Source organism: Thunnus albacares, chromosome 2 (genome assembly GCF_914725855.1).
Source record: "Thunnus albacares chromosome 2, fThuAlb1.1, whole genome shotgun sequence".
In the NCBI taxonomy this organism is placed as follows: Eukaryota; Metazoa; Chordata; class Actinopteri; order Scombriformes; family Scombridae; genus Thunnus; species Thunnus albacares.
Genome location: NC_058107.1, coordinates 36,159,147 through 36,210,912, shown reverse-complemented (window position 1 = coordinate 36,210,912; position 51,766 = coordinate 36,159,147). Strand labels below are relative to the sequence as shown.

General features: G+C 37.5%; 4 protein-coding genes and 1 long non-coding RNA gene across 6 annotated transcripts; 4 read left to right on the top strand and 1 right to left on the bottom strand.

Annotated features, from left to right (window-relative positions):
• Positions 1-5,186: 5,186 nt before the first annotated feature.
• LOC122968105 (natterin-3-like) lies at positions 5,187-27,523 on the bottom strand. 2 transcript variants are annotated; one of them, XM_044333057.1, is made up of 4 exons: positions 27,344-27,523; positions 26,972-27,062; positions 23,649-24,468; positions 5,187-5,478 (listed from the first exon to the last, which is right to left on the bottom strand). In XM_044333057.1, the coding sequence occupies exons 1-4, from the start codon at positions 27,356-27,358 to the stop codon at positions 5,202-5,204; spliced, it is 1,203 nt and encodes a 400-aa protein (XP_044188992.1). In that variant the 5' UTR covers positions 27,359-27,523; the 3' UTR covers positions 5,187-5,201. The 2 variants fall into 2 exon arrangements, with proteins under 2 accessions (XP_044188992.1, XP_044189003.1); XM_044333068.1 differs by lacking the exon at positions 5,187-5,478 and having other exon boundaries at positions 22,745-24,468; positions 27,344-27,522.
• LOC122968110 (natterin-3-like) lies at positions 13,933-19,000 on the top strand. Its single transcript, XM_044333083.1, has 3 exons — positions 13,933-14,042; positions 15,213-15,297; positions 16,817-19,000. Exons 1-3 carry the CDS (start codon positions 14,040-14,042, stop codon positions 17,917-17,919), a joined length of 1,191 nt encoding a protein of 396 aa, XP_044189018.1. The 5' UTR covers positions 13,933-14,039; the 3' UTR covers positions 17,920-19,000.
• A 4,573-nt stretch (positions 27,524-32,096) lies between the features above and the next one.
• Positions 32,097-32,641, top strand: LOC122968100. Its single transcript, XR_006398757.1, has 3 exons — positions 32,097-32,168; positions 32,302-32,456; positions 32,554-32,641. It is a non-coding gene; the product is annotated as an uncharacterized LOC122968100 (long non-coding RNA).
• Positions 32,642-37,687: 5,046 nt separating this feature from the next.
• LOC122971239 (natterin-3-like) lies at positions 37,688-42,192 on the top strand. Its single transcript, XM_044337814.1, has 3 exons — positions 37,688-39,045; positions 40,564-40,657; positions 40,953-42,192. The coding sequence occupies exons 1-3, from the start codon at positions 39,016-39,018 to the stop codon at positions 42,038-42,040; spliced, it is 1,212 nt and encodes a 403-aa protein (XP_044193749.1). The 5' UTR covers positions 37,688-39,015; the 3' UTR covers positions 42,041-42,192.
• Positions 42,193-47,733: 5,541 nt separating this feature from the next.
• LOC122971231 (natterin-3-like) lies at positions 47,734-49,748 on the top strand. The gene is made up of 2 exons (XM_044337801.1): positions 47,734-48,054; positions 48,581-49,748. The coding sequence occupies exons 1-2, from the start codon at positions 47,940-47,942 to the stop codon at positions 49,669-49,671; spliced, it is 1,206 nt and encodes a 401-aa protein (XP_044193736.1). The 5' UTR covers positions 47,734-47,939; the 3' UTR covers positions 49,672-49,748.
• The last annotated feature ends 2,018 nt before the right edge of the window (positions 49,749-51,766 follow it).

Here is a 51,766-nt window from a genome sequence, read left to right as displayed (position 1 = left end):
TGATACTCAACAACTGACTGAACCAACTGTGTGTGGTGTGAGAGAAAATCACAATGTCAGTCAGCATGCACAAACACACACACACGCAATTCAGCCACCACAGTGCCTGAGGCTGTTTGTTTAAATGTTAAATTAGCATGTACGTGTTAGAGAAGATACGAGCTCTGCATTACTAACATCTCAACGATCAACAATCCATGCAGAGAGGCCGCAAATCATCACAAGTAGTCCTGGAAACGCTCTCGGAGAAGATTGTGTTTTACTGACAGTAGAGTCACTGATCACGGTCATTTGCAGCCCTGAGTTTAGTCTGTCAGGCTGTTTGACCGCTCCCCAACAACCTCCACCAATCATGCATCACTGGACGGACCGAGTTACACGTAAGGTTATATAATAATGATGTAAATAAAATGCTGCTATTCAAAGACGACCATAACATTAGATAATAACATTAGATGATAGTAATTGAAAAATACCAAATATTACTCCTAGTATTGCAAGTTTGTTAATATAATGATTATTATTAATAGAATATTGGAATTGTTTATAGTTTTATAAACGATATAGAGAATATTTTAAAATATTTTTGAAGGTATTTGAGCTCGTATGCATGTATGCAGACTCTATGTGGTTTTGTTCCCCACATGATTTATGTCTTTATATATGTGTGACAGATAATAACTCACCTCAGAGTGGCTTTAGGCACAAAGCTACTCGTCACTGTCAGTATCTCATTAAAACAGGCACGGCATGGTAGTTCAGCTGCCTTTAATGAGCTGTTTGGCCGATCGCTGTCACCCTGAGAGCAGGCAGCCATCTATCCGACCGCCCCAAAACGTGAACTGCTCACTCAGCCGAAATGAAGCCTGACAGGAACTTCAAGGGCGCGCAGCAAAGTGCAGTCTCGCCAAAAACACACGCCAGCCACTTTCTCTGACCTTGTACCAGACACTCTGCTGACCCACTCGGCAAAATGCGATGTCGCCTCGCTCTGCAGACATTTTGACCTTTTACAGAACGTTTGAAACAGCAGATCTAGCTTCTTATTTATCAAGCCGGGTGATGAGATTTACAGTGGTCTTTTCTGCTGTTAGAGGACCATATATTGGTAGGTTTTTTCCCTCTTCTTAACAAGTTTCAACTGACTCTTCAGATGAAAGTTTTTGACATTTTGTTGTTTAAAATGCTGCTGTGACTGCACCTCTACTGTCCAAAAGATTTCATACACCATAAAAATCAATTTATGGTATTTGAAGCTTGCTTGAAATACATAAACCATACAGAAAGTAGTTGTACAATAATGCATACTCTTTTTTAAAACTTTTTCTATGTCATTACTGTTTTAGATGTTATATATTTTTCAGTCAACAAATTGCATGTAAAGACCAAACCTCTGTGTAGCTCTGTTGTTGTCCAAAAACTATTAAAAACACGCCAGTGAGCCACACCGCCGCGCTGGATGACATGTTCCTTTATTACTATGAACACACACACTGTAGTTTATTTTGACTCAACACCACACACACCGTCCTGCTGCCAGAAACACTCAAAATGTGGATTCATTTGCCATTAAAATAGTCCCAACAAATGCCTTATTTCCTATTGCTTGATGTTGTTTAATGTTTTCTAAAAACTACAGTGACCAGCTGTTTCAGGAAGTTTCTTTGCCTTTTAATAAAATTTAAAATTGTATATTCTATATATATATATTTTAAAGATTTATGTCTTCAGTAGGAACCAATGGGCTTGGAACTGAGAACCAGAGGCAGAATAAGGAAGTCAGAAACTATTGAGAGACAATAAGACAATAAGAACAATTGAGATGATACATCTAATAGCAAAAAGAGGATGACATAGACGGAGAGAGACTGTGTGTAGAAACATCAGAGCTGCGTGTGTGTGTGTGTATATATGTGAGACAAAGAAACATATACACATGTTATATAGATAGATATAGAGAGATGGAGTCTATGTTTTATTTATCTGTGGTTAAGTGCCTGTGAGAGCTGCAGAAAAGACTATTTCACTGGAACATCCAGAGCAGCCTGTAACCTGCAACATGGCAGACCTGTGTAGTTGTGCAGCTGCTGCTACTGATTTTTTTGTTGTTGTTGTTGGAAACTTTAATTATAGGAATAATAAAATAATATTTTATTTTTTTGATTTTCCGTCAAGACTGGCCAAGAAATCTTTTGGTTCAAATAAACCTGCTACAGGCTTTTTAAACAATGTTTTACATCCTTGATTCATTAATACTTTCTGTGTTCTTTAAGTAATTATTAAAATAGGAAGATATTAATATACACGCATCCTTTATGCAGACCTATATATGTCTTTTATGTCAACTTTTTGTTGTCATGTTGAAGAAAACAAAAACTTTTATGAAAACATAAATATTAAGATGATAAAGAAGAAACTGGACAATATAACTAAAAAAAAAAACACACCAACAAACACAAAAAACCAAAAATAGGCAAAAACAAGAACATACAACATCATTTGTTGACATGAAAACATACACATCCTCTTTACATGAATGAAATAAATACTTTTACTCATCATTGCAGAGACTGAATTTATAATTCATCATCGTTCCTCCTTTGCTAATCTGTTGCTGCCCCCTGCTGCCTCTCGGTTGTAAGTGTTAATTTGCTGACTTGTGTCTTGACTTTATCTGGTAGAAAATAAAGTGCATTTCACCACTGAAGTTCACATGACGTGTTCTATAGATTTAACCCACTTTTACATCCTCTAGAGTTCAAACTCTGAGTTAAACAGTGGTACATGTTGCTATAAACTGCCATCGTTAAAGACCAGACAGTGAGTAATGAAAACTGGGTTTTTATTTTCTCAAAAAATGCAAAAACATTATAAACCAAGACTTTAATAACTAAGCCTATAAAAGAGGTCAATAAAAATACTGAATGCAATATAACAACTAAACACTGCAGCTGATCGGACTGATCAGATGTGCGTTCAGCCCCGACAATATAATATAAAACCCAAGTTTTATATTATATTTGTTTTCTGATTCACCATCTAGTTAAACATCTGTGTTAACTGTCGGCCTGAACAACAAAAGAACCATAAACAACTTTCTTCATTTATGAGAGAGATTTTTTTATGAATAAAATTAACATCAGGGAGAGTCTGTCTGTCAGCAAGAAACACTTTTTAAACATGTTTATGTTCCTGAGCATCGGGTTTGATATGAGTTACATAATTTCCATTTTAGCCTAATAAATAATTTCCAGTGTTCAAAAGAAACCCTGATCATATTCTGGATTATTAAATAATTAATTCACAATCAGAATATCAATAAATACAGACACAAATAATGAATAAATAATATAAATGGATTCTGCCAGTAGAAATGGTTCCTCTGCCTCTGAGCAGGACACAGAATGCAGGTTTTTATTCATTTGCAGGTGTTTGTTATACAGGTAACAGAGGAAACAGCTGCTCTGGCAGTGATAACTGTGTGCTTTTATTAGTATTATCACAGTGCACATGTGTGCAGATACAAACTCCATCAAAAGTTACTCCAGCTGTTAAAGCCGACTGACAGCTGATCCAGCTGTGATCAGCTGCTGCCGTCATCAGAAACGGACGTTGTTTCACATGATGCTACAGAGGAAAAGACGTCTCATTTCTCTAACATTTCTTTGTTTTCTCTCTCATCGCATGGTTGCCTTGCGTCTGTCTGTGCATCCTCAGTGGGAGGGACTGCGACTCAAGTGAGGGAATCATGGATGCACCTAATGACACATGAGGGAACATATAGGTGTAGTGGCTTGTATAAACCAAATAATATACAAGGGGGAAGACAAGATTGTATACCAACTACAACTAAATACAAAGCAAAACGAACTAAACCCGAATCCCCCCATGATATGGCAGCACATGGTGAGTTGGCTCCGGCATTGAAGACTCCTTCAAACACACCTTTTGCACCTTTTGCTCCACCAGTAAAGGATAAAAAATGTCCACCAACAACCACAGTAACTCAAGACAAAGAGACAACTGATTAATATTTCATAAAATTGCCAGTCTAACCCTACAGTGTTTTGAGTGAATTAGGTGAACATCACCATGTGTGGCTGTGGCCATCACAGCCATTAATTGCCTTTTTCTCCTGTTCGGCAAAACATAAATATCAACTTTAAACCAAGAAAAAAGACAAAAAAAACCCTAATTTTGCCACTCATATGATGTTTCTTAATTGGCAGTTTGATTGATGGTTGAAATGCACATTTTTTGTATAATAACTGCAAAGCAATTTATCACAAAGATTATACTGTATACAATTAGTATGTAGTATTGAATTGAGACACAATTTATGCAAATATTTTTCAATTCAAAAGTTTTCCTGCTGGACACCAGATGTCTCCTCCTTCACTGTAAAGTTCATTCTCAGTGTTTGTGCACTGGAGGCTTCAAGTTTCCACATCACACGTGTGTAAGTTGGATAACGATTTTCTTTGTGATGTCACATAATCATGTTCAGACATGTAGTGCACATATTAAACTTATATAAAGTGAGCACAGAGAAACTTCAGCAGATGAATGTGAAAACAAACTGCTCATACATTCATTCTGCACAGAGATGAGAACAACATCCAAGTGGAGTAACAATAAGCAAAACACCTTTTTAGAAGGGGACTTTAAAATGTCATGTGATTTTATTATGTACAAAACAATTTATTACTAAATTTATTACTGGAGTCCAAAGTGGCTCACAATAAGTGTATTCAAACTCAGTAAAAACAAGATCTAGATGTGAAAAACTCAATGTGCAACTCTCCCAAATTAGCTGCTAAAAACACTGCAAGTGGATAGAATCTAACAAGCATTATACAGTCCCTCCAGGAAACTGCAATTCTGCAATCGCAATAATTAACACAATTTCAAGAAAAATCCACAATATTTGCAAGAGCTTGCAATTTTGGAAACTTATAAGCATGCTTTTTATCAAAGGAAGTGATTACATATGACTCTTTGTTGATAGTATTTAAAAAAATTGCATTGTTTTCCTTTGCTTGCAATTTTTCCCCAATTCCCACAATTTTTATGCAGTAAAAGCACATAAAACATTGCACATTCTATCAAATTTTTTGAGAAGAGCTGCTGCAAAATTTTTGGCTGCAATAATCACAGAAAAACTCTGTGAAGTCCTGGATGGATTTCGCAATTCTTGACTTTTATGGACAAGGCTGGGTATTCTCTAGAGGTTCACATCGGTCCACCACAGCCTGGACTTCTCTAATCTGAACGCTGTTGTACGTCCCTATGATGGACATCGTGTGGATCTCTCCATTACTATATGTGCGTCTGAGGCGTGCTGTGAACGGGATGTCAGCTTTGTACTTATACTGCACCATATTAACCATGCAGGCGTGGTTTGGTGGAGCAGTGAGTTCCACAGTGACAGAATCAGTGATGGCCTCCGTCACTGTCTTTTCCCGGGAGAACTGGAATGTCATTGCAGCACTGTACTCAATATCTATAGAGAATAATAAGGGAATACCGGCCGTGATGCTAGTTTCAACACCAAATGTGAAGGAAGAGGTGATGTCCCAGCTGTGCGCCACCTGATATGTCTTTGAGAGGGTATCTGTTTTCACCACTGGGCGGCACTCATAGTTGCTGATGGATGTTTCTTGAATGATCTCTGGAGGATACTTTAAGATATTTGACTCATCAGTGTTGTACCTGACATCATAGATATGCTGGCTGATTACATTCTGATCGAAGGTCAGGACCTGATAGTGGCTGTATGAATACTCTTTTTCCTTCCAAGGCAGGTAGAAAGCTTCATCCTGAGTAACCACCTTCCCAAGTCCATATTTGTTCTTCCCTACATATGTGTCCTCCCCGGGACAGGTTCTGACTGAATTCTGGGGCACTGATCCGTATGAATCATCCTTCCACTCCAGGATCTCAAAGTTGTCTTTGTTCACCAGGATCTCAAAGGGGGAACCGAAATATGCTTTTTTTGCACTGGGATAGTGGCAATAAGGGCCCATGCTGGGGTTATAAAAGCCAGCGTTACACATGTATTTGCAGACATAGTCAATGCGATCAACATATCCATTGTAGATTGAGATGGAATTGTTGGGGAGAGAGTTGTTCCATGTCACCCATTCCAGGATGGTGCCGACGTCAGCAGTGATGGAGGACGACTGAACCCGCCTCTTCTGCCTTAACTTAGCAACACTAAGCAGCGGCAGATCTCTTGGCATCGATCCATTAGTGGTGATATCAGGCCCACCATCTAGATGTGGATTCATTAAGGAGACTGGATAAAAGGAAGGGAAAAGAAACAAGAACAATGTTTGCTTTAATACAAGGATCAGGACGTTTACCTTTAAAATGAGGATTCTTCATGCACATTCCAGGATGAGAGCACTTTAAAACACATCAATTCATTTGAATCAGAAGTAAAATATTCTCCTAGTTAGTACTTAATGTCTCCATTCATCTGGAAAAGCTTATGTTTCCAGGTCAATACTTTTTAACAAAACTGTAAAGTAAATTCAATAAAATTTGGTGGGAAGCTAGGACATTAGCCAAGGTTTAAATGTTTAGCTCTTGGTATGGTTACAGTTCCAGCATTTTGTAAAGAATTTCTTAACATGGTAAGATAATTTTATAGAATATTTTAAACATATATAAACATATTTTGTATCTTATTCCTCAGTGCTGTAGACCTCCGTTGTTAAAAACATGTCAGTGTGCCATACTGCTGCAATGAGTGCATTATGAAGAGTTTGGTCACATTAGTTTGTTTAGAAACGGCTCCAAAGACTAATAACAGTGATCACGTTTTCAGTGTCCAGAGAGTAGTTCTGTGTAAAGCAGCTTGTTGTGCTACATATCCATTGTAGATTGAGACTGCATTGTTGGGGACTTCATACTGTTCTTTGAGAAATTTACAGTGTAGTGAAGCTATAAACAGAACCACGTTCCCGCACATGCTTTATGATAAACATGTCTGCTTGAGTCTTTTTGCCCATTCTCTAAAATTATCTGTTTGTGTTTACCATTTCTGTGCTCTGTGTTGTTCTTGATGTCCAGAGGATTGGCTGAGGACGGAGTCTGCAGAGCCAGCAGGAACAACACTGACAGCTTCATCTGGAGATTAAACACAGAAGGTTATAATACAGTGTTCAAACAATCTTTAAATACAAGTTTGGTGAAGAATTCAGAATCTCAAATGTTAAGTCATCAACAGATTAAACCTGGACTCTCTGAACATGGTAAATTTATTTTTGGAGGAGAAAGAAGAACTAAAATAATGATTAAAATTTAGGAAAATTATAAGTTGATATCAGAAAGAAAACTCCAGGTAGCATTAATAATTCTCAGTGATAGAGATTCACAATTTGACTAATTACAACACAAAAAACAATAAAAAGTACCCACCATTATAGTGTCCATCACCTGATACACCTGATACACCTCCAGTCACCTCCAGGTTTATATACTGTAGCTGCTTCATTGTTGAGTCATTGAACAAACAGTTTTACTTTGTCTTGGCTTAAATTAACCAGTAAACATTAACTGGTCCACTGGTGTGACAGCAGATATCATAAGATGGATGGGTTTATTTGTGTCCAGATAAGATTTAGCTCTCTTTTTTATCAGGTAAAAGGAAATTTCATAGTTCGGCCTGGTAAGTAAAGGGTACATTATTATTTATAACATATAATTATTCTCAGCTTTTGATAGTAGACTGGTTTCTGAAAGCATGTAAATAAGAAATATGGTTTAATTTATTAAGTTAAAGAAATTTAGATTTATATGGACAGATGTCTGCAGGAAAACCAAATGTTCTGGAGTTTTGGAGACTTGCAGGTCATTATTTTACATTTATTTATTTTTATTTTACCTTTATTTTACCAGACAAGACATTAACAACAGTTTCTTATTTACAATGACGGCCTGACAGGTGTCAGAAGACACTTGAAAGGGGAAAGAGGGTAGGGGACAAAAAAACAACAACAAAAAAACAAAAAACAAAGAATGACTAATTATTCAAACAGTAGAAAAACATTTACAAGTATCTTTAGAAATATCCATAAGAAGGCCCATAAAAGCAGTGATTGAAATAAACTTATCCAGTTAAATGTTTTTTGTAACAAATTCCAATCATTAGCAGCAGCAGACTGCAATGACAGCAGGCCAAAGGATGTGTTGGATTTAGGGACATTTACTCTGATGTAAGAGGAAAACTGCCTATTGTACTTGGCCACAAATATTGGCTGCAATAACTGACTTAGATTGAGGGGAGAGTATCCAAGATGCATTACATGCATTTCACAAACCAGATTACTGATGAATACAATTAAGTCAAGAAATCAGATTTCTTATAACAAGGAAGCCACCCTTGGCAAACTTCCTGTTCACCTTTAGCTGTTAGACACCTCCTGTGTCTCACAGCTATCAGACCAGATCATATAAATGGGTAACCTTCAGTCTGCTCTGAACTTGGTTTCTATGAAGCCTGGACTTGGGAGAATATTCAGGATAAATCTCATCTCAAAACATTGCCCTCATATGAAGTGTTCAAGCACATTAAAAAATGTTTCACAAGGAATGTAAATAGTCAAATTTGTTTTTTTTTCATGTCTCTCTGGTTCTGTTTTCTTGTGTTAGATGTGATTGTTGGAATTAAGATCAAAAATGTGTGTTCTTATTGTTGGGTCCCACCAGCTGAACACGTTTCAAGACTCTAAGAAACAAAGAGTCCTTGGTTGCTTGCACCCAAGTGTGAACCCAGGTTAACAAAACTAGAGATACTCCTCTTCTCACTCTCTTTCCCCTCACAGCTGCTGCAGGAGCAACTCTCTGCTAAAATAACTAAGTTATCTAGTGCCAGCAGCTACCACACAAGTCTGCTGGCTGATTTAACAAGCACAGGAGCCACAAAGTAGAGTTAGCTTGCCGCTAACTCTGTAAGGACTGCACAAAGGAGTGACCTGGGCCCTCTGACCTGCATGACTGGAGCACCAACTACCCAGCAAAGCCTGCATCTTTCAGCCTTGGAGCCAAACTCTTCTCAGTCTGACTCATCCATAGAAGCATAAGAGGCAGCACGCCACAAAGCATCTCTTTCTCCAGAGACTTGGTAACAACCGTGCATAGCCTAGTAAAATATAGCATAGCATAGTATGGCTAAGTATAGACTGTTAACTTTGTAGATGTACATGTACTGTTTTGATTTAACGTTGTTCACTGAGTTTTATTGTTGTGATACATTTCCATTGTTAAGCTGTTGAATAGCCATACACGTTACATCCAGTAACTAGGCCTTGCATGCAACTAACCTCTTCCTAACCTGGCACCTTTAGCCTACATGAATTGGAACAGAGAACCAAACAGTTAAGAGTTTCAAAACCTAACTTTGCACAATTTGCTTCTGGCAACACATGTGCTTTTAAGACACCACATGGTCTGGCCTTTTGTCTCTGTGGTTCTCTTTGTCAGCCATATTGTCTGCATGCCATGTGCTCAGTGTGATAGCCAAACCTGTAGCCAAGGCCCAACATTCTGTAACTGTGTGACAGGTCTCCCTTGAGAAAGAGACTATACATCTAAAGAGACTTCCTGGTTAAATAACAGATAAATAAAAACCGAGATGAAGATAATCTGTCGGTGCTGAGCTCTTTGTGTTTAATCTCTTGAACATGAGGCAGAGAATGGTTGAACGTCATCAAAGATTAAATCCATTTGTAAATAGTTCTGTATGTTCCAGATACATTACTTTTAAATGGTAATGAATGAAAATATTCCCCCTTTTCTTTTGATAATCAAGCCAGGTAGGTAAAATAAACATCAGGGATTGTTAACTTATCAAGGAAGTCAGAGGTTATAACAGAAATAAATACACCGCTGAGGGAAACGCCTTTTGTTGAGCAGATCATTCAATTTTGAAGCCACTTCTCTTTATCAACAGGTGTGTCTAATCTTTGAGCTTTTGTTTGTATCTTAAAAGACATTAAACTGTTTTGGTTTCAGTTTGTCAATCTAAATTGTAGAAACAGAAAACCTGCATCAGTTTTACTCCAAACCAAAGTATAGATTATGTTCAGGGGATTAACAAAGTTATTACAGTTTGTCCTCTGGGGAACATGCATGTCTGCACCAAATCTGACGGCAATCCAACCAATAGTTTCTGAGCCATTTCAGTCTAGACCAGAAATGTCAATCTGCTGGTTGTGTTAGACTATAAGTTAAAGAAACATCAAAGTCATGAGGATAAATTGTCAGCGAATCATGAATGAATGTACAAAATTTTATACCAATCCACCTTTACACACAATTTTTTGCACACATGGACATAAAAATGAACAATTATAAAAACTAAATACTGTGAATAAGCCACTATAAGGCCCTTTAGACAGTTAAAGTTTCTATTATTATTTTATGTTTTTGCTGAGGCATTGCACAGTGGCGATGTGAGGCTTCAGTGACATAGTGACCCAATAAAATTAATTCCCAAGTGGCTCATATGAGGCTATGTGGCAGGCACAAATTGCAGTGCTAAAAACAGAGGACCAGTATAACAATATGATAGGATTTTTTTTCAGACAGGCAGGAGGACTAGATTAAACTGACTGCTGTTATACACAGAAACATCTTGGCAACATATTATTTCTCTCAATGTTTGGTAGATACAGAACCATCAAAAATAGTTCAAACACTTTGAAAAATACATACTATGCTGGCAGCGGCCAGTCACATAACATATATTTTAACAGGCTCACACCCTCACAACTTACAGCCTACTCACTCAGTGTTGTACTTGATAGACTGGGTGTGAGCACCTTTTGTTGCAGCTGGATATCCATCCACAGTGAGTGTCTGATTAAGGAGCTGACACGGAAGCAAATAATAGTTTTGATAAAGTGCTTAGATAACAGCAGTTGGTAATAGTGTCTTTATCTAGGCACTTAGAGTGAGGTACAAATTATATCTGGGTGTGGTATCTGAAAATATAAACACAAATAAATAACCATGTATAGTTTGACAAAGATATATCATTCATAACTAAATAATTCCTAAATAATGTGCACCATTAGCACATTAATAGATCTGACAACATCACACATTATATAGATGACCACAAATTTCTTTCTTTTAAACACAGCACTGCCAATATACATGAAATACATTAACCAACAAAGTCAGCTGCAGGACAGGAGTGTTCACCAGTGGGAATTTAAAAAAAAAAGCTTTCAATTTTTGTTAGCTTAGCTATTTCATCCTCCAGTTCTCTCCTTTCTCCTCTGAAATCCGCTTTTGTGTCGAAAAAGCATTTATGGCTCGGTGCTGCCTGAAAAAACCCACTTAAGTAATAGTACATAAGTATTATGAGCTTGATGTAGTTAAAATATTGCAGTAAAAGTACATAAGTATTATGAGCTTGATGTAGTTAAAGTATTGCAGTAAAAGTACATAAGTATTATGAGCTTGATGTAGTTAAAGTATTGCAGTAAAAGTACATAAGTATTATGAGCTTGATGTAGTTAAAGTATTGCAGTAAAAGTAGTGGTTTGGTCCCTCTGACTGATATATTATTATATATGACATCATTAGATTATTAATAGTGAAGCATCAGTGTTAGAGCAGCATGTTACTGTTGTAGCTGCTGGAGGTGGAGCTAGTTTACACTACTTTATATACAGTTAGCTAGTTTAGTCCAGTGGTTCCCAACCTAAGGGTCGGGCCTCTCCGAAGGCTCAGCAGATGAATCTGAGGGGTCGTGAGATGATTAATGGGAGAGGAAAGAAGAAAGTTTTCAGTTTTTGGACTTTTTCTCTAATCTTTGATTTTTGCTGAAATATTGGATCACTTGAACATTTATTGAAATGAAAGCATGTGAGAAGTTTAGAGGGAAAAATCACTATTTGGTGGAGCTGTTAACAACTCATAGACATGTGAAATGTGACCCCGACTACACACTGCTTTTTGTAAGACGTCAAAAGACAAAAAGGTTGGAAACCACTGGTTTCATCTTTAACAATGTGTTGTATTTTAAAAGCTTGTTATATTATCCATTGTGTCAAATCTTCATCTGAAAAGTAACTAAAGCTGTCAAATAAATGTAGTGGAGTAGAAAGTACAATATTTCCCTCTGAAATGTAGAAAGTAGCATCACATGGAAATACTCAAGTAAAGTACAAGTACCTCAAAATTGTACTTAAGTATTTTTACTTAAGTAACTTTTTTAATGCAAGACTTTTACTTAGTTGGATCTGAATACTTCCTCCACTGCACATAAAGTTATTACACTAAAATTGATGCAGTGTAATATAACAGCTCTGCAAAAACATTTCACAAAGTAGAAGTGGTGACAGTTTAGGTTTTAGGTTTTTGATTTAAACTCTTTTAGAGAGGTGTTGATTCAACTTAACTGTCATTTTAGAGGCTGTAGTTTATGGTGCTGTTGAGTTGTACTGCATTAGACTGAGAGGTGTTTCTCATATTTTCGTCTTTTCCATTTATATTAATGAAGTTAAACTAAATATTAAAAACACCAACTAGCCTTTATTGAAGAATTTATATTAAGCATAGATGTTACTGTCCCAACAGTGTTTGTGTCAACATTTGGCAATGATCCTTTTACAATAATTTTGTTTGTTTAAATGGGCAGATTGCCACTGAGGAAGTACAAAGACTTCAATCTGTATTTGTTTTATAGTAATAAGGAAAAATATGTCTTTTATTGCCACTGCTGCCTTACCAGCTTTATTCTTTTATATAGTTAATGTCTGATCTTTATTGTGTCCTCCTGGTCAAGTGTGGAGGTTGTAAGTAACTTCACTTCTTTCTAACTCCACATCCCCTCATTTTTTTTTTTTTTCACTTTCAGATTTCTTCGTAGTCTTCAGCGCCATCCAATGCGGACTCATGTGACATCACTTGATAACGATTAAATCTCATTAACCTGAATCTATCATCTCTTTGTGTTCTTTATCAGTGTCCAATCTTTATGACCTGATCATAAGTTATACAGGATTTTCTGTGAAGGAAGTACAGAGGCTTGTTTACATTTTATTACAGTTGTATAGTGATGGTCATAAGTTACTCTCCAATTACAAGCCCCAAGCTTGCAACACTTAAAGGAAAAATCCAACATTTACATTTGGTAAATCCTCTTGTTCTTTGTTTTCCCCAGAGTCAGATGAGAAGGTGGATGACAGTTTCATCACTTTGCATCCATTAAAGAGGTCCGGGAAATGTTTAGCCTAGCTTAAGGGGAAACTGGTAGCCTAACTTCATCAAAAATGTCACAATGTCCTGAAAAAAATCTGATTACTCTAAAACCACTTAACGTGAAGGTGCTCAGAAAAGAGATTTCCCCTCTTCTCTCAGACAGCTGATAGCTTCTTCCTCTTTTTACTTATAGGTGTTTAGGGGACATTGTTTATGATAATGATCAAATCTCATAAACCTGGATCTACTCATTAAGTTAGAGCAAATTGAAACAAGCAATTTATTATAAGTCTGAGTCACAAGGGTTTAGCTTAGCACAAAGACTAGAAGTGAAAAAGTACACCTTCCAAAAAACTCCAAAATTGTCTGATTTACATGTTATTTCAAATGTGTTGGAATACAAAATGAGCACGTGTGTAAAAAGTTAACAAGGGTTTGTCAAGTGACGTCATTTTATTTAAAAGAGACAAACACTGACTGCTGAGTAATAAAAACAAAACTGATTACTGGTTAAAAGTTAAAAGGACAGCATTACGTCTAGTGTCTCATACAGTCTTATCTCTTTGTGTTCTTTATCAGTGTCCAATGACCTTTTCTGTAAAGGAAAATCCCCCCCCCCTCACACACACACCTTCTCTCGCACACACACTCACACACAAACACTCCTTCTGATTCTCACTCTCTCATCTCATTAGTCCAGTTTGTGTTTAAAGTTGGTGGTCAAAGTGGGAGATCAGACAAAGTAAAACTGCAGTTTGCTGTGTGTAGCCATATAAACCTGGAGCCAACAGGAGGTGGACAGTGTTAAGGTGGATGTGATGGTGAGTACTTGTTTGTTTTATTTTTTACCTCAGTGTATTTTATTGAGAAGGTATTCAATTTGGTGTGAAAATTAGTTTAAACCCACATTTTATGATTTTATTCTCTGACAGTAGATATAGTAATTATCTAAAAGTGATGACAGAAAGCTTATCAGAGGCAATTTGGTCAGTGTCATGAAACCAAATTTGATTTTGAGCTTAATAGTCATTTTATGAAAGAAAAAAAACAAAAGTTAATTAAGCTTTAGGATCTGTTAACTGCCACTCATCAAATTAAAAGGCCACAGTTAGCAGTACATTTCTCAGATTAACATAGATTTATCTGTAGATACTTCTCAACCCCTAACTAATTGATAAAAATAAGTCCAGAAGGGGAGCATGCTATGGAAAGTATGCTGATCAGCAAAATACCTACAGTATTTTTGCAGTCAAGTCTTTCTTTTCATAAACATTGTTTTGGGGATTTCCCTGAAAATCACAAGACTGAAATATTGGGAGTGATCCTTCTGGATCATTAAAATTCATTGAATATGCTTTTGGTTATGGCAATCAAATGTTTTACTGTTAACTTCATAATGCAATTTTAATCCATCCCCTTTTCATTTTTTTGACATCAGTTTCGTCAATTTGTCTTTTTTTGTTCCAGTTCTGCAACTATAATCCACCTTTCCTTACTGTTTTCATAAATTTAGATGACAAAGTAACATGCACACTGACTCCACCTGATACCACATATGGCCTGTCAGTGTACATGTGTATATGCTGTATGTGTGGGGTAACCATTGTTAAACCATTGTAATGGCATAATTTTATTTATCTAATATTGTTTAATGGCCTTGCACCTAAAATTTATACTGCTTGCATAATTACAATTACTCCTTTCTAATTTTTCCTGAAACTAAAATTACGTTGCAGCTTTTTCCTCGATTCTTCCTGAAAATGTATTCTCCCATGCACATTGAGACCAAAATTGAAGCAGAGGAACATTATATAGTCTTTCTAATTACAGTAAAAGTCTTTATTCAATTAAATTCAAGACAACTTTATTTATCCCTGTTAAGTCAGTTGTATGCAGTATCTCATTAGCTTGACACATGAGCTGCTAAATTCTTCACCGATGTTAATTTAATGATTTACTGACAATAATTGTGTTCTGTGTTTGATCTCCAGATGAAGCTGTTTTTGCTGTTGGTCCTACCAGCTCTGTCCTCAGCCAGTTTTCTTGACATTGTCAATGGCACAGAGCAAAGAAATGGTAATTATTGATTATTCATTTCTCTTGTTGCTATGTTAATTATTTGTTTATTATATCAGTTTATTTGTCAGCGGCAATGCAATTCATCAACAGAAAAAAGGCTGATTGAATTTTGAAGGCAAATTTTCATCTGTGTTTCTGGCAAAATGTTTAAAGGGCATCTTAAAAAATAAAATGAAACAACATATCTTATGAAGTTAACTAATACAAACAAACATAATAACAAATATCATGCACAAGACTCTACAGTACAGGACATGTGGACCAATAAAAAATACCACACATTGTGTAAAACACATGGCAGTTTTTCAGAATCCAAATTGAGGAAGGACAAATGAAGAAGAAAACATAAAAAAAACATAAAAAATAAAATCAGACAAGGAAAGAAATAGCAGAGGACTGATCAAGACAATAAACAAGACAAGGTGACAAGAAATGTTTACATTTCACATATTCATTAATTATTATAACTATTATTATTATCTCTCCATATAGCCTCTGGCTACTGCAAAAAATACTTCCTGGGTCACAGTACAAGTGCCAGTGGTTGGGAATCACTATCCTAACTGATACTTCATTTTGGTTAAGTTGGGACAAGAAAACAAGAGTCTACAGCAATTCTAGCAGCTCTATGAGGCTGTATTGTAATTTTTTTTTTTTACCATATTAACCATTAGTTTGGCATGTTAGCATGGTAACACTTGCTAATTAGCATAAACACAAAATACATGGGAATGTCATTCGTTTTGCAGGCATTTGAGTAAAATGTCTATTTGATGGATGGACATGAAATTTGGTGCACACATTCATGTCCCCTTCAGGATGAAATGTAATAACTTTGGTGATCCTCTGACTTTTCATCTAGTGACATCATCAGGTTAAACTTTCAGTTTGTCCAATCAGCATGTTAGCATACTCAGTCTTGTTTAGAGAGAATGGCCTCAAAATGTTCTGCTTGCTTTGGATTGTCAGAATTGTGCTTGATTTTGAAGTGATTACATCAAATAATAAAAAAACATAGAACAGAATAGAATAGAATCAAATAGAACAGAACTTTAATGTCCCACTATGTTTTCCTTTGTCTTACCATTAAAAACAACAACAATAAACAATGATGACAATAAAAACAAAGACACATAGAAGGTCAAACATCAGCAGTACAGCAATATACTGTATGTGCAACAGTTATCCAGTTGTTTAATGAGATGCCCTTACCTGGGCATATTCTAGTGCTGTTTGTTCATTATATTCACTGCATTTGGTACAAAGGACACTTATATATCTTTATGTTAACCAGAGGTGACCTATAATGTCGTCCAGAAGGTATTAACTCAAATTAAGAATAGAGGGAATGTTCAGTGTTATTAATATTAGAAAGAGCTTGACCGTACATAACAGTATTATACAGAGCATCTAATGATCTGAATGAATGCTGGCAAACTACAAATTTCCCAGCTGGTTTTACAACCCTGAACATTTTCAGACTTGTAGTAACATGGTACAAATTTCTTTTATACAGTGTCAATACTGGACCCTGATCTAGGGGAAAGGGTTCCTGAAATCAACGCTAACGATTCGATTACAGCTGATGAAGCCCTTCTTCTTCCTCCTGTGGAGCTGAGGAACAGGCAACGTTTGCGTACGTCCTTCAAGTTTGAAAGCCCCAGCCTGGAGTGGCAGACCTGGCGTGGCTCTCTACCCAACGGATCCGTTTCAATTTACAATCATTACACATATCGCTATGATTACGTCTGCAAATACAGGTGTGAAGCTGGCTTCTACAACCCCCAAATGGGTCCTTACTGCCGCTTCCCCTTTGCAACACGAGTGTACCGTTGTGCTACGTTTGAGGTCCTGGTGAACAGGGATAACTTTGAGTTTCTAGAGTGGATGTCGGGTTCCTATGGTTCAGTGCCCCAGAATTCAATAGGGACCTGCTCCGGAGGCGACAAATACGTCGGCATGAACAAGTATGGGCTCGGAAAGGTGGATACTACGCACGGGGCATTCTACCTTCCCTGGAAAGGTAAAGAGTATTGGTACAGAAGTTGGTACCAGGTCCTGACCATCAATAAGGGTGTGATGAGTGAGGTCATTTCTGATGTCAAGTATAAAACTGATAAAATGAAAATCTTCCATTATCCTCCAGAGACCATGCGCATCTCGACCATCACCAACCATGCATGCAGTTCAGTAGTGAAAACAGTTATGCTCTCAAAGACAGATATGGTGGAGCATCGGTGGGACACAGGTTTTGCCCACACATTGGGCGTCACAAGCTCCTTCACCACTGAAATACCCATTATTGGTTTTGAAACGTCAATTTCATTTAGTGTTGAGACAACATTGGATTTCTCACAAGGAACATCCATAACAGAGGAAAACTCCCACTCTGTTTCTGTGCAGTTCAATGTTCCATCTAACCATGTCTGCAGAGCCCGTATGGTGGGATATAAGAACAAGGCAGACATCCCCTTTACAGCTCGACTTACACGCACCAACCACAATGGGAAGACCCACTCGACAACCATTAATGGGACGTACTATGGTGTCCAGATTGGAGAAGTCCATGCCATGGTGGATCGCTGTAGACCTGTACCAGATGCCAGCCCTTGCCGCTGAAAGACTAACCATGGGCATCCTGGTAGCCAAGTGCAGTGGATCCCCATGTAGGTGTTACATCTCAAGAAAATCAGAGCTGAATATCAAGAGGAACTAGAAAAAAAACCCATTTCCCCAGCAAAATTTCTTCTAATTTTTGACATTTCTCTAGGGAATTGTTGGATAATTTTACCTCATGAGGTTTAACTGATCACAACCAGGGGCCTTTGTTTTAAAGTTCAACTGAAATTAAACTGCCTTTTTATTTGTCTACTGCACAGTCCCTCCAGGTAATTGCAATTTTGCGACTGCAATAATTAACACAAATTCAAGAAATCTCTGCAATATTTGCGAGAGCTTGCAATGTTGATAAATTACCGCAACTTTTCTGCATGAAATGGCCAAATCAACAGACCACTTGTGATTTGGATTAATTATGTCATTTGGAGTCGTGGTAACTTGCGTCATCACGGCACGCTTTCAGCAAGGATTCAGGTGACAGATGGACAAATCTCATATGCCAACTAAAATTATGCCATAAATCAAGCAAAACAAGTCCCAAATGTTCCCAAATGAGGTTTGCATTCAGTTTGTCAGAAGACACCAAAGATGGACATAATTTACCTCAAACATGAAAATGGGAAAATTGGAGATAAAACATATTTTTATGTTAATGGGTTTATTTTAATGGAATTACTGACTGATTTTATGCACAATAAAAAAACTCATTAGAGATGCTGTCAATAAATACACTGTATATGATCAAGTTCTTTTCAATTTCTGTTTTTACAAGTGAATATTTACCTGTGTTAATTGGGTTTTTGACTGTTATTACATGATTATGTAAAGCAGCTTCACAGTTGACATGACATTTCAGAAATTCTGGGTTTAAACAAATACACCAACTCAATTTTTAATTCTGTTATCTTACATGGTGTAACTTGAACTGTTCATACTGTAGGGTTTTTTTTTGTTTGTTTGTCTGTTTGTTTAATTTTTGATTGTCTGTTGACAGAATTATTGAAAATAAAGATTAACAGTGAAAATAGTATTCATGATGGAGAATGATGTTTGAAATTAAGAGGGATTAATCAAATTTAATAAAGACATTGATACAAATAAAAAAAAGTCTTACATCCTGTCTTCTTTCACCCAATTTGACCTAATGGTTTCAGTCGGTCAAGGTCAGCACCAAGTGGAAGTGAAAGTACATCATTTCAATGTCAATCATTATACCAGAGCACAAATTATACTACGTTTAATAAACTGTAAACAATGTAGATGCTAGTCAAGGAGTGATGAAAGGTTCACTGAGCTGAAATATTCAATAATTCCAGTTGATGGCACTGAAAGATCACTAATTGCTCACCACACATTCTAGCAAAATGAGATGGCTTTATGAATAATCCCCAGCTCATTATGCACTATTGCAGATTCTTTTATTCAATATAAATATATAAATACTATCAGTTAAAGTATTAACATAAACTTAATATGTATGCTTATAAATAAACATTTGTGTTTTTTAGCTGATTATAATAAAATGGATGCTTGTTTCACTGTGTATACAAACATTACTGATATAAACAAACCTTGCCCCAGCATCAGAAAACAATGATAGCTTTATTTTTATTGTCTTTATTTTTACTCTACAGAAAGTACTGTCAGTTTTAAAATTTATAGCAGGTTTCTATCTTCCCTGGATCATGGATTGTTATTTAGTTAGAAACTTTACTGTCCACACTGTAAAAAAAAAAAGTTATTTCACAGAAATGTACTGTATTATTTTATAGTTTTTTGTTTTTTCTACATTAAGTGTAAATGCCATAAAAACACAGTAAAAATATTCACCATAAAATAAAGGCTGTAATCTGTAAATTAAAATGGAATATTATAGTTTTTTAAACAGGATTTTTCAATTACTTAATGGTCTTGAATGTTACGTTACATTGAATTCTATGTAAAAAATACAAATAATACACATCCTATTACTGAATGTAAAATTAAGGCAACTTTCTGTTTTTTTACTTTAAATTTAATGTAAAAAAAAGTTTTAAAAAAGTTTAAATCCAATTTATCCTTAAGACTGCCCCATCAAAGCACAAATTTCTGGATGTAAAACACAAAAAAATTATGTAAAGTTATATTCAAATTATCCTCCTTTAACACCCATTAATGGTATCTTGAGAGTTTTAGGCTTTAATTGTATGTGATTATCTCATCTATTTACAGTAAATTCCTGGTAAAAATATTGGTTTGATACTGTACAAAAAATAGGATCATGTGAAAATGGCATACAAAAACATAATTTCAATAATCATTACTTCATATAAACATTATTTGAAAGTAATTACATGCAACTGTCTACAGACTTTTCCAATTAATGTATGAGATTTACTGTATATAAATAGTATTTGACAGTAATTACAAGCAACTATCCAACATATCTGTCTGACACTCTTCTTCAGAGGGATATTTCTTATATATTGTGTGAACACTGCCATCATTCTTCAGAACCTGCCACTTATAGGGTGCTTGAGGCTACAAAGAGCTATAGTATTTAGGTCTTGATGCACAACATATTGGTGTTGGGGCTACATATCAAATCAAATGGTGATAAAAATGTATGTTTGTTGTATCCTAGGTTCCATCCTAATGCTGAGGAAAGCCTAGGGCTGAAACCCTTTTTTGCTTCTGTGCATCATTAGAAAAGTGACATACACTTATTTGTGAGGGCTGACAACTTCATTTGTTTTTTGTTTTTTTTGTGAGATGCTGCCATGACAGTGTTTTTTGTTATCATACATATTGACATGTGCGACACATGCTTATTTTAAAAAAGATAAGTAAATCCATAATAAGTAAGCTGTAAATCCACCTTAAAAATATTGGAAGCTGTCTCCCAATACATTATGTTAGACCACAACTTGAAATTGCATATGTAGCATCCATGCGTTTTTTTCTTGTGAAGGTGTCATTTGTAGATTTAGTTTTTCTTCTCTAAACATTAAGACCCAAAGTGAGTCACAGTCAGTCTATGTTCAACAAAATTCAAGGCCCTCATTGCAGTCCTGCTGCTCCCTCTAATCATTAGGTCACTCCAACATTTCCACAGGTGATAGGGCCCAAAAAGCAAAAAGCAGAGATAATATGAGGTGAATAAAGAGGGATCTCAATATGAGTAAAGCTCAATAAATTCAATAAAGTTCAATAAATATTTGTCAGAGGTTGGGGACTCAAGTTGCATGAGTCGCGACTTGGTTGACTAACACTTATAAGACTCGACTTGACTTTGACTTGAGGCAGATGATTCGAAAAGACTTGACAGTTTTTATTTAGCTGAATCGGTGTCTTCTAGTGAAGTGTGTGCAACCCAGGCTTTGAAGACAGTGTCTAGCAAGACCTAGAAAACAATGTAAGACAGTATTGAGCTCAAAGCTTGTTGAAAGCATTTTCCCATACCTGTGCTGATTTTCTAATTTTGTAGCTTTAGGATTTTCTAATTTTGTAGCTTTATTCTATGGTAAACTTTCATATCTGAAACATAAAATGTACCTGTATACTAGGCTTGGGCAATGTCTACAGAATTAATTTGTAAAGCAAGCAGTAAAAGGTAATTTTATGATATATTCTCGTTATTAAACATCTTGAAATCTCATACATCTCAAATGGGGATCTGTATTAAATAGATTGCACAATATTGTAAAATTTCAGTAGAAAAATGTATATATTTATTCAGTGTCAAAGTTGATATAAAGGTATTTTTACATAGACCTTCTGGTTTTTGTACATTCAGAACTCCATATATTAATGTGAAATGTCTGTAGATATACTGGGGAGTTGCTTGCAATTACTGTCACATAATGTTTATATAAAGTAAACCCTATACATTTATGGGAAAAGCTTGTAAATATATTGGAGAGTTGATTTTAATTACTGTCAAAAATGTTTATATAATGTATACTCTATACATTTATGGGAAAAGCCTGTAAATATATTGGAGAGCTGCTTGTAATTACTGTTAAATAATTATATAAAGTTAACCTCATACATTAATGGGGAAATGTATGTAGATATATTTGATAGTTGCTTTTAAATACTATCAAATAATGTTTATATAAAGTAATGATTATTAAAATTATGTTTCTGTAAACTATTATCACATGATCTTATTTTTTGTACAGTATAAAACCAGACATTTACCAGGGATCTACTGTAAATAGATTGGATAATCACATAAAATAAAAGCTTAAAGCTCTCAAGATACCGTTAATGGGTGTTAAAGGAGGGTAATTTGAATGTAATTTTACATAATCTTTCTGTGTTTTATATCCAGAAATCTGTACTTTGATGGGGAGTTCTTGTGGATGGATTGGATAATCCTATGAATTTACCAAAGATTACTGTTTGATTGCAGTTTGATTGATGGTTGAAATCATTGAAGTATGCAGTTTTTTTTGTATAATAACAACAAAGCAATTTATAAAGAAGATTATACTGTACACAATTAGCATGTAGTATTGAATTGAAACACAACTTATTTAAAAATTTCTCAATTCAAAAGTTTAACTGCTGGACACAAGATATTTCCTCCATCACTGTAAAGTCCATTGTCAGTGTTTGTGCACTGTAGGCTGCAAGTTTCCACATCACACTTGTGTAAGTTGCATACTGGACCACGATTTTCTTTGTGATGTCACATAATCATGTTCAGACATACAGTGCATGTGTTAAACTTATATAAGATTTAAGGTGAGCACAGAGAAACTTTCCTCCTTCAGCAGATGAATGTGAAAACAAACTGCTCATGCATTCATTCTGCACAGAAAAGAGAACAACATCCAAGTGGAGTAACAATAAGCAAAACACCTTTTTAATGGAGGGGGACTTTAAAATGCCATGTGATTTTATTATGTACAAATCCATTTATCATTAAGGCATGAAATAAAAAGGCATATATTTATATTCATATTATATTCATTCATTTTACTTGAGTCCAAAGTGGTTTACAATAAGTGTATACAAACTCAACAAGGAACGAGATCTAGATGTGAAAAATTGTCGCATTTCATGTCGTGGTAATTTATGGCATTACAGTACATTCAGCAAGGATCAGCAGCATGCATTCTGGTGGAAGTTGAACAATTGTCACCTGCCAACAAGAATGATGCCAAAGACCATGTAAAACAATTCCCAAATGTTCCCAAATGAGGTTTGCATTAAGAAAAATACAAGTTCTCAGACAGCAGAGATGGACATAATCTACCTCTTTGGAAATTAAACTGTATTTTTATGTTAATGAGCTCATTTTAATGGCATTGTTGACTGAGTTTATTTGGTGCTAATGTTGAGGTGAAAGTTTATTTAATAAAGGCTTATAAATGGAACTCAAATACAGTATTTTCTTTTTTATATAACTTTGAGCCCATGGTTCTCATATTCAGAAAGTAATTTAAAAATAGCACTGAATTGACTTTCATGGACAAGGTGTGGAGTTTAGAGGTTCACATCGGTCCACCACGGCGTGGACTTCTCCAATCTGAACGCTGTTGTACGTCCCTGAGATGGACATCGTGTGGATCTCTCCATTACTGTAAATGCGTCTGAGGCGTGCTGTGAATGGGATGTCAGCTTTGTACTTATACTGCACCATAGTAACCATACAGGCGTGGTTTGGTGGAGCAGTGAGCTCCACAGAGACAGAATCAGTGATGGCCTCCATCACCGTTTTTTCCCGGGAAAACATGAATGTCTCCTCGGTGCTGAACTCAATGCCTACAGAGAATAATGAGGGAATCCTGGCCTTGATGCTAGTTTTAACACCAAATGTGATGGAAGAGGTGATGTCCCACCTGTACTCCACCTGATATGTCTTTGAGAGGGTATCCGTTTTCACCACTGGGTGGCACTCATAGTTGCTAATGGTTGTTTTGCGCATGATCTCTGGGGGATACTTTAAGATCTTAGACTCATCAGTGTTGTACCTGACATCGTAGATATGCTGGCTGATTACATTCTGATTGATGGTCAGGACCTGGTAGTAGTTGTACCAATACTCATACCCCTTCCAAGGCAGGTAGAAAGCTTTATCCTGAGTAACCACCTTCCCAAGTCCATATTTGTTCTTCCCTACATATGTGTCCTCCCCGGGACAGGTTCTGACTGAATTTTGGGGCACTGATCCGTACGAATCATCCTTCCACTCCAGGATCTCAAAATTGTCTTCGTTCACCAGGATCTCAAAGGGGGAACCAGAATATTCTTTTTCTGCACTGGGATAGTGGCAATAAGGGCCCATGCTGGGGTTATAAAAGCCAGCGTTACACATGTATTTGCAGACATAGTCAATGCGATCAACATATCCATTGTAGATTGAGATGGCATTGTTGGGGAGATAGTTGTTCCACGTCACCCATTCCAGGGTGGTGCCGACGTCAGCAGTGATGGAGGACGACTGAACCCACCTCCTCTGCGTTAACTTAGCAACACTAAGCAGCGGCAGATCTCTTGGCATCGATCCATTAGCTGTGATTTCAGGCCCGCCATCTAGATGTGGATTCATTAAGGAGACTGGATGAAAGGAAGGGAAAAGAGACAAAAACAATGTTTTCTTTAATACAAGGATCAGGACGTTTACCTTTAAAATGAGGATTCTTCATGCACATTCCAGGATGAAAGCACTTTAAAACACATCAATTCATTAGAATCAGAAGTAAAATATTCTTCTAGTTAGTACTTAATGTCTCCATTCATCTGGAAAAGTTTATGTGTCCAGGTCAATACTTTTAACAAAACTGTAAACTAAATTCAATAAAATTTGTTGGTACGCTAGGTCATAAGCCAAGGTTTAAATGTTTAGTTCTTTGTGTGGTTACAGTTCCAAGAATTTCTTAACATGGTAAGATATTTTTATAGAATATTTTAAACACATATCTTGTATCTTATTCCTCCGTGCCGTAGACCTCCGTTGTTAAAAACATGTCAATGAGCCACACCGCTGCAATGGGTGCATTATGAAGAGTTATATCATAACCTTTTGACTTTGTACCGAAGTTCTTTGAGAAATTTACAGTGTAGTGAAGCTGTAAACAGAACCATGTTCCTGCACATACTCAGTTTGGCTAAAAACATGAGATTTGTTGACAATAAGAGAGAAAGCCTTATCTTTTAAGTAGCCAAGCTGTTGGATGGAGTGTGTTTGCTTTTCTGATTCAATTGTTGAGTAAATGTAACAGTCATCTATAGTTAGAGTCAAAGCTTAGTGCAGAAAGCAAGAACATATAGTATGTAAGCAGAAGTCCTTAGTAGAGGTGTGCCTGAATCCAAATACGATATTCGGCAAAGCACAAATAGTGGGTTTTTTACAAACATTTATTTCTTAGAAATATTTTGAAATTATTTGTTTTCGGGAAGAAAAAAAAACATGCACATTTCCTTATTTGAACATCACTCCCAGAGTTGGGGGTGTTCCCCGGAGATAAAGCTGAGCTACTGACACACGCAAAGTGGTCTCAAGGGACTCTCCGTAACCTGTTGTTCCCCTTCTCCTTTCCATAAAGTTAGGTTGTAAAAAATAGGCAATAAATGAAAAGTGCAAAGCAAGAATTGCCTTTGAAGTTCCTCCCTACACATTACACGGTGTGCTGTCTCTGTGCTATGGGTGTAAAGATAAGTAGAGGTCTGGCTGCACATTTGCGATGCACTTGGTTTAATGTCAGTAGCGCAGTCGGGAATCTGAGAAACTCAAGTTTGAGACCCAGTGCGGGGACCTCCTTTTTAAGATAGTTTATTCATAAACACTTATTTTAACACTTTATTATCCTAAAATTAAAAGCGTAATAAAAACAAAAACTGTGTTTTTACACTTTTTTACACTTTTATTTGAATACAAACACAAATACAAATAATTTTGCTGCCTCAACAAATATAGATACAAATACAAATACTGGGCTCTCTGCACATCCCTAGTCCTTAATGCCTGTAGCCAAACCAAGGTAAATAATCATCAGCCGCCAATGGTGATTTGATAGTTATTGTTAAATAACTATTATAATTAATATTAGTTAAATGGGAAATCAAGTTTTGTTTGTGGCATGATTGAAGTGGTCCTCTAAAAACCAAGAGCAGAGCTGCAACACCAACACTGTAAACCCTTCTGAAGGGGTTTCCATATGATTTATTGCTCTATAAGGCATTTAATCAATCCCTCCAGGAAATTGCGATTTTGTGCTCGCAGTAATTAACAAAATTCAACTGTCCCAAATAAACTGCTAAAACCGTGCAAGTGCATAGAATCTAATTAAGGATTAGAAGTCCCTCCAAGAAACTGCAGTTTTACACCAGTTCAAGAAATCTCTACAATATTTGAGAGAGCTTGTAATTTTACAAACAATTACAGCAATCGCAACTTTTCTGCATGAAATGGCCAAATCAACAGACCGCTTGTGATTTGGACCAATTGTCACATTTCATGTTGTGGTAAGTTACGTCATCACAGCACATTTATCAAGGATTCAGATGTGCATTCTGGTGGAAGATGGACAAATCTCACTTGCCAACAAAAATGACCATAGACCGAGCAACACAATTCCCAGGTGAGGTTTGCATTCATTTAGTCAGAAGAAAACAAGTTGATGTTGTTCAGCAAAGATGGACATAATCTATCTTAAACATACAAATGGGAATTTAGGAAGTGAATCTATATTTTTATGTTAATAGATTTATTTTAATGACACTATTGACTGATTTTCCTTGGTGCTAATGTTAAGGTGAAAGTTTATTTAATAAAGGCTTATATATGTAACATGGTACAGTGTTTTCTTTTTTATATAACTTTGAGCCCATGGTTCTCATGTTCAGAAAATACATTTTAAAATTAGCGCTGAAATATAGTTGTTCCTGTGACTCTTCATTAGTAGAAGAAAAACAGAAATCACCTTATTTTCCTTTGCTAGTAATTTTTCCCAATTCCCACAATTTTACCTTTACCAAAAAACATTGCACATTTTTGGGAAAAGCCATTGTAAAATCAAGCATTTCTGGCTGCAATAATCACAAAAAACTCCATTTTTACCATTGCTGTGCTCTGTGGTGTTCTTGATGTCCAGAGGATTGGCTGAAGACAGAGTCTGCAGAGCCAGCAGGAACAACACTGACAGCTTAATCTGGAGATTAAACATAGAACTTAATCACTGGTAGGTTATGATACAGTGTTAAACAACCTTTAAATACAAGCTTGGTGAATAATTCATTATCTCAAACCTGGACTCTCTGAACATGGTAAATTTATTTTTGGAGGAGAAAGAAGAACTAAAATAATGATTAAAATTTAGGAAAATTATAAGTTGATATCAGAAAGAAAACTCAGAGCAGCATTCATAATTTTCAGTGATATAGATTCACAATTTGACTAATAACAACACAAAATACAATAAAAAGTATTCACCATCATAGTGTCCATCAGTTGATCCACCTCCAGTCACCTCCAGGTTTATATACTGTAGCTGCTTCATGGTTGAGTCATTGGACAAACAGTTTCACTTTTTGGCACTGCAATTGACCAGTAAACATTAACTGGTCCACTGGTGTGAGAGTAGATATCATAAGATGGATGTGGTCTGGTGAGTAAAGGGAAATTATTATATATATATATAACTTAATAACTTAATAAAGGAAACCATATTTCTTACTTACATGCTTTCAGAAACCAGTCAGTTAAAACCAGTATATATATATATATATATATATATATATATATATATATATATATATATATATATATATATATATATATATATATATATATAAAGTGAAAAAAATTATACAGGATGATGCAGAAAACCAAATGCTCTGGAGTTTTGGAGACTTGCAAGTCATTGTTTTACATTTATTATTATTATTATTTTTAATTTAACCTTCATTTTACCAGGCAAGACTTTGCCTTTACAATGACAGCCTGGCAAGTTTCAGAAGACACTTGAAAGGAGGACGGAGAGTAGGGAACAAAAAAAAGAAGAAGAATGACTTATTAATCAAACAGAAGTAAAACATTTACAAGTGTTAGTCAAGCAGAAATGTTTTCCCCCATTTCTAATAGCTATCAGACCAGATCATCTAAATGGGTGATTTTCAGTGTCCCTACAGTCTGCTCTGAACTTGGTATAACTGCAGTTTCTTTCTATGAAGCCTGGACTTGGAGGGACTTTCAAGATAAATTTAATCTTGAAACACTGCCCTTCAAGCTCTTCAAGCACATTAAAAAATGCTTCACAAGGAATGTAAACAATCAAATGTAATCTTTTTCATGCTTCTCCGGTTCTGTTTTGTTGTGTTAGATGATTGTTGGAATTAAAATGAATTAATTAATTAAAAGTAAAAATATGTGTTTTTATGTAACTGTGTGACAGGTCTCCCTTGAGAAGGAAATTATACATCCCAGACTTCCTGGTTAAGTAACGGATGAATAAAAAAAAAGATGAAGATAATCTGTCTGTGCTGAGCTCTGTGTGTTTAATCACTTGAACGTGAGGCAGAGAATGGTTGAACATCAACAAAGATCAACAAAGGTCAGTGATGCTTACGGAACTTCTGCCTTTTTTTCGGACCTCATCACTGTCATGCCAACAATGACGGTAAAGCACACCCTCTCGTGTAATATTGCTTAATTTCCTCCCTGATGATAGCACTAGATGAAAATTCAGGAGATCACCAAAGTTATGTACATTAATAATATCAGCAATGCTTGCAGCATGGCTTGAGAGATGGCATTGTTGGTCAGTCAGGTGATTCACCACTGTCAGCAACTATTAGATGGATTGCCATGAAATTTTGTTCAGACATAAATGATCTCCTGAGGATGAATCATACTGACATTGGTGATCTCACTGACAGAGCAAAGGGCCGGCACTGATCAATGATGCATCACGTCCTCTCTGTGGTGAAAAAGAGTTGTTACCATTACGACAAAGATACAGAGATCAGTAACACCTTCTAGTACAGCCCTATCAAAGAAATCATTGTGATATGATATAATATGGTGTCACTTGCACTTTGATGCTTTCTGGTCTACAGTAATATCTCAACATTTACAAAATGGAGTGAACAAATGGCTCCCAAACAATTTATCCTACCCTCTATGGTCAACATGATGATGACATTTGTAGTTTTGAGTAAAATGTCTATTTGATGAATTAACATGAAATTTGGTACACACATTCATGTCCCCTTCAGGATGAAATATAAAGTTGGTGATCCTCTGACTTTTCATCTAGTGCCATAACCAGGTCAAAATTTCACATGTATGTTAGCATACTCAGTCTTGTTTAGAAAGAATGCCCTCAAAATGTTCTTCTTGCCTCGGATTGTCAGAATTGCTCTTGATTTTCAAGTGATTACGTAAAATCATTAAAAAACATATAATAGAACAGAACTTTAATGTCCCAATATGGCAAGAAATTTGTCTTTGGTTTTTAATCACAACAACAACAATAATCAACAATGATGATAATAATTAATAACAACAAAGACACACACAAGGTCAAACATGAGTAGAACAGCAATATACTGTATATGCAACAGATACAGTATACAGTTTAATGGGATGCCCCAACCTGGGCATAATCTAGTGCTGTTTGTTCACTATATTCATAGTATTTCGTACAAAGGACTCCTTTTATATCTTTTTGTTGACCAGAGGTGACATTAAAACTTTTCCCTTGATGCTTTGTGCTGCAATGTGTCTGTCTGGTCTGTTCGGGTAACTTTACCTGGACAGATACTCAGCAGCTTGCTTGGCACTACAGCCTACTCTGTTCGCCGCTGCAGAATTTTATGGATAGTGGAGAAAGCGGTAGGTTGAGCAGTTTTAGCCGAATGATTGGGGATGTAAAGTCGCACTAAACCGATGACTTGAGAGGTCCCATTCAGCAGCTAACGTTAGCTAAGCAAATCATACTGTAGCTAGCTGCCCTGCACACATGCCATGCTAAGTTAGCTGCCCAGCGCTAACCAACGTGGTCCTGTAAGTGACATTTTTCCCAGGATGGCAAAGTCACCACCCTACGCTACTCTGGTTGACTTACCCTGATCATAGCAAACAAACATTCTTCACGTCAAACCCTTTAACAACCAAACAAGGAAGGTCTAAAATTCATGCTCAGTGAGCCTTTCATTCATAGTCATGTGACGTGTGGTGCAGGACATGTAGTAAAGCAACAGACCAGGAGCAATCGCAAATGATTTTGGAGGTGAGGATTGAGTGAGACTATGGGCCTTCTCAATTTGCATCTTGTCTGTACTTGTGTCCTTGTGAAACGTCATCAGTCGCAGCCCAAGTACTGTTCTAATACAAAAGCTCACATTTCACCAAGAACGGTTAAAATTTCCAGAAGTGTTCTTGACATGCTCATTTTACTACTGATGCATTGGTTAGTAACTTGTGTGAACTTGTCAACACAAATATCCCAGCATTCATTTTGGTAGTCAAGCATGGCACGGAAAACAACTTTTTTTTTTTTTGCTTTGTCCAGAGTCCTCCTGGAAAAAAGTCTGACCTGGCTATTACAGCCAAATAGGCCAGAAAGAAAGTGAAACAACCTGAAGGGAAAATACAAATTAACCTACTATTGTATCTGCTTCTCAGCAATTACGTGGTAGGGCATGCCTGAGACATGATTTAAGCAAGGTTTGCCAAGTTAATATGCAACTATTGACTAATGGAGAAAACTTATTACACAGATGCAATGGACAAGGACAAATAAGTCATTAAACACTAAGTGTAACTTTAGTTATTTCATAAATGTGGAATTCATCAGTACAAAAACGTCAGGCTGGGCACAAATATTGGTAGTACACATCAGTGTTTCAGCTTCCCTCATTTTTGCAAGACGTCTTTAAATAACTGTTGTATAATAATTTGACATGAAGAGAATTTCCGCAGGATAGCGTTGGAATAAACACATAATAGACATTTCTTAGGCCATTCAAACTGTGGAAACATTTTGGGACTGTAAATATGTTCAACAAAAGTTTTCACAGCATTCATTAATTAATATGTTATTTTTTAGGAACTTAGGGATCTTCTGACAGGGAAAGGGGTGGAAGCGGGTGGGGTGACTGCTGCCACCTGGCACTGGTATAGTCTGATGAATGCTGCACTCAATAAGTCCAATTCTGGTAGTTGCATCAAACATGACTGCTATTACAGGTGGTGTTGTCAACTACCTGTCCTCTGCACCTCCCAAAGAAGAAGAAAGAGGGCCAGGGTCAGTGAGGAGCTCCTGGAGTTCTTGAAGGAGCAGGCAGAAAGGGAAGAAGCAAGGGAGACAGCAGCCTCTGAAAGGGCTGAGAGATACTTGTCTCTCTTTGAGAGGTTTGTAAATAAATTATAACATATATATAATTTAGATTTAATGTTTCAACTCCTGATTATTGTTTGTTTGTTGTACTTTTCTTACATGAAAACATATTTTAGAAGTTGAGTTTCAGTCTGTATGGAAGGTAAATAAACTGTTGTACATAAAGTGGTAACATGCAGGTTATTGAGACTTAAGGTGAGACACCAAAGCTTATAATGGTGATCAGAACAATGCCACCTTCTCAAATTGACATCTGTTACATAGTTAGAACACTTGTACTACTTGTAGACAGCCATCAAATTTTTCATGCTTCTTTCTAACTATGATTAACAGAAGCGTTTTTTTCCGTTGTCATTGCCATTCTATGAGGTGCGTATTTAAAAAACAAAATAGTTAATAACCATATGCACAATCACTTTTAATTATTCACCAATAAAACAATAACAATAACAATTTAACTAATCTAATGATGATTATAATAACAATTGTAACAATAACATTTTCATGTCACAGTGCTCACTGGACATGTAACCTCGGGGTTTACCCCCTTAGTTATTATCATGCTCCCTCAGACATGCAGACAGCTCTCCAGGGGCAGACACACGTGCAGCAAGTCTGTCATGGAGATTATTTCCTGAGAGCTCCTGATCATCATCAGGAATGTTCTCCCAATCTTCTTCATCCTCCTCGTGATGTTCCTCCTCCTCCTCCGGGATGTTGACAGACAGAGGTTGTGGAGGATGCAGCATGCTGATATTACTGGGGGGGCAAATAGAGGCCGAATCTCCAAAGCCCTCAAGAAGATGGCTCGTCAGCGAGTTTTTAGCATGCCGAAGGTACGCTCAATGACGTTCCTGTCCTTGGCATGGTGCTTTTTAAAGTGTGCTTCAACTTGGCCTGATGATTAAAATATAGGTAACATAAAATCTATGTAGTGTTTCAAATAGATCGATAGAAACTTTATTGATCCCAAGGGAAATTCAGGGATGCAAATGCAAAGTAACAAATGTAATAAACAATTTACTCTGTGTATTCTTACCGGCTACAGGCTGGCAGTATGGTATCACAAGGGAGGCAGGATGCTGCAGGCATGGGTACCCCTCTCTCCAAGTAGAAAGAAGCCAGCTGGTGGATAGAGGGACTCCTTGTACATCAGAGATCTCTGGAGGAGAAGGGCATCATGGACTGACCCTGGTTGCCAATGTAAGTGTCCAGAAATTTCCCTTTTCTGTCACACACACCCTGGACTACCACTGAATGGAAGAGCTTGCAGTTTATGTAGCACTTTTTTGTGGTTCAGCAGGTGGGAGTATTCTGATGTGGCACCCATCTATGGCACCAGCCGCACAGCGGAAAGCCTCATGGCCAGCCAGGCGAGTAAAGCTGCCCCCACCTCCTCCGGAAATGAATAATTTTGTGCCTCTCAGTATGGCGAAGATGTCTGCTATCACTCTGTATGAGGTGCCACATGCAATCCAGTAGAGGCAGACAGACAGACCTTCTTTGAATTGCCCTTCTGAGATTTCTTCCTTTTTTTTCTCCTACCAATGTTTTTCCTTATCTCCATGAAGTTTAAGATCATGGGGTGTTTGAGACATGTAATGGGCTAAACAAATGAACTTTACTTGATTCATTGTACAAGGCTTATCAGACTTGTTTTATCTATAAATGTGAGTGTGAACCTCTTTTGATGTAAAGTAAGTGTGTGGTACAGTAATTTCATTTACTCAAATAAATCATCAAACTACCTATGTTATTAATTCTATGCTGTTCTATTTACCTCCTCCCCATTGATTGCACAATGAAACTATAGTAATTTATCCTGTTCATTCAGGTGTTCTCCCAGGATTTCACCACAAGGTGGTGCTGCTGCACCATTAAGAAGGGATCTCCTCTCGGCCAGTATGGATAGGATGATGATTACAGGGATCAAAAACTGTTACAGTGTGGGCATGTGAGTATTACTTAGTGATAGACTCGGGGAAAAAAATAACAGAGAGACAGCTCCAGTAAGCCCCAATAAATGTCCAATGAAATAATCCTGAGCAGAAATATCAAATGAATCCAGTAGATGGCACTAAAAGCACTACACATTGTGGCAGAATGGGAAAACAATATGAATAGACCCCAAGTCATTACACAGCAGCACAGTAGTGAGCGTAATATGTTAAGATTTTAAGGCCAAGGATGTCATTTTTTGATGATATAAATTAAACGGATCTTCAAATATATAAGTGGAGGAGTATTTCATAATTAATAATGTAATCTTAACACTAAATATGGGCCTTTTTTGCTGCTGTGTTTGCAGTCATCACTGCTGAAAAGTAACCTTTAACAGCGCCCAAAAAAAAAAAGAAACTTTTTCATTTTCAACTACGACTCCAACTTTAATGTTATTGTAATAATAATAGAGAGGAAACATAGAGTATGTTTATCCATAACACTGCACATGTCACTACAAAATGACTTTTGAAAAACTGTTCTCTTACGGAAAATGTGGGACAGTTAAATGATCTTGCAGTCCACTTTGAGTATTGCAACCTGTTCTTGGCACTCGTTTAGAGATTACCAAACCAAGTAATAATAGAGAATGTGATGTCTGACTCTACCATGGAGTTGTAAAAGAGCATAATGACTTTACTGGCCCTCAGTCTGCTTCCAGGGGGCTTTTTTTTCTCAAATTGCCACTGTGTTGTCTCTAAATGTCAGCTTATTATTTTACTGCTGAAAGACCACAGGCTACCATAAAATATCTGGCATTATTGTTTGTCCATCGCCTGGATAGAGCCTCCTGTTCCTGTGTTAAAACGGAGGAGAGAGAATGGTTGATGAAAATAGAGGGGTTAGGGTGGGAGGGACTTGCAACTGAGACGAACGGAGAAGACTTGGCGTGTTCTCTGTTCCCGAACTTTGTTTATAAATCTATAAACTTCATGAAACATGGGGGACTATATATTTTTCACTGAGGTCCCTACAACAAGTTAGTCCTCTTACATGTACAATGAATATGTCTGCAAATATGTGTTTGATCTTCTACACACCAAACATGGATCATTACTGCTGCTACCCCTCAGCAGGACAAGAGTATCGAGATCCTGACTTCTGGTTCCTGAAATCAGAGCTGCTATTTCTGGGATCCCCTCAGTCAGCTGGCTCCTGCCACTATCCACAGTGTAAAATTACACCTACCAGTACCTCACTTTTCCGTGTTCATTCAGTATATTCTTAACATTCTTTTCTTCTTTGTTGTTGTTATCAAAATATGACTAAATAAACATCTTCTTTAAGTCTGTATAGCACAGTTAGCTATTTGCAGGTCTTGTTCTTGAGCAGCATAAGCTAACACAGTTGGGTGCGATGAAGGTAAACAGCTAAAAGTTAGTAGCAATACATTTCCTCCTCCTCCATTTCCTTGACACTAGCATGGTGTGTGTGTAGCAATAGTTTGGCAAAAATATGTCTGGAACATCATTATTATATGTACAGACAGTGGAGAATTGGATTATGCTGCAAAACCTCTGAACATGGTGCAATACAAAACAAAGTTGGCTCCTAAATTTTATGCAAATGTTTTGCCGGGAAGAAAAGAGATGCATCACGTAAAGTGTTAGTTGGCTTATTTACAGTGTTTACTAACAAGCAAGCTACTTGCTAGCTTTCGATGAACAAGAAATGGCAGACATGATGTTGCACAATTTGTTCGCTTCCAGTGGGTCTTCATCATTATGCTGCAAGAATAATTTTAGTTTCAATGAACATTTTGACATTTTTGTTTTGATTTGAAATCAACTAACTTTTGTGAATCACCACAGCTGCCATCTTCTCTGAAGAGGTCATCTTTCAAGCCTTCAGATGGGGAGGATTTGATACTCAAAGATTGTCGGTGGAGTATTCCTCCATTTGGCTGACACTTTTGTTCAAAGTGACAAGGAGAAGCCTTCGAGAATAAGTGCCTTAACACTTCCACACTCCATCTGACTCAAGGCCACAAGGCTTGCAGGTACATTAAGTAACATATAAGAGCATAGCAGATAGTTTTTTGAGAGAGAAAGCTAGAGAAGGATCAAGAGATAAAGAAAGAGCATAAGGTTAGAGTTGTTAAGGTGCAAGCTTGTATTATTAAATGTGAAGCATGATGATGATGATGATGAAAAACAAAAATTTGCAGCATGAACCAAATAGTTTGTTCTGCAAAATTATTTTTTGTGGTGTTAGTTGTTGATTGGAAGATGATATTTGACAAGCACAACAATGAGAACTGGAAACACTGCAGGTCATTAACATGATGGTGCACTTTGCCTCAGTCGCTGCCTTATCAGTCTGTTTTCTTTACACGTTAATAATCCAGAATCTTATCCTGGAATTATCTGGAGTCGTTTCATAATGGGTTGTGAGATCAGTATGAACACAACAGCAAGGTTGTTGTAAATTACAACAGAGCTTCTTCAACTCTTTCTTTTTCTTCACCTGTATTTTGTTAAGCCTATTCAAGCTCCACATTCATAAAACTGACACACATCCTCACATTGTTGTTGATCAATAAAACCAAACTTCTTTACTGCAATCCACAGCTCTAAACTGCTGGCAGCTCAACAGCAGCAGTTGGCTTCAAGAGAGCAGTGCAGCATCAGTTTTGCACCTTATGTGATTAAATACACAACAGAAAAAAATGTAAATAAGCCTGGGACTTTTCAATTATGTTGTATTTTTATAAATGTATTACTGCTGTCAATAAACCAAACCAGCTACTCTTTCTGTTGCTGACTGACATCAAATGAAATCCAAATATTTCTTGACAGGATGTTGGGTTGGTAGATCATTTACATGTGTAAACCAGCAGATTGTTTGTTATTTCAAAGAGAAAAGCAGCTTTCAATATGTTGGGGTGGTGAATCAACAGTAAAGATACACAGCTGCTTAGGAAGAAAGAAAATGCAGTCTTTACATGAAAATACAATAAAATAAATATTGTCGCATAACTGTATATTAAAGATATTTTCAGTCTGAATGCAGCTGAGGAGTTCCTGTACATTGCTGAACAACAAGAAAAAGTCGAAAAAGAAACTGACAGCTTAATGACAATAGGAATACAGTACATACATACTTGCCTGGGTCCAGACATTTGAATCCACCCACTCCATAGAGTCGAATTGACCGACTGCCATGATGTTGGTCTGGCATCATGACATGAAACAGTGGTTTCTCAGCCAAAAAAGTGATCCATCTAGTGAGTGCAGCAGTGGGATTGACGATTAGCCAATCAGCACCACAGGCAGGACTACCAGGACTACTAGGCTGTTGTCAAGTATTGTCAAGCTATGTGCCAGAACCAAGGAGGATTAAAGCTAAGTAGTGCTGATCAAATATGATTCAAGATTCTGTTACTGCATTATCTATTTCTTGCCTCAAATGTTTTCAGAAATATATTTTAGTGTACTGTTTAGCTGTAAAAATTGTGACCTGGCCACTATGTTGAAAACTGACCAGCCAAAACCAAGCACTGCCCAACTTGCAGTACGCCACCCACCACGTCACCACCAGCCAGAGCATTTAGTAGTGATCGAATTGAATCCCCCTCCCCCATGGGAATCAGTTAGCATGGAGGCAATGTCAGACCTAAGATGGAAACGGTGTAACGAGTTGACAATTCTGTGTGATATCAGGCAACATACAGTAGATAAGAGAGGCAGTCCTGTTTGCTTTTCTGGCACATGCGCAGTTGGTGCACTTGCAATACATACAGTCCACACAGTTACAAATTTTGGGCTACATGCAGACATCCACAGAGGGGTCCAGACGGACCTCCGCAGACATGGGCAGATGACGACATTTACGTCACATAGGCCCTCTCAGTCACGCGGACATGGAAAGCATCAATTTGCCTTAAAAATGAACTGCATTGTACACAAGAGCAATCTGGCCTTTAAAGTTATTAAAAACATCATGAAAAATAGTTCCTTGCTTCTAAAATTGCATATAAAATGATTTCTTGCATACATAAACATGCATTTCTAAATATTATATACACTTGCATGGTTTCTGCTACCACCACTATGCTGACGATACCCAACTATTCATGTAATTCCCCCCCATCTGACATTCAGGTCAAGGCATGCATCTCTGTTTTCTTGGCAGATATCTTGGAGTTTATGTCAATGAAACTCCTAAAGCTCAACATGGAGAAGACTGAGCTTGTGATCTTTCAAGGAAAAATGTATTGTGGTGACCTGGGTGTGAACCTGGATGACTGTTATTTTTGCCAAACTTGGCAGCAGTAGCTCCTGTAGATTCCTCCTGTACAACATCAGGAGGATCCTAACCTTCTTCACTGGTGAGGCGGCCCAGGTGTTCATCCAGGTGCTTGTTATCTTCCACCTAGACGACTGCAACTCCAATTCAAGACTGGTGCTAGGTTACAGGGCACAGAATTCTCCATCCCACCTCCCAGCCACAGTTAAACTCTACACACCGTTATGCTTCTCTGGCTCTGGAAGATTGACCACTCAGTCACCACCAGAACCCTGTGGTCGCTTATCTGGATCAGGGCTCTTTTTGGTGAACACACCGCTGAGGCCTGGACATCAGAGTCACTGCACACCTACCTTTTCAAACTACACCCCAATGCATATTAACATCTCATTAACTTAAACCAGCATTAACTGTTTCTGCCTCTTGGGGGCAGTGGCAACTAGCTGTGAACATAATACTTACATATCAGCATCTTATAAAGTTGACATGACAAACTGTGACTTATTTCCATATCCAGCAGTTATGGAGCAACATTATCATTCATTAAGAGTGATGTTTGTGATCACCTGATGAGTAGAAGTCCAATATTCACTCTTTTTTTTAGCTCTTCTGGTCTCTACTATCTCCCAAGAAAAATATTTTACTCTTTAGCTTAGATGCACCACCATGTTCACCAGCACGTCTCTAACTTTGTCTTACTACCGTTTGGTGCTGAGCAGTTACAGTGCAGTTGATTTTTAGAGCTTTTTGCCAAAAAGCAGCTGCTTGCTGCAGCCAATAATTATGCAATTAGAGCAGTGAGAGTGGACCAAAACAATAAAGTTGCGGACCAGAAATCCAAAACAATGAGTTGAGAAACATTATAACACTCTGTAGAGGTGAAGGGTGAGAGTCAGGTGATCATCCTCTCTGGGTTCATCACCACCAGCAACACCTTTCACATATCATGTGATCCATTGTTAATATAATAATATTGATTAAAGCTGCCACTCTTAGTTGTTTGTTTGGAAGGGATGCACCTACTTAGGTTGAATGTACTTATTATAAGTCTATTTGGAGAAAAGCATCTGCTAAATTACTGTAATGGAATAGAATCATGTCTTTAAATTTAATAGTTTTGGTTAAAAAAAAAAGATCTGGATCTGGATCTATGATTTCTATCAATACACAATTACTGTCTAAGTCTCATTTTCAAATGTTGGCTTGAGATCAATCCATGCAGTAAATTTAATGGAAATCCATTAATACATTTTTGGAAGTGTCTTGGTGACAGAGAGAAATAGACAACATGACTAAACTAAAAAGTATGTTTTAAGGGAAAATTCTCTTCCTGAATTGAAAAGTCTGTAGTCTGAGAGTGACACTGACAAGAAAAGCACGAGTCCTCCTCAGCTGTTAACAAACCCACTGCACCAGTTTCTGTTCATTGGTCAATGTCAGATCTGAGTGAAAGTGTACAGCCTGCTTTATGATTCAGTCATAAACCAGTATATATAAACCTGGAGGTGACTGGATGTGGACTCAGTGGGGAGCGACCGTAACGGTGAGTGCATGTTCAGGAAAATCATTGATAAACTTGATAAACAGGCCATAATCTATAATAATCAAATTGTATTAATTGTTACAGGGCTATTCCTATATAGTTTAATAATATACATGTTGTATGTGTAAAGTAAAGATCTGGCTATATCAAATGTCTTCTGGGGAAAATGTAGTATGTAATTGTCTCTATTAATGTGGTTATTTGAAAAATTTATATCATCTAATAATCTATTCAGATTAATAATAATCAATGATAAATTAAATTATCCTAAATCAACATAAACAACTGAACAGACAATATGTAATGTTGAATGACAATAAAAACTACGTAAAAATTATCTATTTTATTTTATCTATTTATTTATTTTTGAGGAGTAATTTGTTTGAGTAAAAAAATACTGAATACTTACTGACATTATTATTGTCATTAAATGTTCTATATATCTAGGATCTGAGTTATGCAGGTCCTCCAGATATGACAGCATCCTGTGTTTTATAATATCATTATAACAACAGTTTTATTTTCTCACTGAGGTTATTACTGAAGTAATCTTGACACCTTTTCTCACAAAATACCATCAATTTCATTCTGATAGATGAATCCATGTTAGATTGTTTTCCCTTAAAGGTGCGGTGTGTAGGATTTAGTGGCATCTAGCAGAACGAACATGGCAGAAATGGAATATAATATTCATAAATATGTTTTAAGTAGTGTATAATCCCATGAAAATACGAATCATTGTGTTTTTGTTACCTTAAATTAGCCCTTTATATTTAGATAGGGAGCGGGTCCTCTTCCGCAGAGCCCATCATGTTGCACCTTCATGCTTCTACAGTAGCCCAGAACGGACAAACACTGGCTCTAGAGAGGGCCTTTTGCATTTTTCATGACTTTTGCAGCTACCGTGGCTTCTCCTGCACACTGAGGAGGGGAGGGATGTTCAGTTGATTGCAATCTGCAACCTCACCACTAGATGCCACTACATCCCACACACTGGTCCTTTAAATTCCAAACGGGCACAGAGAGTATGACTTTTATTTTTTGTATTTACCCACACTTTCAGAGTGATGTGTACTGATGTACATTGTAATGTACCACACAGATAATTGGTTGGAGATACATGTAACATGTAGAAATATAGAAAGACAGAGATAATAATAGTAATTGCAAAATATATAATTGTGTCCCAATGATTCGGGCCCCTTAAATGTTGATTTAGTTTGAATAGTATTGTGTTTTTCTCCAGCTTAGAGTTTTGGCCCAAAGAAAATTAAGGACAAACCCCCTTTAATGTCTTTTTTATGGGCAAAAATTGATAAGAAGTGTGGATGCTGTCTGTCAATTGTAAGATGTCTTTAAGAGGGTGAAATGTTTTTTTTCGTTAATTTTTGCCTTTATTTGACAGTTATTAGTGAAGAGACATTCGGCTACTGGGGCATTCCACCTGAAATGATATCTGACTACATGATGTCACATTAATGTGTAAATGAGTTCAAACATTTTGTGTTGAATCTCCAGATGAAGCTGTCAGTGTTGCTGCTGCCGGCCCTGCTGGCTCTGTCCTCAGCCAGTCTGCAGGACATCATGAAGAAGAGCTCAGAGCACAGAAAAGGTAAACATTTTAACTTTTTTTTTAAATAATTTATATTTTTTCTTCATCAGAACAAAGATAAGTGAAGACTATTCTTTCTCATGATTCTACTCTCACAAAACCAGCACACGATTTCTTTTCCCTCTTGAGAAAAAGACGTAATGTTAACGAGGCTCTACAATTCATGACTGACAGCTCTCTCCTTTACTGGATCACGCTTCCCAAAGTTCACTTTACCAATGTCTAACATATACATAATGAATGAAAAATGCAGTTTTTCGGTTTAGTTTTTAAACTGTCCATCTCTTTCATCCAGCTTCCTTACTGAACCCAGAGCTGGAGGGCCGGGTCCCTGACTCGACTGGTAACAACGTGGTGTCGGTTCCTTTGACTCCTGCTGAGCTGGAGCAGCAGGAGGATCTGCCTTCCTCCCTCATATTCGGTGATAACGTCAACCTGGAGTGGTTGACCTGGGGTGGCTCTCTGCCCAATGGAGCCGTTGCAATCTACAACGGCTACACTGAGCGCACCGACTACGTCTGCAAGTACAAGTGCGAAGCTGGCTTCTACAACCCAAGCCTGGGCCCATACTGCCGCTACCCCTATGGAGACCAAGAGTACTACGCTCCTGAGTTTGAGATCCTGGCTAACAAAGACAACTTTGAGTTCCTGGAGTGGAAGGAAGGTTCCTACGGTTCAGTGCCCCAGTATTCAGTTAGGACCTGCCCAGGTGTTGGCATCTATGTTGGGAAGAACAAATACGGTCTCGGGAAGGTTGTTCCTCAGTTTGAAGCCTTCTTCCTGCCGTGGGAAGGCGATGAGTATTGGTACAAGAAGTATCAGGTCCTGACCATCAACAGAGACGCCTACACACAGCACATCTCTGACGTCAAGTACGCCATTGATGAGGTCGCCATCTTTCAGTATCCTCCTGAGACCATGCGCATCTCAGGGGTCACCAACAACGAGTGCCAGACGGTGGTGAAGACAGTCACCATCTCAAAGACAACAGAGGTAGAGACCACCTGGAACATCGGCAGAGCCACCATGCTGGGTATCACAGGCAGCATCACAGCCAAAATCCCACTCATCGGCTCTGGGGGCATTGAGCTGAGTGGCGAGAAGACGCTGCAGTTCTCCAGGGGAACCACCATGGTGGAGGCACTCAGCCACTCTGTGTCTGTGGAGCTCAAAGTCCCACCAAACCACTCCTGCAGAGTCCGCATGGAGGGACGCAAGATCAAAGCCGACATCCCCTACACGGCACGCCTCAGCCGCACCTACCGCAACGGCGAGACCCAGTGGACGTCCATCTCAGGGATGTACGACGGCGTCCAGATCGGAGAAGTCCGGGCCGTGGTGGACCGCTGTGAACCTGTACCTGATGCCGAGCCATGCCCCTGAAAGACTGACAGACGGAAAAACCCACCAAAATATATTTTTAAAACATCTTCTGTTTGTGATATTGAAACATCACGATTAAAATAATGCCATGAACGTGTGTCAGCTGGTGTCTGAAACAAAACTTGTAATAATAAAAACATTTGGCATTTTAACTTTTTCTTTGCTTCACTTCTGTTAAAAATATCTTTTCCTCTTTTCCAGCACATAAAATTGATGAAAGGTTATGATTTATGATATTGTAATATCTTCAGTTTGCATACACAAACGCCAAAATAGTTAAGTACATTTACTCAGCACGGCATTTAAGTATATTTTTTTCCATTTTGAGAGACTTTCAACTTTTCCTCCACTGTGATTCTTCCCTTCACGTCATTTATCTGACAGCTGGAGTCACTGGTTACTCTGCAGATAAACATTTTATATACAAAACAAACAATGCATGCTAAATTATCAGCAATTTGATGTCCTGAAAAATACTTTTTGATACATAGGTACATTTGATTGAATTACTTATATAATATTATTATAATATAATAAAATATATCATATTTATTACTTTCACCACTGACAAACCAAACATATATAAAAGAAAGCTGAGATAATATTAAAATTAAAACAAGGACGGTCAAACACTCTGTGTTTTAATAACCCACTGGAGTTTGTATGTGCAGGGATATAACTAAACTATATAACTAAAATAAGAAATAATAAGGAAAATTTCAGATTAAAAAAAAGGAACTGATTCACAGCAGATTTAAGTTGTAATGACTTACTGTAACAAAAATATTAATTATTTAGTTTAACTTTATTTAATGGGCTTCAGAAATATTTGTAATAAGTGGTAGCCATTTTTTTTGAAAATATTGTATAATTTCAGTCTCATCAGTATCATCCTCATTAAAATATGTCCATTTATGCATTTTCCCTCCTCCAGCATGCTCCTCCATGTTAGTTCCACTCTTATTTATATATTTGGGGCTGTGAAATACAGTATTTATAGTTTTCTATTGGTGTTCAAATGAGTAATGCTATCAACATTGTTATATTTCATGTTTCATTCACAGCACATTCTCAAAGCGGAAATTCCCATTTATTTAGGCGTTTTCTTCACTTTGTGGTGTTTCACTTCATAGAGGACAACAGAATGAATACATAAGGAAATATTTACTTTAATATTTATATCGTATTCGGCGGGCCAGCTGTGGCTCAGCAGGTACAGCTGCTCCACTAATCACAGGGTTGGCAGTTCCATCCCAGGCTCCTCCTGCTGCCCATATGTTGAAGTGTCCTTGAGCAAGACATTAATGCTTTGGCGAGTGTATGATAGGTTTCTGCCATTTGTGTGTTAAGTGTGTTTGAGGGAGAATGAAAGGTACATTGCAAAGCGCTTTGGATAATAGTACTGCATTTACAAATCAAACGTATTTCCCCTGACACAGCAAATCATATATAAGACAGTTAATTCAGACTTCAGCTCTATGAGAAAATGAGAAATGGCTCAATGCACTGCAACTTAAGAAAACATATGCAAAAACACAAGCAGAAGAAGAAGAATCACAGCATTTTTTTAAAAAGTGAGAAAACAACCAAATACTTAAACATATTATCTGTATTTGGTTGTGTTTTCTGTATTTGGTTGTGTGTGAATGTTATCCATAGGTTGTGAAGATGTCGAGGTTGTTTTTCTCATTTTCTTTTGTTTTGTCTATTTGTATGTTTTCTAAGTTGCAGTGTGTCTCTCAGGGCCACAACAGAAAATTCTATTATGTGAAAATAAGATGATCAGAGAGAATAAAACCACATCGACTGCGAATCAGAATGAATCACTGCTTGTTCACATTGAGATATTGTGCAAAAACACTGACTATATACATCTGAATAATATACTGAATCTGAATAACAAAGTTCTCGCTCTGCTTGAATGACAAGTTCATTACAAGCATTCACACTCTGCTGAATGCAGGAGCAGCTGAAGGCAGTGACAGTGCAGTTCTGCAGGCGTCTGTCAATGTAAATGACCTTTACGCAGCGTTGCTTCAATACAGAGACCTCATTCAGACTCAAATAAATAAATTGATAATAACTTTCTGTCTCAAGGACAAACACAGATGGCCATGACATCAGCGATTTTCAATGATAGGGCTGTGCGTGCAGAACAATGTCTGTGTTGAACGCCTTCTCCCCTGGTTTAATCTTGGCAGCCAGCAACATTACGCAATAAGGACCGTCTTAATCAATGACCCACTATTACAGGAGATCTAATCACTTTGTTCCCAGCCTGAGCTTATCTAAACATACAGTATCTTGTCATCGATGGAGAAAGAACATCACAGCACTTTGGACATCATGCAATCCCATCGCTTGATAGATATGGGACATTAAAACCAGGCAACTTTATTTTTGAAGCACTTTTAACAGTCTCATCAAAGAGTTATTTCACAGCAAGAGGCAGAGGGAGGAGTGTTTTTTTTTCCTGAACAAGGATCAATAAAGATCTTGTTATCATTATCAGCATGAATACTCTTTTAACATCCTCAAGAGCTGCTGGTAGAGGTTTTCTGGTCAAGGACAAAGTATATCTCATGTTGAAACAGCAGGATGACCGTTAATTCATTGATTTCAGATTGACCAGAATGCTTAGCAGCTATTTACCAGCAAAACTGAGCAAAACTATCGCAGCTTCTGGTTTGGCATGAAAAAGACAAAAGGTTATCACAACAAAGACCTGAAACATTAACATCTAAACACATATTATCTTATTCCTTAATAGTCTTTAGTACAATAATAATTCACATTCACATATTACAAAAGAACATGTTCTCGGGATACTTAAAGGAGACATAACATGCTTTTTGTGATTTTCTGTTAGTATCATAGGCTGTATAAAATATGGACGTAGCCACCATAATGTCACCCACTGGTTTCTAAAGCGCAATTTTGAAGCTGAAAGTCTTGGCAGTACCTGACCACCTAACTCCCGGCTAATCCAAAATGGGCAAAGAGGTGGAGCTGAGGCAGCCGAATGAAGCCTGGTTGCTGAAATAAGCCACCTAGCGGCTAGCGACCTGTCACTCAAAGCGGCCACATCCTTAATTATGCATTACTATAAAGCTTAATAAATATTTAAACAGGTGTGTTATAAAAGTATTCACCCCTCGTACAGTTGTCATGAAAGAGGAAATTAGCTATTGAGACCAAAACTGTTTTAGTACCACTTTGTAAAAGCTTTTGGAGCCTCAAGTGGCCATTCAAAGAACTGCAGTTTTTGGCACTTCCACATTGGCTTCATTTTTTAGCCCCGGAGGTTGCTGCTTTTTGCTAAAGTTGTTCCATGTGTTGTTCACGGTGTCCATTCGCATATTTCAGATCGGATTCAGGCTCAAACATATATATATTTGAGAGGTTTCCATTTCCCGTAAAGAACGAGAAAAATAAGTGAAACCTGCTACTACTGTTTGTTTACGTAGCTTCCGGAGATGCTGTAAGTCTGCCAAGGGGCAGTTTCCTGAAGCTGACCGATCAGAACAGAGTGGGCTCATCAGGAGGCGGGCCTTAAAGAGACAGGAGAGACAGAGGATGAACTGAGGGGCTTCATAAAGGGCCAGTATAAGATAAATAAGGAATTTTTAACTGGAAATCATGCAAAAATATTCCAGTAAAGCCCCAGATTAAAAATATGGACTTATAAATGTGCATGATACATCCCCTTTAACTAAAGTTAGCAAGCTGTTCCAGATCCCCTGGCTGTAATATCGGTGCATTTTGGGCCACCTAGCTCTCTATTATTACCCAACATAAGCTAATCTGACCTCAAACTCATATTCATAATGATATAATATATGTTTATCTTTCTGCTGCTTCTTTTCAACCTCCTGCCTTCTGTTGCTAAATATGCTCCAGAGGGATTTTCATTTCTCACATTTCACCTTAGCTTCCCCTTTCCTCCATGCATCACGCTTGCGTGCATGATTGACCAATAGTCATCTGTCCTCAACCAGTGAGTTCACATTTGAGACTAAACCAACTCTTTGCTGGCAGCTGGTGGATTATATTACCATTTCAAATATTATGTAACTTAATTAGGGGCTTGTGTATCTGCTGTTATCGTCGTGTTTGCCTTGAGGTTGTACTGGTCAGTTCCTGGTGGGAATACATGTAACTGAAGTGAAACCGGAGTGTTCCTGAAGAAGACCAACCATGCTCAGTCAACCTCCATCATATGATTAAGTCAAACAACAACTAACTAACTTTTTAAGCTTATGGTATTGTAATTCCCAACACTGATTTGATTCTCCTCTGATCACATCCAACTGAAAACATCAGACTGAGCAGCAGGAGAGTCCTAACACTGGGTCAACGGGCAAGGAGCGCTGCAGCTCTCCCACCTGTTTATTGGGGGCAATTAGTGTTCAGGGAGGTTTTAAAACTCAGCACATACTGCAGGCAGCGTCACTGCAGCAGGAACCTGAGGTAAAAACTGCTTCTCTACATCTGAGTGAAGTTGTGTGGCTCATTTGCTGATTAACAACATTATGCATCTGATTTTTCTCCTACACGAAATTGATCAGAATCAGGAATAAATTTGTCTAAAATTCTGAATCTGAAATAATTTAAGAGATCCTTCTTGCTTTTTGTACTGATTCAAGATGTTGAGTATTTTCTTAAAATAATAATCTGACAAACATGAAATGGTATCCAATTAATAAGACTGCTTAATTATTGATTATATACAAAAGAATCTGGGTTGTAATAAGCCTGGTAATGCTGGTTTACTGTGCCTCTTATTTATTTTCTTTCTTCTTATTCACTTACATGAAATAATACAACTTTTCACATTGTATTTGAGCACATTTTGTCCTTGCACTGTATCTGTTGTAGTATCACAAAATTGTATGTTATTTAAAATGTGTTTCTTTCCACTAATCCTGCAGAATTTCCTTTAATTATTTACAATTTGGTAATTGAGGTGCTCTTTAGCAACATTTCTGAAGAACCTGGGACCACAAATTCATGTTTTACCATTTAAAAAATATGGTTTTACTTGCTGTTAAAAAAACAGAAATTCAAATGTTTTACAGTCTTTACGCAGTGTCTAATCTTTATTAACTGCTATAGACAACCATGAGAAACTGCAACATTAACATTAAAAGAATTTATCTTTCTGCTATATGTAATGAATATGGCACAATCACCTATTACTTGCAGTCACATTTTCACAATCTAGTAATTCACTCCAGGTTGGGGTTAGGGCTGTGTTTTCCCCCTAGAGGTCACATGACCAAGGCAAGAAAAAAAAAATGTTGATTGAAACTACTTGTTGAATTTATTCACAAAAAAAGGTGAAACACAGGATGGGCTGAAGAAAAACTTCTTGATCAAACACATTAGTAAAATCCAAGTTATTAGGAGTTCTACTAAATGTCATTGTCATGGTCAATATATTTGCATCTCTGGTAGTTTAACTTGCAGTTTTTAGCTTGCATTTTTCATTTTCACACCAAAAACTAATGAGAACAATGCAGTTCATGTTCTTGAAAATGTTATTGCAATAAAATTGAACCTGGCTCCTTTGTTACATTTTATTTTGTTATTTTGAAACATGCAAGGAGAGCAATGTAAATTTATTTTATTGCTGTCCCAGCATGAACACATACTGTATAACACACACAGAAAAAACACAAATGTTATTACTACTTCGCCCAATATTGTTATTCATTAATAAACTCAATTGATTTATGAGCACGACACTCCATCAGCCTCCAAAGGGACATGGCAGAAAAAAACTGGGAACCACTGGTTTAAGTGTTTATTACAGGTTTGATGAGTTTTGGTTTAACTTCAAACTGAAGTAAAAACCAGATTTCTCACCGTTGATGATGTGCTCTTTGTGTTTTTCCAGATGAGGCGGTGTGTAGCTGTCGTCCTAGCAGTGCTGCAGCTCTGCAACCCAGCGCTGCAGTCTGACCTGCAGCTCTTCGTCTCACAGCTGCAGGACGGACAAGAAAAACCCAGCAGTGAGTCGCATCATTATAATACTGCAGGTTTAATCTGCTCAGACACTCAGATGGAGAGTTGAATTCTTAAATAAGCAATCTGGAGTGATGCCTGTTCTTTAAAAATTACCGTTAGCATGAATTTAAAACATGAAACAAACAGAAATGTCATATTTCCATCATGTTTTCCACATTGGTTTTCCATCATTTGAGCTTTGACTTCTGCTCTTTTAATGACGTCATCTCGTTGTGTCCTCTTCTTCTGCAATGGTTTAATGGCACCGACTGTAGAATTAGCGTTTATCCCCTAACATTCACACAACAATAGTGGATGGAAATGCAATAGGGTTTTGCTTTGGTAGAAAGAAAGCCTTTGAAACAAGACTAGATTCTGATTAGTGCAGCGAAATTAAGGTAATTAAAAATATATATATATATTTAGATTGTTTTGATCATTAACTCCTCAAATGTTCAAAGTCAAAATGTATGATTTCTACCAGAGTTTCATGCTAATTTCTTCTTCTTTTCTTTCTTTTCTCTTTTTTAGAGCCATGGCTTAACCCCACGCTGGAGGATGTTGTCCCTTCTCGGGAAATCATCAAACCTACCAAAATTAGAGAGATGCCGCAAAACGAGATGACCTCACACTCCTTCCCCATGTTTGGTGAACACACGAACCTGAAGTGGGTCACGTGGAATGGCTCCCTTCCAAACGGCGCTGTCGCCATCTTCAACGGCTACACCGAACGCACCGACTACGTGTGCAAAGTCAACTGTGAGGCCGGCTTCTACACTCCCAGCAAAGGGAACTTCTGCCAGTACCCGTACGCCGACCACGAGTACGCATCCTCCAAGTTTGAAGTGCTGGTCAACGTGGACCACTTTGAGTTCCTGGAGTGGGTTGAAGATTCGTACGGGTCCGTTCCCCCGTATGCTGTCAGAACCTGCCCCGACGTGGACATCTACGTGGGCAAAAACAAGTACGGTCTTGGCAAGGTGGTGACCAAACACGAGGCCTTCTTCCTTCCCTGGGAGGGCGATGAGTACTGGTACAAGAGCTACCAGGTGCTTGCTATCAACAGAGACAGCTACAGTCAGCACATCTCTCACGTGGAGTACGGCATCGACCAGATGGAGCTGTTCCACTATCCTCCGGAAACTCTGCAGCTCGCCAAGGTCACCAACCTGGAGTGCAGCAGTGTGGCGAAGACGGTGAAGCTGGAGAAGACCAGCACAGTGGAGAAGAGCTGGGACATCGGCCGACAGACCCGCAACGGCTCCGTGTCCACCATGAAGGCCAAAGTGCCCATCCTTGGCCCGGGGACCGTGGATTTCACCAAGGAGCAGACAGTGACCTTCTCAGAGGGGACCACCATGATGGAGTCCATCAGTCATTCTGTCTCCGTGGAGCTGCTGGTCCCTCCCAACCACTCCTGCAGCGTGAGGATGGACGGCAGGAAGATGACGGCAGACATCCCCTTCACCGGCAGGCTGAGCAGGACCAACTACAACGGAGACACCCACTGGACGACCATCACGGGCACCTACGACGGTGTGAGAGTCGGTGAGATCAACGCCGTGGTGGAGAGGTGTCAGCCGGTGACTGATGCTGTTCCCTGCTCCCCAGCTGAAGACTGATGAACCGTCTGTTAAATTTACAACTCAAAGACCAAATATAAAAAACTTTTTGCAAATAAAAATTCACTGAACTTCAAGGAGATTTGAATTATTTCTTTTTATTTTCCTCACTTCCTTTGTTTTAGAGATTAATGTCATTTACTTTAATAAATACAACCCTTGAGTGTAATTTTTAAATGAATAATTTCACTACTAGTCAAGGACAAAGCTGTTGTATTAAATTCATCAAAGTACATTTTGTTTGGACTTAAAAAACATGGCATCAGTAGTTAAAAATTACATCCAGGGTTTCCTTTGATTATTCTCATCTACAAGGCTGGATCACCTGGTCCGGTAATCTAATAAATACAAGGTCTTATTAACCCTTTCATTCAACTGCCCCCAAAATCCCCAGATTCATTGTGTGTCCGGTCGTTTGTGGTAATTTTATTAACTGAAAATGTGTTTGGGAGTATGCAATATCAAATGAAGTGTAAAGGGCTCTGAGGTGTGTCCCACAATACCCATCTTTTCTGCCAGTATGTGGAGGGGCTCTGTCTCAAAATGTATATTGTGCATATTTCTGAATAAATTTAAACTACAGAAACAGGGAGGGGTCAGTAGGGGCTGAAAGCAAATGTTTGCCTTTGGGTCCCTTCTAACCATTCTTTTAAAATGAAAATATTTTATTTATATTTGTCTACTTAAGGTTCTTAATTATTCAACAAATATGCAAACACTTTAACACTTAAGTGTTACAGGTGGTGGTAAAAAGTAAAAAGAGTTATATTGACATAATGAAGACGTATCCTTTAGGTAACAAAATGACTGATAAAGACAGTGTCTGACCCCCCAAATGCAAATTTGTGTGTAAAAAGCAACTTGCAGATTGGCAGTGAACCAATGTGTGGCAAAATTTTAAAAAAAAATGTATAAGGCCGTTTTCTCTTCCAACTCAAAATCTGGCAAGATACTGGATGTGTTGTCACATAAGGGAGAGCAGTCAAGCTAGGTCCGGTTTATCAATAAGAAATCTGGATCTCAGCACAAGTTCTGACACTGCTGAGGTTGAAAATATATATTCATATTAACAAAAACATAATTTTGATCCTTGTTAGTTTCTGTTTGAAGGATGAGAAACTAACAAGGATTAAGTGAAATAAATTAGCCAGAAATTCAGTTATAGTGTGAGAACCAGTGGAGAACTGGGCAGATGTTTTGCTAGTGAGCATCTCACACTATTGTCACGTTTGATATCACATATCAGGTAGAACCTGCACAAAATGTACCCAAGCACAAAAATAAGCATGCTCCTTTTCCTGTTAGGAAAGTGGACTCCATGTCCTGACAGGCTGGAATTTGTGCAATCTGCAACAATTATTCACGATGATCAAAAATGATAAAATGAAAAAACAAAACTAGAGAAAAAAAATACAGATTCAATAAATGACGATTGTTCGGACTCACTGCAGTAGTAGTTACTTACCTACTACTGCACAGTGTACTGCAGTAGTCGCTACAGGGAGAGCGACTCCCTTATGTAATGTTACATGATTGTTGTTTTCCTCAAAATGTTTACTTTTCTGTCTGAATTACTGTCTTTATGTCTTGTTAAACTCATAAAATCATACATTAACCTTTCACAGGATAATTTCCATGATACATAATCTGTAAACCCAGTAAGAAATTCAACCTGCATGTCGCTCTGTAAGTGGACAATATCACTTGTCCACTTTTTGTGATCTTTCGCAGTTAAAAGGTCACAAAATGATGCAAACACTGTCAGCTGATTTGCACTGATGGCTCCTGATTAGTTGAAGGTGTGTTAATCAGGTGAGGTGATTGGTAGGACTCTTGAACTTTCCATGGCACACCGTTCAAGGACACACTTACTGTACATTGACAAACATGGATTACCAAACAGGCAACTGCCCGGTGGCCCCTAAAGCCTCAAGTTTACTCAGTATCATTTGAGATACATAATTTCTTACATAATTTGATTAATGGCAAATTTATCATCCATCCTCCAGCTTGCGATCCACGTCTTGAATCGAGACTTTGTATTAAAATCTAGTTTTAAGACTTAAATTGTTTCGCTATATTTTAGTTCATCTGT

Coding starts and splice junctions, on each gene's coding strand:
- LOC122968110 (XM_044333083.1), top strand. Junction 15,298..16,816: donor TGGCACAGAGCAAAGAAATG/GTAATTATTGAT, acceptor TCTTTTATACAG/TGTCAATACTGGACCCTGAT.
- LOC122968105 (XM_044333057.1), bottom strand. Junction 24,469..26,971: donor CACCACAGAGCACAGCAATG/GTAAAAATGGAG, acceptor CCTTTCATCCAG/TCTCCTTAATGAATCCACAT. Junction 5,479..23,648: donor GAGTTCAGCACCGAGGAGAC/ATTCATGTTTTC, acceptor TGCTGCAATGAC/ATTCCAGTTCTCCCGGGAAA.
- LOC122971239 (XM_044337814.1), top strand. CDS start 39,016: ATGTGGACTCAGTGGGGAGCGACCGTAACG. Junction 39,046..40,563: donor AGTGGGGAGCGACCGTAACG/GTGAGTGCATGT, acceptor TTGAATCTCCAG/ATGAAGCTGTCAGTGTTGCT. Junction 40,658..40,952: donor GAGCTCAGAGCACAGAAAAG/GTAAACATTTTA, acceptor TCTTTCATCCAG/CTTCCTTACTGAACCCAGAG.
- LOC122971231 (XM_044337801.1), top strand. CDS start 47,940: ATGAGGCGGTGTGTAGCTGTCGTCCTAGCAGTGCTGCAGCTCTGCAAC. Junction 48,055..48,580: donor CGGACAAGAAAAACCCAGCA/GTGAGTCGCATC, acceptor TCTCTTTTTTAG/AGCCATGGCTTAACCCCACG.